The sequence below is a fragment of the Anas acuta genome, chromosome Z, assembly GCF_963932015.1.
Source record: "Anas acuta chromosome Z, bAnaAcu1.1, whole genome shotgun sequence".
NCBI lineage: Eukaryota > Metazoa > Chordata > Aves > Anseriformes > Anatidae > Anas > Anas acuta.
In genome coordinates, this window is record NC_089017.1 from 19,004,080 (window position 1) to 19,074,774 (window position 70,695).

Genomic DNA, 70,695 nt, shown 5'->3' on the forward strand with positions numbered 1-70,695 from the left:
TGATTTTGCCTGATGTGCTTTCAGGTAGCCTGTTAATAGATGGCTACAGAAAATCGTAAGACAAAAATGCAGATATATCTCTCAGTGAAGTTGCTTTGTTGCTTTGTCCTCTTGTACTGTTTCTCCATGTCAATAAACTCCACAGTGTGAAGTTACCAGATCTGTCAATATCTGTAGCCCCATAAACTGGTCAGACCTTCCTTGAGGAGCACTGCCTTGAACCAGGACTGTTACAATATGCAGTGCACAAAGGGCATAAGATGGCATATATTTCCTTTTCCTTCAAAAAGTCTAGAAACTCCTTTACATAGCAAATACTTTGGTTTAACTCTAGTAAAACAATCTACCATGTATTGCCTTTATTTTTCTATTACAATAACCAAAAGAGCTGCATGAGGCAAAAGAAAGAATTGTTCTGGTTTTGTCTTGTTCAAAACAGATACACACAAAAAAAAAAAGAGTAAAAAAAAAACAACTATGAAAATCATCTCTCAATGGCTGATAAAAATAGAACTGCAATTTATGCTCCCAAATACTACCTTTATCTTAAGGCTCTTAAGGAGCATTTTCAGTAATGATGGCTGATTTAGATGGATTCCCAGGGTGCTGGATCATTGCCGATGACATTAATGGTTTAAGGCTCCCTGAATTTTGATTGATTGCTGTAATCTGCAGAAACTATTTCAGGACATAGATTTATTATTATTAAGCCTATAAAATGGTGTCAGGGTCAAAGCAAGCTGATGATTTGTGTTGTGATGCAAACATTACACAGGAGAAGATGAAATCTTTTAATAAACGTGAAATTCAGGACCGAATAGTGTTTCATCTTCTTTGAAAAATCTGTGGCCAACTAATACAGATTACAGCAGCAGGGAGGGCCTATTTAGACTCAGCTTGCACTGAAAAAATAACCTTCAACATGATGCTGAGTCTGTTGAGTGCTATTCCACTTTGGTGACAGAGGTGTTTCACTAGTTAAACCATGTTTACCTCTCCTTCCTCATAATCTATCAATATAATATGTTTTGATAATCCTGATGTTATGAAACACCGTGGACTTAAATCCACTTAATAGCATGCCAAATTTCAAAAATGCCTTTCATTGATGATTTTCCCCTCATTTCCACCTTGTTGGAGTGGATGGAGTCTGAACTATGCTCTGACTCCATCAGAACATAATCAGAGAGGCCACAACTGAGTCTGGAGCTGACTGTTTTTTTCCTAACATCATGTGTACACAAACAGAATCAGAGCAGCTGGTTTATTGTACAAAGGAGAAATAGGATTATGGCAAGGTAATTCATAGAAATTCATGGAAGAGATGAAAAAATACTATCGCTTATTTTTCTCTTTGTCACTGGATTGAAAAAGAAAAAAAATAAATATATCTGGGACTAGTAGTACAGCCAAGAAGAATGGAAGAAAGATATGCTCTCAAAAATGAAATGTTACATGGATGTTTCACCTTGGCCCAGCCTCATGTTCTGTGGGTTAATAGGTTATTCATGCAACTGAATACCTTCAGGCAAAAATGTGTTTTCTGAAAGTGACAGGACATCTACTGAAGGACCAAGTACACAAAATCTGGTAATTCATTTATTCTGGTGGTTCTAATCAACGAAAGACTTAAATAAGAGACAATCGGTAAGTTTTAAAAACCATGACACTCCTTTCAGGATAGCATGGTTTAACTTCTTTGTGTCCTACTATGTCCAAAACCATTTCCATGTCATTGTTATTCGTTGTTATTATTGAGCACAGTCCACTGTGATTAACATGATGGGGAAAAAGAAAAATAAACAAATAAATAAATAAATAATTCAAATAGAAGAAAGAACTAGCAAAACATGATATAGGAAAAATACTATATAAGTACTAGGGCTTTCCAATGGCCATCCTGTTTTAATTTCAACATAGATTGTGTTTTTAAGTAAAAATTTTCAACTGCTATGTTTTATTTATTAGACAGTGTTCTCTGGAGTGGAGGCTGGCGAGTGGAGGAGTAGGAGAGGAGAAAAATGGGCAGGGCAATGAATGAAAAAGCTGCTAAAACAGGATATGCTGTGAAAAAATGCCAGTGCTGGCACAACTTGTAAGCAACCTCCTAGAATACAATCAATGCCAATATGTGGGGTTTAGCAAACGGTGAGGTAAGGAGACTTCCCCTGTTCCTGGAGACTAGGCTGGTGAGCAAGAAGACATAGACAATTAAACTCTGATAGTGAGGGTCACGGAGACGGAGTGGAGATATGAGAGGAAGGGAATGCTTGTCTGGGTAGGGCTTGGTGGAACCTTTTGCACTGGTTGCCTTGGTTCAGAAGTCACAAGAAAAGGGAATCTGTTAAAAATGACTCTAAGTGCCCTCAACCCTTAATCGCACAAAAAAATATTATACAAAAATGTTGTGTTCTGAAAGAAAAAATTACAGTTTGAGGAATATGTAAACTTTTGGGAGGCTGCTTTAAGTTATAGCACACTTCCAGCACAAAATATTTCCTGGCTTTCATGGTTAGTCTAATATCCATTGAATCATCTGCAAGAGTCTATTTGAAGGTGTCTTTCCTCCCCTGAAAGCACTTGGAATTAACGGGTCCATCCAAATGTAGCAAAAGCTTCTTGTTCCCTTGGCCAAGTCTATATACCTGGTGCTGAAATCCTGTTTTCTGTAATACCGCTGGAGTCAGGCTGGACTCCCTGGAAGGATAATAATGCTCAAGAGTATCTGAAGCAGTTTGTCTGTAGTTCAGTCCTGCGTCTTTGGCCATGTTTGGGAGTCCTGCCCACAACACCTTCTGCAGAGTAGAGAATTACTCTGCTGGAACTGTCTTTAGTGTGTGTTCTCAGACAATGCTGTCAGTTCTGTGCCCACTGCTGAAACTGCTTGGTCAGCATTTGTGAGCAGTCTGAGGCTGGAGAGGTGAGAGAACAGCTCTGATTCATTTCATGGAGAGTCAGAGCAAGACTTTGAAGATGCTTGCTCAAAGACAATAAGTAATGTGTCTACATTCACAGAATCATAGAATGTCTTGGGTTGGAAGGGACCTTGAAGTTAATCTAGTTCCAACTCCCTGCCATGGGCAGGGACACCACCCACTAGACCAGGTTGCTCAGGGCCTCATCTAACCTGTCCTCCAGCACCTCCAGGGATGGGGCATCCACAGCTTTTCTGGGCAGCCTGTGCCACTGCCTCACCACCTTCTGAGTGATGAATTTCCTCCTAACATCTAACCTAAATCTCCCCTCTTTTAGTTTAAAACCATTCCCCCTTGTTCTGTCATTATCAGATTGAGCAAAAAGTCAATCTCCATGTTTTTTATAAGCCCCCTTTAAGTACTAAAAAGCTGCAATGAGGTCTCCCTGGAGCCTTCTCTTCTCCAGGATGAACAGCCCCAGCTTTCTCAGCCTGTCTTCATATAAGAGGTGCTCCAGCACTCTGATTATCTTTGTAGCCCTCCTCTGGACCCCATCCTCCTCATGCTGGGGGCTCCAAAGCTGAATGCAGCACTCCAGGTGGGGCCTCACAAGGCCCTTTTCTCACTTTCTTTATCACTTCACTCTATTGAGGTTTCTCTGGCTGTCTAAGCTCTCCAGTACTCAGTGGCCTTTTGGGACAACAGGAGAAAAGGAACAAGGGTCTTTGCATGTATTGACTGAAGGGCAACTGAGGAGGTGTGCATTTAAACCTGGGTCTTGTGTCAGCCAATCTTACCAAAACTGGAATATCAATTTGCTTGCTTATTTTTACATAAACTTAATTATTGGTCTGATAAATCCTCTGGCCTGATAAATGCTAAAGCATTTGCAGAGGCTTTGGGTAGCTGCAGCACTGTCTGAAACTTTCTAGAAGCATATTTCTTCCTTTTCTCAGCTCTTGGGGCTGCACAGTCCTGGCTGCACAGCCAGTGTTTCTCACTGGCTCCCCTTCCTCTCGGAGTGTTCAGGGACTGTGGTGATTTCTGTATCTGAACAAGCAAAACATTAGTTAATTAAATCCCCCCACATCTCTGTCGGTTCACCCCTCTGCATTACAGCAGGAAGAAGGGATTTGCTTGTGCCCGCAGACGAACTTGGTGGCAGAGCATTGAATAGATGCCAGATCTTTTGAGTCACAACCCAGCTAAATAGCTACTTTGGCAATTCAGCTCAGCGCAAAAACCATCCAGCACTGCCGATAAGATTCCTGAAGAATGTTTGGAAGCAGAAGGTAATACCTGCGAAAATTAAGTGCATTTCCAAGGTTACTTTCCCAACCACACCACCAGGAAAGGCAGAGCAAGCAGGCTGCTGTTGTCTCTTTGAGGAGATGGATGGCCCCACAGCCCTGTCCTCCTTGGCATCTGATGGCTATGCTCTCTGAGCAGGGCATGGCCAGAGGTTCTCTGCTGCCATCTCCCAGCAGTACCACACCATGCTGCACTACAGCATCCTGGAGGCACTGAGATTTGGAGAAGTTAAAACCGAGCTCCTCTGTCTGACAGCAAGACAGGTCTAAAAGGAGCTTGTGCAGCCCAGGGATGAGCAGGGTTGTCTCAGGAAGGAGGCGATGCCCTCCTCTGAATGTCTGTCTCCAGTAAACAAGCCATGTTGCTTCCAAAAGAGGATTCAATCAAAAATGTCTTCAAATTTAACATATTTTTCTTCACTGTATGCCTTCTTTACTATTTTGATGAATGTATTTCAGGCCATGGAAGAAAGCTAGGGCTTAGGTCTGACAGCCTTCAAAGACAGGGTTCTGTCCATAGCTGGCCAAACCATGCATAAAGCATGGCCGTGGGGTGACCTAACAGGAAAAGGACAACTTCCCTCTAGGACCCACACCACAGGACACACATTCACTGCAGGACTGACTCTCAGCTGTGTGTGGCAATGAGGTCCATTCTCCCCTAAAACAGTGCAGAGGTGTCCCTGTCCAGATCTGGAGGTAAACATTGCCTCTGTGGCATTAAAAAAGACTGAAGGGAAGGTGGCATCCTAAGGGTCAGCCTTCCCCCCTTTGGCATCTGCATTTTTGTGACCCCTCCTAAGGCAGACAAAGGGAACATGACCTGGAAAGGACCACTGGTGTAAAAGCGGAGATGTGTTTAGCAGGAAGATGGGCACAGAGCGAGGAGTGGGGAGGCTAGGAAGCAGAGGAGCCATTATCAGTCACATATACTCATCTCTTGTATGTGGAGAATTTGGTGTTCCAGACTGAAACAAATTATTCTTAAAATTAATTAATTTATTTTTATTATTTTATTTTTATGAAAAATAAAAAAGACTCATAACCAAGTTAAAAATTCTGTTGCTGTTGACGATGGAGCCTGCACAGTGTAACTGTGCGTGAGTTACAAAGACGAAGGAAACACATCTGGAGTGGAGCTGTGGAGCTGTGATAATGGTGGGAGGACCAACATGAGTAATTCAGGATGAGAAGCCTCCCTGAGAGCCTGGATCACAAGACAAGCTTCTGGGTGAGTCATGCCCTCATGGAGGTATGTGCAGGTCCAGCAGGCACAGGGCAGATGATCACGATGACCAAAAGCAGAGCTTCATTTTCTCTGTCTCAGAAGAACCTCTGGGTGCCTTGGCTTACAGGCTCTGTTTCCATTGGGCAAGGCAAAAAATCTGCCAGCATTGGCATGATCTCATGTTACTGAAAAGTTAGATGGGGCAGAATGAAATAATAATAATAATAATAATAATAATAATAATAATAATAATAATAATAATAATAATAATAATAGTTCAAAGAAGAGTTAAGTTTTAAAGCTGCACCTCTTTTCTGACCAGGCTTGTCCTGACCGTTCTCAAGTGCCAGAAATGAAAGGTTCTCCCAGGACAGCAATTCCCTTTCCATGCAATATCTGAAGATAAATAAATTAGCCAGTGAGTAAGGCAGTTCCTGCTTTCCTTTGCTGGACTAGAACACCACCTCTTAGCTCTCTGCAGTTTAAGTCAACCTCACCAAAACATCTTAGCTCTATGGATCAAGGTATATCTGCTTTCCTTAGTATAAACTCAGACTTATCCGAGTAAAGTTCAAGGAGAATATACTGGCTCTGCTCACGCCAAAATGAAGTACAGACTTTTCAATTGCACATGTAAACAATTAACAAGGTTTCTAATAAAGGTTCAGTGGTAGTCATGTGGTTGTTTCAGAGTCACATCTGAATTATTTCTTTGTGTAACGTAATCTGTGTCAAGTGCCCTTGGGCAGGCAGCCATTGTAAGCAAGTTGGCTAGTTTACCTTGTTCCTTTATCAAAATGCCTTACCTAAGTAACCAATTCTGCATTTACCTGTGAGATCTGTAAAGAAATACCAAATGGGCTACAGGAATAAGCAGACTTGCTAATCATCCAGGTGGAATGAATAATTCCGGTTAATAACGTATCGAAGTCGGCCTATTTGTCTGCTTCCAGGATATCCACAACCAGACCACAACTGCCCCTCATTTACCCTTTATTTGCATTTTCCCAATAAGTATGTTGCAAGACTGACTATACTCTGTGACCTGCTCTCCCCTACCCCTCCTGCCAGCAGGACTCCTGTAAGTGTTTTTTCTTTCCCTGAATCTTTCCCCCTACCTTGTCTTCATCAGCTTCCCTTCGCACACTGAGATCCTTCAGTCTCCTTTTCTGAGCTCCTTTGGGTGTTTTAACTGGAACTATCGACAGCTGGCTGCTGTTGGCTGCAGAGCATTTTCCCCCCATTTTCTGGCTGCCTGATCCACAGTGAGGGCAGAGGAGCACCCGAAGTTTTTCAAAAGCAGCTGTAATGAAGAATTACGGCATCTCAAAACAATGGCATTGGTTAAAGGCTGCACACACAGGCTTCCTGCTCAAGGAGTCTTTCATGAGAGTGAGCTCTGCTGAACTGTGTGAGGCCCTAACAGCCAGCATCCCACTTTTCTCTCTCTGTATAACTGAACACTTGCCTGGGGGATACACCTCATTTAGAAGGATGTCGTTGGAAGCTTCCCGGCTGATTTACCCTGCAATATGATGCCCACAGGCAAACTGCCAACCCCCGGCAGACCTCTGCAGCTGTCAGTCTGTGCAGAAGTGTCCCGTCATGCACACAGCCTTGTGGGCCACCTCCACACCAGCAAAAATTTCTGGAAAACTTTTCCTTCCTTGTTTTTTCCTTTTGGTAAGATCCATTTAAATGTTTCCAGCTGCGTATTACAGATTGCTCTGGAATTTTCTGTCATGTTGAGCCCTTCCTCATATTGACCCTTTCCCTTGTCTCATAGCTCTGATAAAGAGGGGAAGCTGGGAGCCTTCTTCAACCTGGGAAACCTACATCTCAAGTCTGCTTCCTCACATGGACATGTTGATGTGCATGCAAATTTTCACTGAGGGCGAATATAACAAATACCCACAGGAAAAAGTGCCATTGAGGTACCATTAATCCATGATACTATCAACAATGATAAGATCATCCACTACAACGCTTGTATCACCCCAGAAAGTGAAGAAACCCATATGGCAGCTGGCATATGAAATGAGAGCAACATGTTTGGTCCACTGGAAATACAGAACTGCACAGGTAAAGCAATGGTTGATGGACAGGCAAACAGGATTATTTTCAGTATATCCATGACTTGGTTTAAGACTTCATTGCTCGTATGTACCTGCTGCACTGCATTTGTTCCACTAGGGCCTAGTTGTGACCGAGGACCTAGCTGCCAAGACTTATTGATGAATGAAGTTTATTGTGATATGAGCAGTGTGAAAGGTGAGATCTGACTAGCTGGTGAAGATTCAGACTGCAGAGATCCACCTGCAGATATCTATCAGATTTCAAACCTCCCTGATTAAAATGTACCCAGCCTGAAACTGGAGGCTAGTCATGAGAACTATAACATATACTTGCCTTGCTGTTTTCTGCCCCACTCTATTGCATCTTTTTCTGCTCTGTTTCCATGGAAATGGAAGTGAGAAGGTCAGACGTAAGGTATAAGCAATTGTTTTTAAAGGTGGTTGAAAGGTTTTGCTATTCACTGATCTCATTTTTTTCTGAGAATGAAAATGGGAACGAAAGCCAGATACTCTTTTCTTTGTTTGTTTTGTTATTTTTGGTGTTATTAAATTTAAATCTCTAATTCCAGGAAGCCAAGAAAGTTCTTCTTGCTTCCTTCTACATCTAGGAAGAAGATTGCTCTTGGGGGAAAGGGATTTGACGTGAAGCCATAGTGTCTATTACTGAACACGTTATCGTGGTCCTGTCATGTCAGATGCATCACTGTTGTGCAGTGCTTAAATTGCCCAGACTGAAACAAAGACTCTGCATATACCTGGGGAGGGAGCTTCAAGTCTAAAAAGTCTATTTTCCTGGTATAAAATAGGAGTAATATTTGCCTCAGGGATGTTTTGAGCTAACTACAGTTATGTTTGGAAAGTACTTTGAGATCCACCACTGGAAATAGAACTAGATAGAAATCATTTGCCTTATTGCTGCCACTAAGCAGAAGTAAGATAAAGGTATTAGACTGCTCTCTGTTGATGATTTTCTCTTATTTTATGGTCACGCTGCTAGTTTCCATTTCCATGGAAACAGGGCTAGAGAGGCAGTTTGAAGCAATGTGCAAGCAGTAGATGGAAATGACACGTGTAGATTTTAGCTGCTGGATGTCAGCTGATAGCTATAAAAATCAAGGCAAAATGTAAGAGGAATGGAAAGAGGGAAATAAACAGAAAAAGGGAAGGAGACCCAGAGGTTTCAAAGCAGGTGAGCACTCTTCCTTACTAGTACAGGCCATGGGCATTTTGAGTTTTACCTCTGCGGTACTACCTGCATTTTCTAGGCCTTTCAGTCAGGAGCCTGTATCTGTACTTGGACCTGGCCTCCTTTCTATTATTTCTGTAGTAATTAGGTAATAGTTAGTTGTCATGGTGCCAGAAGGCCCCAGAAAACCTGAGGCTCTCCCATGCAAGGAGCCATGCAAACCTGCAGCCAGATGCATTTCCACAATGTGAAGAAGAAAAAAGCACAGGAAAGAGAAAATGATTTGTCTGTAGTCACATGCACAGGCTGGTGACAGAGCCAAAATTGTTCCTTTTGTACAGAGCCCGTCTCTGCTTGCTCACTGCTTGCTGTGCCAGTGCTGAGGGAAACAGGCTTCCATCACTCCTCTAATGCTTCCTCTCTTCTTGAACCTGGGATTTCCTTCCAGAAACTGCCTCTCCTGCCTACACAATCATTTTGAGTTGCTCTTCTAAACCCTATGCCTACAGCTACCTACAGACCCTTTCTCCAGTAGATGTGTTCCTCTCCCCAGCACTGCTCAGAGAGAGCACTCTCTGTTAAACACAGATGCCCAAAGGGGCATCTTGTCCTCTTCCAAAAATATGTTAAACCCTCAGCCACCTGCCCAATAATCCTTCAGTGAGTAGTTTATCCTTCAAATTCCTCCCTTAAAAACAGGGATGTTTACTGATGGCAGGCAACTCTGCAATCTCCAACTCACAGGTATGGATATTTCACCTTTGAGTCTCTCTGCCTTATAACAGTCAGGCTGCTCCACCTTTCTACTGAATTCTGTGATCACTCACCCTCTCTGCTATCAAAGACGTTTGGGTTTTCTTCTTTGTTGTAACACAGCCAGTTTAGGAGCCACCAATCTGCTAAGGACACAGCTATTTCTGAATGCAAATTCATGATGGAATTACTACAATTTAGTTAGTTAAACATGACCTGATTTCGAAAGAATACAATACTCAACAGAATGGAAGTTTTATTGTTCAGAAGGTAACAGCACATACTGCAAACACATGCATTGCTTTATTGGCATTTATTGATTACACTGAGGAAGTTATTCAGCACTAGTTGTGCTGGGTCTCTGAAATATGGGGCCTTTCACTCACCTGCACAGCCGGCAGCTAAAAGCAGTTGCAGGGGGAGAAGATACAGGATGAACAGCCTAAAGGCCAGCCTGCTGAAGGAGAACTGAGCTTAGCTTTCTGATCACATGGGAAAGATCACATTTGGGCCAAGCAGAAGGTAGGAATTTGTTTTTGAGGCTGTACTGCATACACTGAAGGCTTGATCAGGTCCAACAGAGATGAAGTATGGCATTATAATGGCTGACTAGAGCCTCTTCTACAAAAGCACAGGAACAGTAGGATGGTGAGCATTACTGTGAAAGCCACTCTTTAGTGAAAGGTGTCTTAAAGGCTGTGTTTATGGTGAGAAACACAAACTCAGTAACTGTAATCAATGTGCTTGTGCAGCTTTTCTGTTTGGGTGCTCTCAAACACAAGTTCTAAATCTCATTTATAATGTGTTTCCCCACACACACTTTATCCTTTCATTAAACTCTTGTGGTCTAGTTATGGATCTTTTCAGTCTATGAGTGGAAAACTGAAGCAACCTACATGTCCAGATAAGTCCAACAGCTTGTGCTGCAAATACTTAAACAAGTAGGTACCCAGACTTCCTCTGGTACTCAGAAACGATTGGTATTCATAACGTTGGGGTAGGCAGTATAAAATCTCCAACAGCAGATAAGCTAAGAACCTCACATACCAATGCATCATACTAAAGAATTAATTTGGTTTATTGTAAAACAATTCCAAAGCATTTTTAGATCATACACACACAATCATATTTATTTATTTGGGGGGAGGGGTATTTATTTAGTACACCAGGTCTCTTTTAATCATTTGCTGTTCTTCTTTATATACTTGTCAATAAGATGAGAAGCGCAGAGACATTTAGGGTGTTTTATACTCCAGGAAGAATGAATGAGGGGATATAAATTCATTTTATGATATAACACTACTCCCTTTGTGCCCTAAAACTCAGCAGAGCAACACATCTTTTCTGTGTGTTAACCTCTTCTTCCATCTCCAGCCTACCACATGCCCTTTGGTTGCTGCATAGGTGAAGTGCAACCTGTGGGAATGCCACCCCCTTCCTTGAACACTGGTACCTAAAAGCTGATAGGGAATTATAGCTACATACCAACCAGGATTGCTATCACTGGAGTGCAAGCTGTCCCAAAACCATTCATGCAGAAAAAAAATAAAATCCTCCAATTTTTCCCAAAATTCTTCGTGGTGGATGTGTGAAGGCAAGGAGATATTTGTTCTGCCTTTGCAGCAGTTAAACTTTTTCCAACACTCCAGTCCCTCCCGACCTCCAAATCCACTCTACAGCCCTCTCCCATTCCCCCAGAAATCAGCTTTGCACGCTGTCATGGACTGGTAAACATATTCACCAGGCATACCTGGCACTGGTACCCTCTCAACATGGGAGGGACCGCACAGAAAGCACACCAGGGGATATATTTCCCCGTCTCCCAGATTTCAGCACATTAGCAGAGTCAGGCATCATAGAAGTGCTGAAAGAAATCAGAGTCACCACATGTAAGTCAAACCCATTCCAGCCATAGCTGATGAAAAATACCTACGAGCACCATTACTGACAGAGTTTGTCAACACCGCCATGAGGAAAGCGGCTCACTGGGTCTCCGAAACAGAAGCTTGGCATCTCCTGGAAGCACTTTTTGCACTTGGCTATAAATTATGTTTGGCTCCAAAGCACTTGTGAGTAATGTGATTATGAACTAACCAGAGAAATATTTTCTTTTAAATCTTTTGACCACTACGCAAGGCCCTGAGGCCAACTTGTGGTGTTACAACACTTTTGGTAGCAATTGCAGGTTAGCATCTACCTATAGTCTAGAAGAAAATATTCATGCTTGCTCATGGGATTTAACAGTCATCTCAGTTCAGAAATTGTTCAAAGGGTTGGCAATGAAACTTTTGAGTGACAGTACTTCGGATGAGCACCAAAATAACGGGGTGCGGTTTAACTCTGAACAAAGACTAAGTGAAGCCATAAATACCTGGGTAACAAACACTTAGAAGAGCAAACAACCTCACTGTCTGTCTGTTCATCAATGGAGTTTGCTCCAGCAGCATCAAAACATTACAATTCAGCAGGGTGTCTGGCTCCTCGGGCCCTTTTGCCTGAGGTGAAGACTGAGCATTAGATGAACATTAGACTCAGCTGAAGAGCTGCGAGTGCTGAGTGCCTAGCTTGTAATGGCCCCAAAACACATTTAACACCCCACATCTGGAAGCAAGCAGAAGGAAGTGAGCCTCCCAGGCAAACAGAAGCATTCATACTGCAGTGTACATGCGTCTTTTCTTCTGCTAGTGCCAACTGTTCCTCGCTCTCCATGCAGCAGATGTGCCACAGGGTGGCGAAGCAAAGGGCTCAGAGAAATGTGGATGACTTCATCATTTTGCATATGCCTAATGTAGATGACTTCATCCTCCAAAATAACCAGCCCCAGCAGAAATTTTTAGCAAGCAAGGAAGGCTCCTGAATGCACTGATTGCAAGACAAATGGCGTTATATTTGATGGATGAGTTATGTCATTTCAGCTTCCTTAAAATCTTTCACCTTGTAATCGAAAGACTTGCCATAGAAAATCATACAGGAAAGAAAATCATTCGTCCAGGAAAGTTACGGTTTCTTGGGATGGTTATTCTGATGGTACAAAATTAAGGCATTGAACTCCTTTTACTAGCCTTGGATCTTGACTTCTTTTTCTTATGCTACAGAAATAAACAGAGTCTCCTCAGAGCACACGTGTATATGTGTGAATAAAAGCCACTATTTGTAATCAAATTGTGTCCATGTTTTCCTTATTAGTATGCTGAATGAGAAATGAAAGCAAAATATGAAGAGGAGGGTGGACCTCAGAGTGGAAGGACTGTTGCTGTTACTTCTTGTGCCAGAGGGTCTTCAGAGTATGGTCTCTCATCAGCAAAACTGGCTCCAATGATGTCTGTTATAGCCTCTTCTGCAAGGTGAGTCTGTGCTTAGGACACTGGACATGAGTGCCCCTCTTGCTTGAGAATAAGAAAGAAACAGCAATGAGTCTCATCCTTGCCTACTTCTGATATGAATAGCTAATTTTGCAGAGATTTCCACATATCTGTGGAAAATGCCAGGGGCATATAGCTATGCCAGGCACAGCTATATGCATAGGGTCAGAAAGAGCTGCTTGCAGCTCCACAAGCCATAATCTTGTTCCATGATCCACTCCCAGTGAATGCAAAATAAGTGTCATAGTCTTGTTCTCTTAGGAGCCCAGGGAAACTACTATGAGTTTTGGAGACTGAAATTTTTAATCCTAATGGTAGAAGTATAGCTGGCAACAGAATTAGAAGAGAGTGGAAGCCAGGAAGTGTGAGGAAGCAATGGCCCAGAAAGTGGTCAGGAGCCTTCTGTGACTCCCTTACAAGACCAGGTTTAAATTATTCCAGCTTTCCAGTGCACCCACAGCTCTGGTAATGTGGTTGGGTTTGGGGCTTGTTTGTTTGTTTGTTTGTTGAGGTTTTTTGTTGTTGTTGTTGTTGTTTTTTTTTCAATGGAATTAATTATCTGAAAAGTTTTTTACAGTAGATTTCCTAGTTTAAATATTTAAAAATCGATTAAGCTTCTTTCTGCTTGAAGAACTGAATCCCTACATTATTAAAAACACTCCTTGCACTACTTATTTCTCTTTATTTCCTTATTTAGGTCATGGGTTTGGGATTCTTTTTTATGTCCCACCACATCTTTTGTTTTAAATCTGTCTCAAACTGAGTATTTAAGGAAAAAGGATGACATTATATTATATACAGTTCTCAAATATTCTATACAATTTCTGTTTCTATTCTTTCTATTCAACACAGTTCTCAAATATTCTATACAATTCTCTAATTTTATTAAAGAACTTGGTTAGGCAAATCTTGGTCAGTCAAATCTTGGTCTTTATTGGGACTGTGTGCCCTATTGTGCTGAGTCGTGGCAGGATTAGTAGGCAGTTGGAAGCACGTAGGTAGGGAGTAAGAGTTGACTGGTGCATCTATTCTCTACAGCCCCAGAAAAAATATTGATCTAAACCAAGAAATCTACATGCATGACCTGTGGCAGGAATTCTTAGAGACAAGAAGAGATAAAAATGGCACAGTTTCAGAAAGGCAAAGTGGATCACGGTGATGATGCCAGTACCAAGAAGAGCGGAGACTGTAGTGATCATTTAACAATGATGGTTCACTTACTGTTAGCCTCTTAAAATGGTGTCCTTTATAGTTTACAAATACCATTTACTAACAGCCTTGCAATCTACCCTGTGGTAGAGAAATTACGACCTACTACTGAAAATGCTGCACGCTTTCTTCATCCCAAGGACTGCTATCTGATGGCTTGAGCCAGGGAGATGAATCAGATGTCCCTGTGCTGTTTCTGACTTTGCGTGACTGAAGGAAAATCACTCAGCCTCTCTGTGATGCGATTTCCTCAGCTGTGGAAATGGGAGAACTCCTGTTCTTGTGCAGAGATGCTGCAGATGTATGCTTTGCAAACTGCCTTGTAAGCAGCAGGCTAGGGAGCTGCTTTGTGTCAATACAAAAATTCATTCCATGCAGCTGCTAATACCTCACCACTAACGGTGTGTGACAAGTGCTAAGGTCTGTCACATCCAACCTGAAGCATCCATAAGCACTTTCCATAGGCTGAGAAGTTTGGGGAATGCTTCTGAAGCTATTAGAGACAAGCTTATCTTCAACTGCATGTCCTAGATCTATCCTTTTAGGTCTCTTCTTTGCTTTTTTCACTTGGGGATTTTGCCTTAGAGGAAGATAAAATGTTCTTTTCTGCTGGGCTGTGTATGCTGTCACCCAGGTGGACACACTGACCTCCAAACCCACCTCTCAGCAACAGAACAGTGAATATCTGTGCCTCATGCTTCAGAAATGACTGCAGAATTAAAAGCTGTGGCTGGGTTCTAGGAGGTTATTTTTGTCACAGGCTATTGTATTTGCAGTTGTGCATGGTCACAGAGATAAATCAGAGTTTATGCTTTGTGGCAAAGCTTGTGGACTCAGCTTCAGAAGGCTTCTCAAGGCATCAGTCACCTCTGGGGCAATGTTGGCAGTTGCAGGTGGGGCACACCAAGTTGGATAGAAATGGAGGATGTCTGTCTTTGACATGCAAAATGAAGGAAGACAGTTTAGTGTGAAATAAACACGGGTGAGGTTAACATCACTCGCTGTTTATGTACTGAAAGCCTGCTCTAAGTCTCCTCATGGTTAAAGAGAATAAGCTCCTCAAACAGAACAAAGATCAGGCCCTGCAAGTGATCACCCTCAGGCCTCCTGCTGGGAAGATGCACATCCAGGGGGAGACACACCAGACAGCCCCCTCACCCCCACCTTTATATCTGGCTCACATAGCAGTGGGTGTGGGATCATGGGTGTTGTTCACTTGGCTGATTTTCCCCATCAGCACTGCAGTCTGCATCTAGCCCTCATGTTCTGTGTCTTCTAACTTCCCACCAGCAGATTTTACCATTATTGCTAGGACCTCTTGAATCTGAATCTGCAATCCTGAAGAGGAAAGCAGGAACAAAAGAGGAGATGAAAGTTTTCATGCAAAAAGGAAATGAATAATTGCTCTTGCATAAAAACAAAGCAAGCTATAAATCATACCTGCAAGCCAAGTGAGGGAACTTTCAGAACAAAAAATACCCCCCAGAACAAACAAACCAAAATCTTATGATCACCAGGAAGTGCAGCCAACTCAAAAAGCACCTCACAGAGAAGGAGGAAAACTTCTTTACATTATTATTGCTGATATTCTACCTGTTATTCTGGCCACTGTAGAGCAAGTAACATGTAGTCACATATAGTCTCTAGTACTTAGCTACCACACAGCTATGTATCACACGTGTACAGATAACAAATATAGCAATATATTGTATAGCTTCAGATGGGTACATCTAAAATGGGATGTCTTTGTGACAGTCTGTGGAGAGAAGGCAGTCACCGTGCCAAGCACCAAATACCTAAAAAAGTGCTTCTCTCACCTTTGCTGAGGAAAACTCACCCAGTTCCACACAGCTCTGGCAAATCTATATCAGATATCCCCTTCACTTGACCCTTCTTTCTCTTTCTCTTTCTCTTTCTTGTGATTTCAAATGACTGTGGTACTTTACTGACACTGGCTAACCCATAGTCCCTTGTGTCCACTATTTGTTTCCACTGAACCGCATTTAGTGCTGTTCTCTGCCCATAAGGACATCACAGACTGACCCTTTGTGCTTATCCTTCGGTTTGAGATTTTATTAATTTGCATAAGAGATGTGTTTTACTTTCCAAGCTATTGATCAGTTGTACACAGTTCTTAGCTTGGGCTAAAAGGATGTTTGGTGAAAATTGCGCTGTCCCCTCCCACATGGAGAGTGATGGAGCCTGTGATTGTAAATGACACTATTTGCTTCTGTGATCCCTCAGTGACCACAGAGGTAAATCTAAGCAGCTACAGATATTTATAACAATGCAGCCTATCCCTACTAAGTGCTATTCAAGCAAACCATTCTCCACCCACAGGGTTCTCCTTCTCACCAGCAATTCTAGAGAGACAATTCTGGGCAACACAGCCATGCACTTCCACTTCACGTGGAAGGGACAAGCAGCTAAAATGGGTCGCCTTGTTACGACTAGGTTCATGAGAATTCTTCTCCCACAGATGGGTCATTATATAATGGCTTTACTGCAGAGTAATGTATGATTACTATTCTTGAGACACTATTAAAAAAAATAAATTAAAAAAAAAATCAGATAATACTGCTTAGTCCTAAGCAGTCATCAGGCTCCGCTTCAATATGTTGGAAATCCTTTACATAGCAGAAGCCTAGGACACATGTAAATATAATTTAGATCGTATCTGACATAAAAAATGGTTAAAGAAATCTGTTCATGAGGGCAGTGAGTCACAGGGGATTTAGAAGTAAAGCTGCAGAACGGTTTCTGAGGAGGAAATTATTTACCCAGCCTCTTAAAGGAACATGAAAAGATCCCACAAAGAAGCAGATCCACCTCCCTGGATGGCAGAGGCTGTAGGCAGGCTTTCTAGAGGTCTGAAAGGGGAGAGCTGGTGTCAGCAAGGCATGACAGGAGGAATTTGGAGGAGCTCAGTGCCTCCAGGCAACCCCCCAGCATGGGCAGCACCTTAGGAACCAGCAGCTGAACAGGCTGCAGGGCTCCACGGCAGGGACCCAGCCCACTGAGCCAGGATTTGTGCCAGCAAGAGGAGCAGGGGTGCAACAGACCCACAAGCAGCTTGCTGTCAGCAGTGCTGCAGCAAGTGCTCTGCCTCAATGGTGCAGTGCATGTGCAAAGGATGTGGGAAGAGGGGTGGGGGGGGTTCTCTGTTACTGCTGCTCCTTGCACAGCTCTGAAATGCACATCCCCAGGTGAGAGCTGTGGTTGCTGAGAGCTGGTGGAGAGCCCGTCCTCGCCACAACTGTAACACAACCAAAAATGCTGTCTTTACAAGTACCAAGCCAAAGCTAATGCAATCACGAGTGCTGCATTTTTAATTTGGAGATGGATTTGGCCCTGTACTCTGCTGCTATCCCTTACTTGTTTCATGTTAGAGATGTGCTTGGAGCTCTACCACTGGAAAAATAAATGTAAACTGTGTACTGGTGATCTTATGTTCGCAGGACCTCTACAAAAAAAGTGTACTGCCGGAGAATGTGTGTAAGTAGAACTCATTTTACCCAGGAGCTTTTGCATGAAGGCTGCTAGCAGGCCTGCAGCGAGACCACGAGGCAGCCTCACTTGTCACCCTGAGCTTTCACCTTTTGTGAGTCTAAAGAACATTCACTTTTTTGAGCTGAAAATGTTCATCTCTGCCTTCCAGCCAGATATAAATCCTTGTAGTGAGTTTCATCGCTTCCATTGTTACTGAGTTATGGCAGAGCAGAAAAAATACATTTTTTCTTGTGTTGTAAAATAAGTTCTTGCAATGCTGTTGGATTTTTGTTTGTTTGTTTGTTTTAACCTAAACAACAGCAAAAAAACAGCTGAGCTCTAAGAAATAAAAGCTGGCAAAGCCCCAGTTCAGCTCAGGATTGATCCTTCTGCCAGTCCTTGTTTGGGAAAACGATTTAGCATGGACAGCAAGTGGAGTCTGTGCTCAGATCTCATTCAGGTCAGTGCTAAAGTTACAGTTAAGTATGTGATGAAGTGTTGTGTGGGATAGGGATGGTTTACTGAATTGTGACACACCTATTTTTTCTCCTCTGGAAAATAAAATGACTAACCGGAGCTGAGGAAAAGCATTGCAAAGTGAGGTTCCCAGGACATCAAGAAGACGGGCTAAGTCTGCAGCAGCACACTTAAACCCGAAGGGCTTTAGTCCCAATATCCGTGATACCAAAAGCAAAACAGCTGCCCCAAGTACTCACAGCAGAATTGGGGAGGGAAAGAGGGGACGGTGACCACGTTGCCTGGGGTGTGCTGGCCCAGGCCTGACAACAGGCCATCGTGGATGCCAGGCAGGCCAGCACAGACCAAGGATATTATTAGTTGGTCTTCAGCCTTCCAGTCCTCTTCTCTTCCTCACCCTGTGCTGCTGGCTGGGTGCCAGAATGAACCAGGGAGCCCAGGATCTGCTCTATGGGAATATTTTATATCCTTGCACCCTGCACCAGCCCAGCAACCAGCTCAACTGCACCAGTGCTGCTTGACCCAGAAATCATCAAACAATCCTAAACTGCTGAAATGAAAATGCAACCTTTGCTGTGCAAACCGAGCACTTTGGATGCCATTATGTCTTTTATTTCTGCTTCATTTTTGACACTTAGTACCACAAAATTACAACATTGAGCTAATATTTCTCTCTTACTTATTTTTTAAAAATAAATAAAAAAGTAAATACCACATTAGCTTACAACCCAGAAAAGCTGCAGTGCATAATGTCTAGTTTTCAATTTGATTTTTAATGGAAGACTCTTGAGGGCTTGTAGGTGCTTTGCTGGCAGGGTCTGCTTTCTGAGGCAAACAATCTGTTTCAGGCTTGCTTTTCTCCTGTATAGGGATTTGGCAAAATCTTTGTCCATCTCTTGTGAAATACAGAATTGTGCTTCCTGTCACTCTGTAAAAGTCTTTCAGGATGGTCATCTTCAGTTGGAAGCCACAAGTCGTGCTTTACAAGCTAACCGTTGGATCTGAGTCGAACTTGTTAACTAATGTGACCTAAGTGGGGGCAGCATCGTGTTCCCTCCGGAGCTGGGTGCAGGAGGTCACATTGGGAAGTCTGCAGAGCCCAAAAGCGACATGAGCAAAGCTTTCCTGTAAAACAGAGACACATTAACTCAAGGTTCAGAGTACAGAGCAGTCGTATGAATGGAAACGTCTGATTAGGGATTGCAAAAAAAAGAGGTTAATGTTTAGCCAACTTATCTGCTGACAAAACACTGCCAAAGATCTTCCTTGGGTTGTGATTTCTAAATGGTGAATAGCACGAGTTGGGTATCACAGGGCAATTTCAGCCAGGCTTTTTTTGAGCTGAGCAAGAGCATAACAGGTATGCTGCCAAGTATATTTTGTTTAGTTCTGGCTTGTCTGTTTTTCAATTCTATGCTTGTCTTCAATGTTCAATAATGCATATGAGGTATCTTTTCTTTCAACATTGGAATGAAACAGGGAGGTGGAATGGTTTTTAATGTTTTAATTGCTGAAACCTTGCGTGTGTAAGGTTCAAAAATGGTAGATAAATTGTTCTGAGCAAACAAATTAAAACTCTGCTAAGCACCTCAGGAGACCATCATGCACTATTGCAGGTAGCCAGAGATGCAAGACCAAGCACTTTCCCATCCCAAACACTAAGCCACGGCACTCAGCCAAGACATCAGTACACAAAACCATTTTTATTCTATCAGTATTATACTGAGTCTCCAGTCTCTGTCTTTTTTTTTTGTCTTTTTTTTTTTTTTTTGTCTTTTTTTTTGCTATCATTCCTTTTTCTTATCTCACAGGATGGTTTCACTCTTTTAGGACTCTGGTAGGAATGGAGCTTGCTTAAAAACTCGGCCATGTCAATTCACAAATATCACAATTCTGGTCCAGCTGGTTGCATCTATCATGCAGAGCTGAATAAAGTCTGCAGGCATGGGAAATGGATAGATGCTATTTTACACAGAGTAGACAAGGGTTGATTCTATCTGGGTGCATTTACCTTAACTTGCATTGGTGTGCGAGATGTCATAGAAGAAATGTCCATGAAACAGATCCGCTGTTAAACTGCTGCTTCTGGTGTCACTGAAAAAATTCTCCAAAGCAGTGGCCCTGAGTACTCAGGAGGTCAGAGGACTTTCTAGAACCACAGCATGATCTCTGGTGGCAACAAGATGCCCGGGGCTGCAGGGGGTTCAGCATGTCCCCACTTGATTGCACCCATCTCTTCATTTATAAGAAGAGTTTCTTGCCTTGAAATATTTGGAGAAGCCTTTTTATATTGTTGAGACATCTCATTCAAATGTTTTATTTTGTTTTGTTTTGAAATAGTTAGACATTTGCTGTGTCACGCAAGGTGGGTATTACAGTAGCAGTTGGAGGGAAAAAAATAAGAGGAAAAATGCATCGGAAATTGAAAGGCATTTAGAACAACGTGATCGAGAAGGAAGAAGTGAGATAGGATTTGGCTGGGCTTTCAGTATTTCAACTTGCTGCCTTGACATGAGATACAGAAAAATTGCAAAAGCTTAGAAATTCCCACAGGTTGAGGAGAAAAAAAAAAAAAAAAAAGTGGTTCTGCCCCTGTCTAGTTATTAACATCTCTGTGTCATGAACCCAAATCAATATCACTCGCCTGTGATGGCAGCCATTTCTGGCTCGTTAACGTTCACTCCCTCTGAGGGTGGCACCAAATCCCCCTCAAGAGCAGCAGTGGAAGGAAAGAACCTTGCCCTAGGTGAATTTAGGGATGGGCTTCATCTGCCAATGGATGGCGAGTGATGGTCAACGTGGTAAACAGACACCTCCATAGCAGATAGTTCAGGACTTCTCAGAAAAAAATCAATATGAGATGCATGTCCAGGAGCACTGAAAAAAAAAAAAAATCAAATGGAAGCTATTAATGCCATTTGATTATACTTGAATATAACTTTCTGTTCAGTGTATAAAGTTTTAAAACTCTCCTTAGTGGGGATAGGATCTAAATCTGAAGAGAAGCTGCTGGTATAACGATCTGATAAAATGAAAAATCTAGAGTGTTTTATTTTTCTTGTCTTCACCAAGGACTTTTCTATAAATTAATGCAGCTACACACCATGAGCCTTGAGCCACTTCAAGGATTTTCTCCACTGAAAAGGCTGTTTTACAACTCCCCACATAGAGGAATCAAGCAAAAACTTAAGGTTTCACTCGGTGTTTGAGCATAAAACAAGAATGTGCCAAGGCAGTAACTAGTGAAGGTTTACAGGGGCTCAAGGGGATAGTGGACAAGTACCTGGAAAAAAAAAAAAAAAAAAAAAAAAAAGTAGATGTACATCTAAGTCAGGATACTGAGCTGGAGCAGTCAAGGATGGGAGAATGTCTGAGGGGTTATCCTACAGCCTGCCTTTCCCCTAGGGGCACTGTTCCCATTGATTTTCTGCTGTCCATTCATAGCAAAAGTAATTGTTCCCACCCCTCAGGAAAAATAATAAAATAAATAAATAAATAATAAAATCGAGAGAGAGAGAGAGAGAGAGAGAAATAGGGAGGAAGAAAAGAAAAAGAAAACAATCAAGAGAAAAGCTAAGTGACCTCAGCAAGCTAAAATGGGAAGAGAGGGCAAGCACCCTCTGGACGCGTCTTGCTGGTGCTCTGACTGGAGATGCATCAGCACAAGCCCAGGGAAGGGGACTTACCATGGGCTAGCCTAGACAAAGTTTCCCCCCTGGGATGGGGAGGGTCCCATTCAGACCACTCCTGGTGGGAGACACAGTCACCCCTGCTTGCCTCTTCCTCTCTGTCTGTTCTTCATGCACATCCCAGTGGCTGGAGCAGTGATGGAATTTGCAGCACTGAGTTTCACAGTCTTTCAAAAAGAGTTTTCCACATGTTTGGAGGAGTCTTTGATTATTATTTGTTTATTTATTTATTTATTTGCACTTTAAATGAATCTTAGTAACTATAACTGCTTTTCATTTGACAGCTTGTGAGCCTTCAGTGAAATATTCTGGGCAAATGGCAAGCTGGGCCCAAGTAATCACAAATCTCTGTTAGACATGAAAAAACATTTCTAGCCCTCTTCCACGTGTGGTTATTGGATGCAAGAGAATTCCCAGACACGGGTAATTTGTAAGGAGTTTTGAGTAACCTGGATTTCCCCTGTGAAACTACACCATGAGACTTCAGCCAGCTGAATCTTCCTTGTGTTGTCCAGGACAGTCACTACAATTGCATTGCCTGTGTCTCTGGTCCCCAGGAGTCTGAGCATAGCAGTATTTATTGGACACACAATGGATGGCTGCAATGAAAAATTCCATCCCTGCAATGCTCCCAGGTCTGCTAGGGAGGGGATTTATTTTAATTGCCTTATAATTTTCCCACATACATGAGAAGTGATCACAAGGTCTTATGGTCAAGCTGGCTGCAGCATCTCTGCTTTCCCAGCTTTTTCTCCAGAGTGCATCAAAAGTGTCCATTAGAAAAACTTTTGCTGTGATATGACTCCTTTTACATATGATGTTGTCATGGTCCACTCATCCCATCTCACCCATCCTCAGAGACAGATCATGCCTCATTCTGAGCATTCACCCTCCCAGCAGAATGACTGGCAGGAGCACTTGCAATTAGCTGTTTTATAGGACTTGTTCTCAGACTCCTTCTAACCTCTGTCTTGAAGTTGCCTCATAACTACCTTGATTGATGCTTTCTGTGTCATTCAGCTGCCTGTGTTTCTTTCAATTTGATGATGTCATATTTTTGGTGAGCTGCCATGCTTCGTGTTACAACGTTCTTTCAGAAAAGAAGCCAGCTAGGCACATCTCAGTCTTCTCAAGTACATGTTTAAATGCCAGCTTTGATATCAATAGCATGTGTTGAAATCTTTCAGATGCTGATAGTAATGACTTTTTTAAAAGTTATCTAGTCATTCATGGTTACCTCCTTCCCATGCTTGGACATGTTGGATGAACTTGTCGTGTAATTTCCACGTGTACATGGTCATGCAAGACCCTGTTCCAGTTTGACTTTCAATACAGAAGCCACTTACTGTCACTTCTGCAGCCTCTGTCACACCTTTCTGTACACGTCCCAGTATTTTGAGATGGGTAAGCTGCATCTGAGGTATGAGATGGCTACATCATGTTGAGGTAGCCATATGCCACATTTGTATAACAGTAATCATAAAAGATTACTTACACAGAAAAAAAATAGGAGGGTAGAAGAGAGAAGTGTAATTAGTTTACAAATTTGGATAATCTCTAAACCAACTGAATCTCTTCAGTGTAGGTATCTGTTTTATTACTGATGACTTCCCAAGATTGGGTCACAGACCTTGCCAGAAGGCCAGAAACCAGAGGGCTTCTGCATGCAACACCACTCCTGGCTGCATTTCCACTTCCATGGGTGCTCCCAGCAGACTGTGGGGATTTCTGCTATGCTTCACAGAAGCCTTCACCAATCTATCATTGCATCTATGCTGCCAAAACATCACCCGCTGTGAAGCAACTTCTTAAGAATCGTTTGTGCATCTTTCTGGTAACACTGAAAGTCTTGCCCTCAGCTTTTACCCCAGATGTCATTCTTTGCCATTTCTATCAACCTGATGACATCCCAAATATGGTGAAGTAGCTCCAATGACATTTATTAATATCCACTCTTGGCTCTGGTTGACAACATATTTTGCTGATGTCATGTCAGTTTATATTTCTCCTTCAGCCTTTGATGCTGAGCTCTTTTTATTGCTTTGTTTGAAGCAAGTGGGTCTCTTGCAAATAACTTGCCTGGTTTCTCAGTGAGTACCATGCTACTCGTCCAACTCTTGGCTTCTGTGACAATACTATCTCCTTTTCCATTCTCTTTGCAGCTCCCATTGTTAGCTGTTTTGCTCTTGTAATGGAATTGATTTTCTGGGAGTCAGATTCTACAACAGCCAAACTGTTTTATCTATCATCACATGTAACAAGTCTGGAAGACATCCCAGTCCATCAAAAAAAAAACAACATCATGGTAATTTACTAGCCTTCTTGCTGCCTTGATGGAACAGAAGATTTAGTTCCTCCTGCTATAGCTTCAGTTTGCCAATTGTCTACAAGAGAAGCATTTCTTTTGGTTTCAGGGGTTGCTAGGGTCATATATTTTCATAAAAGTAGAGGCTTTGTTTTTCTTGCTCTCTACCTGAAATCTCAACCTGTCTCTTCTCCTTCAATTACACCTATTTTTTGTTTGTTTGTTTTTGTTTGTTTTGTTTTTTGTTTTTGTGGACATCCCATCATATGATTTTGATTTGATTTGTTTTGCTGCAATTTCACTTTCTTTCTTTGAAAAAGGCTCAGGGTGCCTTTGTAGCATATCACGCTGAGCCATGTTCCAGGATCTGTCCAGCTTTTGGCCTTTGGCTTCAAGTATATTCATGACTTCTGCCCTTCTCTTGCACCTGGTACTCCACCAAGCTTTATGGACATTTTATGGACATTGAGCTCACTGACAAGGAAGAAGTACTTAACTTCTCACCTCAGTCTTCACTAGTGGTCAGGCTACCCACATCTCTCAAGTCCCTGAACCTCTAGGCTGGGGCTGGGGGAGCAGAGTCACTCCCACTCTAAGCAAAGAGTAAGTACAGGACCTCCTGACACAACTTCACAACTACAGGTCTATGGGCCCTGATGACATGCATCCCAGAGTCCTGAGAGACTTGGCTGATGTAGTCGCCAAGCCCCTCTCCATCATATTTGAAAAATCATGGCAGTCAGATGGAGTCCTCAGTGACTGGAAAAAAGGAAACATCGCTCCCATTTTTAAAAAGGATAGAAAGGAAGACCTGAGGAACTACAGACTGGTGAGCCTCACCTCTGTACCTGGCAAGATCATGGAATGAATCCTCCTGAAGGCAATGTTCAGGCACATGCAGGACAAGGAGGTGATCTGAAACAACCAAGGGTAAATCATGCCTGACCAGGCTGGTGGCCTTCTATGATGGAGTAACTGTATCAGTCAAAATGGGAAGACCGACTCATGTCATCTACTTGGACTTCTGTAAGGCCTCTGACATGGTTCCGCATGACATCCTAACCTGTAAAGATATGGATTTGAAGGGTAGACCATCTGATGGATAAGGAATTGGCTCAATAGCCCCACCCAGAGCATGGTGGTCAATGGCTCCCTGTCCAGGTGGAGACTGGTGATGAGTGGTGTCCTTCAGGGATCTATCTTGGGACCTGCTTTTCAGTATCTTCATCAATGACACAGACTCAGGATTGAGTGCACCATCATCAAGTTTTCAGATGACACCAAGCTGAGTGGTGGGGTTGAGACACCAGAAGGAAGGGATGCCATCCAAAGGGACCTGGACAGGCTGGAGAATTGGGCCCACATGAACGTAATGAGGTTTAACAAGTCCAGGTGTTAGGTGTTGCACCTGCGCTGGGGCTATCCCAGACATGAGCACAGCCTGGAAGAGGAACTCACTGAGAGCAGCCCTGTGGAGAAGGACTTGGGGTTTCTGGTGGACAAAAAACTCAACATGAGCCAACAGTGCATGCTTGCAGCCCAGAGGGCCAACTGCATCATGGGCTGCATCAACAGAGGGGTGGCTAGCAGGTGGATGGAGGGGATTGTGCCTCTCTGCTCTGCCCTTGTGAGGTCCCACCTGGAGTCCAGGCCTGGGGCCCCCAGCACAAGAAAGATGTGGACCTGTTAGGGTGAGTCCAGAGGAGGGCTACAAAGATGATCAGAGGGCTGGAGCACCTCTTCTACAAAGAAAGGCTGAGAGAGCTGAGGCTGTTCAGCCTGGGTAAGAGAAGGCTCCAGGGAGACCTCATTGCAACTTTTCAGTACTTAAGGGGTCTTATAAAAGAAATGGAGAAGGTCTCTTTACTGGTGTAGATAATGATAGGACAAGGGGGAATGGTCTTAAACGAAAAGATAGATTTAGAGTAGACATTAGGAGGAAATTCTTCACTGTAAGGGAAGTGAGGCACTGGCACAAGTTGCCCAGAGAAGCTGTGGATGCCCCACCCCTGGAGGTGTTCAAGGCTAGGCTGGATGGGGCCTTGGCTAACCTGATCTAGTGGGTGGCGTCCAGCCTAAGGCAGGGGCGTTGGAGTTAGATGATCTTTAAGATCCCTTCCAACCTGAACCATTTTATGACATTTGTTTTCATTTGTGTGTTTTGTGGTTGGTGGTTTCCTTTGCCATTTTGTGCCACACAGAGATAATGTAAGTTCAAAAACCCACCTCTTGGATGCCTGCTTGTTTCTTGTTCCTTCAATTTCTTTGTTTGTATATATTTTTTCATCATGGCATTCAGGGAGTTTTCTCTGTAGTTTGTGTCCCCTGTATATGGGCAGGCTCCCCGTATTTATGACACCACATTTTCTGGCAGCAGTCCCTTTGCTTACCCCGTCTTTGCTCTGTCTGTGGTTGGAAGACTGCCCACTAGATTTGCCCAAGACCGTAAAAGTTACTGGAGTTACAAGGCTGTTTGGTTCACTCTCCTCCCTTTGCCTTTCATCCTGGTTATGAATCTAACTGTTTCACCTTTTATGAGCTGCTCTTTGCTTAAGTCTGGTTGCTGCACCCTCTGTCAATTAAAAGTCCCTTGTTCTCTCTATCTGTGAGTGGTCAGGCCGAAAATATAGATGTTTCCTTCATATATCTGGGGAGTTGAGTATGCTTTTTGACCATTTCTAGGATTTTGGACAGAGCCTCCCACTCTGCCACTGCTCAGTGTTGTTAATGCAGGTGACAGCCTTTCCAACCACACTAACATGATGGTTCTTAGTTTTCCATTGTTTTATTTTAGTCATATTCTGGCAATTGTCTTGTACCAGTACAATCAAAAGAAAATAATTTTACCAAAAGAATTGGTGAATTCAACCCTTTTCAAGAGCATCTGCTTGGGAACAGGAAATTGGTCACTACCACAAGAACTGCTTTCTTTGTTTGAGGAGGATTGCTTGCAGTGTTGGGAGAACTCTGGAGTGTTTTTTTGTTTTGTTTTGTTGTTGTTTTTCTCTTTCTCTGATTTGTTTACTCTATTGGGAAGTCTTCTGTCATTGTCAGCTCTATTTTCTTGAAAAATGGCTATGCCTGAATAAAGACCACAGTCCCCTTCTCCTCCCTCAACTGGGGGACTAAGTGCCAAATTGCTATAGCTTTATAAAGGGAATGAGTAATGACTGCACCATCTTCTCTTAGGACAAAATCTAAGGGGAAAATTACAGGTCTTATTGCAAACAGTACAAAATGCTCCAACATGCTTATGAACAGTCAGCTTTATGCTATCAATAATTTAACAATGCCTAACATAAAAACTGTTTTGCCCCTTTGCCTGCTGTATACTCCTGTATAATAAGTCTGTACAGTCTATATCACAAATGTAAGAGACAACATTTTGCAACAGTCTTATCCACAGTGCTCTCCTAGAAGTGCTATGCACCTAAAAATATGGTAAGCATAACAATGAAACAGAAAAAAGTGTATCTATCTGATAAAAAAGGGAGCAAGAGGCAGAACTTTCCATAAGAAGTGCTTCACACTTTGTGGAAGTCATCCAATTTCCAGGCTAAAAACATATTTTAAAGAATTTTTTTCCCAAATCATGTTGTGGTTATTGTGATGTAGGCACATTCATGTAATGCAAGGAATTTCTTATACATTTTCTTTGGGTACCAAAACATTAAGGAGGTGCCTGGATGCCAAGAGTATTCAGTGTCACATTCCTGAGGAGCAGGACATGAATCAGTATTCAGCAGCTTGTAATTCCCTGTGCTTAAGCCCTGAACTGGTGCCGGGTGCTGTTGCTCCACTGGAGGCAGAAGACCCTGGGATCCAAAGAAATCAGCCAGGCCCTAAGGAATACAACACAGCAGATCCTCTCAAAGGATGAAACCCCAAATGCCATCAATTTGCGGTGAGTTCTGCACATAACTGTGAGAGAACATGTTTTGTCGCTGGGCTAAACACCACAGCTTCTCCCAGAAGCCCTAGCCCTTCATCTAAACAAGGCTGTAATCTCGTGTAATCTTGCTGGTTGCTGGTGAATTAACCCCCCGGGGCAGGCTTCCTACACACCACCTAACACTGGTGAGCAGATAAGGACATCTGTGGGAGACTGCAGTGCATGGTCGCCTACTCCAGCAGAGAGGTTTCCTGGGTTGGTTACTGTTTGGTTTACGTTAATGTTATTTTGATTATTTATGTCACGGCACTGTTGTATCAGCTGCTCAGGAAGGAGAAGGTGGGACAACATCTTCCCAGCAGCTCCAGTGTCCTTGTCAGAGCAAGAAGTACTCTTCTTGTTTGGTGGAACAAACCTTCCTCTGCCTCCTGAGACTGTTCCCCACTTACTGGAGACTCTGGACGTTCACATTCTGCTTAGCAGTGGGAAAAAAAAATGTTGGGGTATTTAAGGCATGCACTTCTATGGCTGTAAAATTTGCTCTCAACAACCTATAGTCTGGATTACAAATGCCAGAAAAATTATAATAATGTCTCTACTACTTTTAGATATTGATCCCTCAATCTACCCTGTAAAGAAAATAACAATTACTGCAACGAATATTGGAGATTACAGCTAAACCTCAGGAGCCTTACAGCTACGGCTGCAGACTGGGAGACTGGCTTATCTTCTGACTCATAACCCAAACAAGCTCCTGAATGTTCATTGTACATGGGAATAGATGAGAATGCTCTGGAGGAACAGAGCCAGGAAGAACAGTACTGAAGGTAGATAAGGTCAGACCAATTCTGGTAATAAAGGCTAATTAGTAAATCAGCAATGGAGTGTTTCAATAATGTAGGCTGCATTGCATCAGAAAAAGGAGAGACAGAGAGTACCACGTGTTTGAGGAGATGGAAAAACCCCAAAGGAATGAAGTCAGCACTACTGAAGAATTACCTTTATTTAACCATTGAAGGGCTGAGAATTTGACCCATCTCAGATACTTACAGTTATATTCACTCAGAACTTTTTCACTGTGGAGACCAAAGAGATTCAGAGAGGACTTTACCTGGAAAGGAAGGAGATGAATGATGTTTGATATTAAAATGACGTATCTTGTCTTGAACAGGAGATTAGCTAGAAAGTTAACATCCCAGTAAAACCTCTCAGTTCACTTAAAAGAGATTTTCAAGACTAGAGTAAGAAGTCATTTAAACACTTACAAATATGAGCTGACATGTCCTGTTGCCATGAAGAGAAGAAATACTAATGTCAGTCTAAAATAAAAGATAAATTATGCAAGTCATACCATGAGTCCATATCAGATGTGGCACCAAACATTATTAAGAGTAACAATGCACTACTAGAAGAGGATTTACAGCAAAAGTAAAACTAAACAAAGGAATAATTGCCAAGTATGTCATTAACTTTTGCCTCGCATGTCAACAGGCCTGACTTTGTGCAGTGCAAAGGAGTGGGAGTAAGAACAGCAAAATTTCCTCTGCTTAAGATCACAGTGGCATTTTTATGAAGCCTCCACATGTGAGCCCTCCCTACGAGGGCTGTGACACAGCTGTTCAGACCTGCAGATACCAAGTAAGAATGAAAGACAGTTTTTAGTAGTCTGGTAAGAGGTGACCCTTCTGTACATATAGAGTTACAGAAACTAAACGGCGAGGGGCTGTTTTCACCATAAACCACCTGCTGTGAGCACTTGCAGCACCATAGACATGGCAGTGGCACTCAGAACGGTAGTTGGTTCACCTTTCACATCACTGTCACTGGGGTGGTAGCTACAGGTCCTGCTTCTAGAGCAGGATCCCAATGGCTGCGTGAGTCTCTGCACCTAGGAATAGCAAAAAGTCTGTCTCTTCTCCTAGGAGTTCAAGAATCATTAAGGTTGGAAAAACCATCCCCCTACCACCACCAATGTCATCCACTAAACCATGTCCATAAGCACCACGTCCAACCTTTCCTTGAGCACCCCCAGGGACGGTGACTCCATCACCTCCCTGGGCAACCCGTTCCAATGCCTGACTGCTCTTTCTGAGAAGAAATATATCCTCGTTTCCAACCTGAACCTCCCCTGGAGCAAATTGAGGCCATTCCCTCTACTCCTATCACTGGTCATCTGTGAGAAGAGGCTGACCCTCAGCTCCCCACACCTTCCTTTCAGGTAGCTGCAGAGAGCACTGAGGTCTCCCCTTGAGCTTCCTCTTCTGCAGACTAAACACCCCCAGTGCCCTCAGTCACTACCCATAGGACTTGTGTTCCAGGCCCTTCACCAGCTTCATAGCCCTGCTCTGGACATGCTCCAGGGCCTCGATGTCCTTCTGGTAGCGAGGGGCCCAAAGCTGAACACAGCACTTGAGGTGCGGCCTCACCAGAGCAGAGCACAGGGGGACGATCACCTCCCTGCTCCTGCTGACTGCACTATTCCTGATACAAGCCAGGATGCCGTTGGCCTTCTTGGCCACCTGGGCACACTGCCGGCTCATGTTCATATTTCTTTCTCATCAGAAAGGAAGGATAGAAAGCTCTGAAGACTAGGAAGACCAGGCTGAGTGAAGAGTAAATGAAACGATGAGATTACATAGGGCAGAAAAGCTCAGTATGAGGTGAGAGTGACAGGATTTCACGTGGCTTGTTCAAAGTTCTTTGTTGTAGTTGTTGTTGTTGCTTTTATTAATTCCCAGGTAAGATCAATCATCATTTAACAGCTTTCATCAAAAGATTGACAGCCTTCGTTCAATTCTACTCAAACCACTAAACATTCCTGGGACTTCCTCTTCAGTTCCAGCTAAACCAGGTCAGAATGGCATTTCCAGTGTTTATAGTACAGAAAATCTGCAGGCCTTTCTAAAGATACCTCCTGCCTTTCCTCCCCCTTGTCTATAATGATGCGACAAAACATTGCCTCCCTCCACCCCCACCCCAGCCCCCAAATTGTCTCCCTCCCCATGATCAGTTCAGATCATGATAAATCAAAAAGATGCCATCTACAGTAGTCCTGGTGTGGATTTTTTGTTACAAAATGGAAACTGTCGGGACCCATATTTAATAGAGAAACATGAATTTAGAGGGATTATTTTACAGTATCAATCTGATGTTGATCTATATTGAGTTGGCAGAAAGGTTATTTTGATTATTTTTTTTAAGGGAAATTGATGATTTATTTTCTCATGAGCACTGTCTGGAGTTTAGTAGACTAAACTCTTCTTTCAAATAACTAGTGTGGAGAAAAGGTGTCATTCCTGTCTTGCAAGGGGGCAATCCAAGATTTTGATGGAAAAGTCCTTCTTTCAGAGCGTCCAAGGATGATGGTATTTGGGCAGCAGTTAATCTAATCAGCTACAGGTTTTTGATCCTGATGAGTGCTCCAGACTGGACTCTGTGATGCTCCAGCTTTAAGAATGCCTTTTTCTTGGTCCTTTCTGAAGAAAGGCTCAGCAGTAGGTGAAAGAAGGTGATTTGTTAACCAGTCTCTCTTCCTGCTTTCCATATACCTTTTGTGTTCTGGATGCTAAGAAAATGTGTGTGATAAACAGCTGCAAAGTGGAATGAGTAGGAGGATGTAAATTTTGTGAATTCCAGGAAGACTTAGTCATGAGTTTCTCCCTGGGCAGCACTGTCATTTGGATGTCTAACTGACAGAAACAAATAAAAAGGAAAAATTAAAAAAAGCACAGATTTAGAGGATTTTATTGGAAAATCAAATTCAAAATAACTTACCCTCTCAAATAACAAGTTGTGAGTAATAGTTGTGCCTGACAATACAGTTCTGATGCTTACAGAGACATTTAGGGTACATATATAGAGCTTTTAAAGAACTGTGAAGGGAGGCTGTGGCCTCTGATCGCCTGGTGAGGAATGATTCATGCCCACGCTCTTCATGACAAGCACTCCTGGAGTAGACTGACGGCAGCAGAACTTAAAACAAACCTTGTCTTGGTCCTTCCCAATCCAAGAGCCTTTCATATCCATTCCACTTCCCCCTGCAGTCCCAGCTCCTTGGGACTGGTGCTGCACCCTGCCCAGGATGATAGAGCACATCAGAAAATGTCCCATTACTCCCTGGCAAAGGTGACCCCCAGCTTGTTCCCGCCTGCACCTATAGCTTCTGGGCAGATGATGGCAGAAGCCCTTCACTGCGATGATATAAATCTAAGGGTCCCCTTGATTTCAGGTGGGAGCTGCTAGAACAGTGGAGTCTGGAGGGCATCTGGGATGCATTTGATTGACCTCTTCAGAGCCAGCCCACCCCTCTGTGCCCCTGCAGCAGTGCTAGCTGTGCTTAGGGTACCAACCCAAGACAGTTATCGAGAGAGAGTCCTGACAACAACCCACAAGTACAATGATTTTATCTCAGGAAGGCAACATTTTGTCATGCACACAGGGGATGTGGAGGAGCACAAGACCCCTGAAATGCTGAAATGTTGAAATGCTGTTGGGTTAAGAGGTGAAAGCATGCACAGCCCACATCCTCACTGGCTATGTGGAGCAGATCCTGGAGTGAAGTCTTCATCATCCACTTTTGGGTTTCCTGCTGGGAAAAACTAGTTGGTCCACAAGAAAAAAACATACATGCACAAATTAGCATGTATGGTAGGTGGGCAATCATCAAGGCAGGGCTGGAGGGGCCAAGCTGCAGGGTAACTTATGCAAAAATGCATTCTTCAGTACCTTCTGCTCCTTGGAAAATCTAGAGTCTCCAGTCCCTCACAAGCTAACAATGCCTTAATTGGGAAAAAAAAATAAATAAAAAGTAAAAAAATAAAAAATAAAAAATAATTAAATTTGCCATTCCTGCTTTGAACATACTTGTAAAAGGAGTAAGATGGAAATACTCCATTTAATAGTGACCCCAATGTGATGTACATATATGGTGTCCCTGTCCTGGAGAGCTAGCAGGAGTGCTAGCTGTATTCAGCTGGGGATTTCCAGAAGGTCTGAGAGTTTTCCTTTCAGTCTCTGTGATGAGTCTACCAGTGAGTTCATGGATTCCCCCCTGACTCATCCACATTCCTGCTACCCTCCTGGCTGGACCCTGGGGCTTTCATTAACCCCCTCCACACCTCTGGATGCAGCTGGGGTATCTCAGCAGCAGGGCTCTTTGGCTAACTCATCACCCTGGCACTTGTTTTATTTCCCAGAAACCCATGTCACTGGTGTAGCCTGAGTGTACATACCACTGACCACAGAGCCTCACTGGAGCCACTTCCCATTCCCTTTTCCTGACTTTCCTAAAATTAAATTTCCCACTTAATTTCTTCTTGTTGTTTCACTCACAGCAGTGAGAGTTATTCTAGAGACCAGAATTTGCAGCTGAAGACTAACCAGCACTACACACAGTCCTTAGCTAAAGCAGGACTCTGCCCTCAATAAACCATTTTCTGACACTATGCACTTGACTGTATTTGTTATATTGGAGGTTATTATTCAAAGCCGTACACTGTAATATGCCAAGCATTACATTTAAAAACAAAGCAAGTACAAGGTATTCAAACACAAGAACAATAACTTTTGTTAAAAAAAAAAAAAAAAAAAAAAAAAAGCAAGCCTGGCTGGAACTATATTTCCAATTAAAGGACTTGTAGTAAAACTCAGCTGCTGGGTAGGAAGTGCAGGTGGCATTTTCTGAGTCATTATTGAGCCAATTTACCAGCTTGATGTGAAGGGGTCATTGCACTGCATTACATATAAGAGATATAAAACTGAGATCTTGGTCACATGGTATTCATTAGTTTTGATGTATAAATGATAGTTCTTTTTCTTGGATGAACAGAGTAGATATTTTTTTAATGGCTTTTCCTTTGTTTCTAGGAGAACCTACCTCTCAACCTAAGTTGTAATTTTGATTTTAAACTTACCAAGGTGAGATAGTGCATGCAACACTGTTGCTACCTGCAGCAGGCACCACTTAATGCACAACTTTCACAGCAGGAAGGGCAGGAAGGGGGGAATTCTGTTCTCTGGTGCACCAGAGGAGATACTACATTATTGCAATTACTGCAAAGTGGCAAATGTTATTTTAATGACACCCAGCTTGGTAGTTTCCCAAGGGTGAAATCAATATCTTGATGGTTAAACTGAAGCTACTGTTATATTACTGAGAACATATGTATGACCTCATTGACAATATTCAGAACATTGAGCTGAGAAAGGGAAATCTCCCTGATGAAATGCTACAGACTTCCAAATTCATCTGTGAAACAGAAAAGACGTTCATTTAGATAATGCTAGAAAACAGCAACAAAGTAGAGACAGCTAATTATAGGCAGGGTTCCTTCTGCTGCTTTTGAACATAAGCAGTAAAAAGGTCACTCTGTCTCTAATTGAATTGTGCTATGTTGTGCTAATCTACCTAATGTCCTGTTTGCAAATATAGCATCGTCTTAGACACTTTGTGCCATGTGGGCTAACATTCAGATTGTGCTCTTCATTGCACTTGTGCATTTTGTAATTAAGTAACTGTGATATCAGAAAACTGTTGTTCCATTTATAGCTTTACATTCCTATGAATGGACATTGTTACTGAATTCTTTCATAAAACCTCATATTTATCTCACATATTTAGAATTTTTACTTGTAAAAATACTCTTCCATTTGAGCCTAGGGAGATGTCTTGCAGATGGTGCTAGGAACTTTACTTCTGATAATAAGAATGCATTTTTGATCCTTCATCTGAAAGCAGGCATTATATTTACCATGTGCTTTCAGAAACATGTGTAGGTTACACTTTGCTTGTCTGCCCCTGCTCTGCCCAGAGAAATGGGAAGTATGTTGTAGGTTAGGAGGGGATTGTTTCTGATCTGTTCATTAATTTTTAGAAAAGATAACCTTAGGAGCAATGTTGTTTTTGCAGATTTCTATCTGTCTTGCTCCTTCCTGTTCTTTTAAGACTTTGTGGTACACTTTTATGGAATTTCTTGACACTGAGTTAGTCAGGACTTCTGTAGTGAGGAAAACATTATTTAACATCTATATGAATGCCAGTCAGATACCCAAAAAAGTGGGTTTGTTCTGTCCAGACAGTATGACTTGGTAGGGCTGGGAAATCCTGCAGGAACATGCTCCTAACCTTTATGTGTTTTCATTGCTGAAGAGTAAAGACGTGTGTAGAAGATGCTTTGCTCTTTCCTGCTGTGAGTTGCTCTCAACTTCTCTCCTAAGTTACCACTTTAACAGCCTTAAGCATGCCTGACTGTGTCCCTAAGGACTCATCAGATATTCCACTTCATGTGGAATGAGATCAGTAATTCAACTTGGTGTCTTTTCTTTCAATTCTTGTAACTGAATGGCAAACATTTCACCAGTTTGCCATCTTATGGGAAATTGGTTTGGTTGGCTATGTTGTCAAGAAAAGGCAGGAAACCAACAGAGACAGGTAAATGAACATGCATTTTTGGAAACTACTTATTAAGGACACATCTATTTATGTCTGTTCTGAACACAATTAAATGGATGGAAGTATTTCCAAGACAGCAGTACTTCATGTTAGAAGGTGGAAAACCTTTCTAGTGCAACAGAGGAAAAACAAACCTACCCCACCATCCTTTTATAAGAATAGACAGACATCAATAGTCTTTGGGTCAGGCTCTCCATTCCGATGTTCATTACTTAGGTTAGATTGGGAGTAACTCATTAAACTGGCTTTGGGTTTACACTGAAATGATAAGGTCCTGGCCAAGTCAAAGATTTACTTATTATTATTTCATGGTCATTAGGAGCTGGGAAAATACCTTTCCTAGTGTCTATAGGGTTCTTCTTTCAGTGTGGAATCTCTTATCATCCAATTGCCATGTACTGTTTAGCATACCAACTCTCCACCAAAAGGTGAAACAGATTTGTAGGAGGCTTTCATTTGCCCCTAGGAATTACTATTGCTAGAGAACTGCCTGATTTAGAGATGTGGAGGTAAATTTGAGCTAAGCATGGACAGTATTTTGTTGAAACATGGCATGTGAGTAGGTGGTACAGATAACTGTAGGCTTAACATTGCAACAGGTGAGATGGTAGCGTGATTTTATGACCTTTTATTTCAAAAATATGCAGTTCATCTTAAATGGTAATAATAATAATAACTACCAAAGCAAGCAAGTAAAAGCAAAACATCAAACAAAAACATTTAATCATGAAATCTGCAGCATACAAATTCTGTGGATTTTTCAGAATGAGCAATTTGTTAGTAAACATGAGATTTTACAGAGAGAAATGATGTTATAGAGAGGTGTTTCATAATTGCATTACTGTACCCTTACTGGCTGAATACCAACTGGTTTGAAATTGAGCAATGCAACCATAACTTTATTGTACATGACTTAATAGATATTGTCCTTGGCTTACTGAAATTGGTAACATTTTACGGCAATCTTCTTTGCAAACAAAATCTTGCTCTACAGTTCTGTTATGAATCAGCAGAATCCAGCTAATCATTCAGATGAACTTCTCTAACTTTTATTATAAGAAAACTTTTTTAAAGAACATCAGTATTGATATGCAATAGTTAAAGTGAGAACTTAGAAACTGAAAAGGAAGCTTATATGTGAAAAATACTTGTAAATTATTTTCAAGTGCAATACCTATTCAACTATTGGAAATAGAAATAAAATTCCATACGGAGGGTGTCCAGATCCAAAAAAATATTTTTTACAGTTCTCTTTCACTGAAATTTATTGAGATAACATGCTCAAAATATACTGCTTTGTAAACAATTTGTATTGTCATCTGAAAACTACTGTCTCATTGACAGTCAAGAGATTAACATGAGGAAAGCAGTTCAGCCTCAGTGAGACCTGAAAATGCAGCTATCCCTTTCCAAGTCATTTCTACTCAAAGTCAAGAGTTTTAATAAAAACACTAATTATAGTATAGTACTCCTATAGCAAATGTCAGTGGTTCTCTGAGTGACAAGGAAAGCACACATTTCATTAAACAGCATGTGAGCAGAAGCTGGCCTGGATTATCCCTTGTTCTTAGGATGATTGCAAAAATTACTAAAAAAAATATCTTCATATCATCTGATGAACCTATCAAGTAACTATAGGTCAGAGGATTTTTGTCTAAAGATTTTTCCAGTTGAAAATGTCGTATTTTCCCACAAAATGTTTAGAGTGTATCAAAATCCAGCACACGTAAATAATTTTGAAACTAAATTTTGAAAATCTTCCAAACAAGACTTGCAAAACAGAATGTTTGGAATGCAATTATCTTATTAACTGAGGGTTGTTTTTTTGTTGCTGTTTTATTCATTTATTTATTAATTTATTAATTTTATTGCTTCATGTCTGTATATATTCACAAGTTGGAGATTGTATATGATATTATGCAACAAATCATATGCAAACAAACATAAAAATATACAGTTTAAAAAAAAAATGCTTAATGAAATACTGTAAAATATGTAAAAAATACTGTAACAAAAATATTTAATATAGCATTCACATTTCAGAGGAATTTGAAATATCTATGTTTCTGAACGGAAACAAAAATAAATTTTGGATGTAGAAGTTTCTAAGAAGAGGAAGCTGAATTTCCATTGCTCTCATTTAAGCTGTTCCTGCAGCTATCAAAGGTCAGCACATTCACTGAGCTCTATCTCAGCACCATAAACCCACACAAAAAAAAGAGTTATGCCTAAAAACTTGTTCGTTTTTGAAAACTCATGTATATTCAGTCACCTTTGACTTTCATGCTCACTTTCCAAAGACTATTGCACATTTTGAGTGTTAGCATCATAAACACCCAGAGAACCAGATGGTGACCCTAAGAATCTCTCACCTCTATAAATGTTAGAAATATAAAGTTATAACTGAAATACTTGCTAATAGGAAAATATAGCAAAAAGCTGTTTTGCTTAGGACTATGAAAGATCTTTCTTGGATCTGATGGCTTTAGGCAATTGACAGTGTTTTGTGAGTAATCAGTTCCTCACAGGAGGCCTGTGTATTTGTTGGGCAGTGATGAAGCAGTGGTTGGAATGAGCTGAGTGTGTGTGGGTGACAGACAGCAAATCTCTGTAGGGAAGTTTGGCACACGTCTGTTAGACCTGGCAGGTCTGCTGTAATTCATTCTTCAAATAAAAAACAACGTTGTTTATTATTGTTGCTGTTGTTGTTATTTATATATAAATCACCAAAGTACTGTATTCTGTAAGGTACATATAGGCAAGAAAAATCTGAAAAGTGTATGACCATGGAGAGAAAAATATTGCAACTGAATTCACAAATTCACAACTTGAACAATCTCTGTATTTGATGATTTCTTCTCTGAAATTAAGAGATTAAAAAGCAGACCATCATGTATAAACTGTTTTTGATGTGTAAGTCTGAATATATTTGCAATACTAAATCATCCTATCAATTACTTTCAGTAGAAAACAGCTGAAAGTAATTGCAGATTTTACGTATATTTTGGTACTTGCTATCTGCTTCATTAAACATCACAGCATTAAGCAATGTAAATTCTGAGATCTTGATGTGTTAATAATCACTTCCAAAAAAAAATATCTAAAACCACCATGACGGGCTGACCCTGGCCAACAGCCAAACACCCAACCAATCTTCCTCTCGGTCCCATCTCCCATGGCAAGGGGAAAAATCAAAAGCAAGAAGACTCACAGATCAAGACAATAGGTAAAGCAAAATCTGTACATATAAGCAAAGCAAAAAGAGGAACTGTTTCACTGCCTCCCATGGGTAGGTGGACATCCTGCCACATCCTGGAAAACAGGGCCTCAGCGTGAGTAACGTTGCTGGGGAAGAAAAGCACTGGAACCACAGACAACCCCACTTCCTCCTTTGCCTAAGTGTTTATTGCTGAGCAAGACATCGTAGGGCATGGAGTAGCTCTTTGGCCAGTTTGGGTCAGCTGTCCTGGCTGTGTCTCCTCTAAAACTTGCTCAACCCCAAGCCTCCTTGATGGAAGGGAGAAGCCTTGATGTTGTGCAAGCAATGTTCAGCAATTGCCAAAACTCTGAAGTGTTATCAATACCATTTTAACCACAAATGCAATTCCAGATGCTGTGAAGAAAGCCAGCTCCATCCCAGCCAGACCCAGCACCATCACACACAAGCAACCTTGCTTGCCCACAGTATACAAAGTGCTGACTGTAATGGGGCAGTCCGGATGCAAGACAGCAGGAGTCTGCTGCAGACGGTCTAGCACTCTTATATCAGAATTTCCTCCCTACCATTTATTTTCCACCTATGTTAGGTATAGTATTTGCTTTGTGTAGGAAGTCTTGGTTGAAAATTGCATGTGGGGTTCCTTATGTTACTTTCTGTGTCCAGAGTAGGGTTCAGATAACTTCCAGGAGCTAAAAATATATCTTAAAGTTGAGCAGCATTTTTGGGCTTCATGCACCTTGGTCAGCAGCATGTGATTAAGAAAATTCAGATGTCATACTGGGCAGACAGAATGTACCTCTCAACAGAACATAGTCCTAGCAAAGGTGACATGGAAGGAAGATACAGACATCAGTCAAACAATAATTTTGAAGAATACTTTTCCACATTGTAAGCAGACGTTGGACAAGTACAGCTTATCCAATCTGATGTGGAAATCAAAGTAGCACTAAATCATACCATGGAAATTGCTCCCACAAGAGTTACAGATGGTCACAGAACTACCCCTTTTGTATGTTTTGTCTCTCACAGCAATTTCATGCAACACAAATACAAAACACCTTCTTGCTCTGTGTTGCAGAGTCTCTCATCCTCACACAGGGAAAACATCAGGCAACCAGCATAACAAGACTACATACAGAAATCCTATGAATGATCCTCTTCGTTTTTTGTTCTTCCAACCTGAGAAAAGGTATTTTAATTATTTAAGAAGGACACATATATCATAATATGAAAAGATTAACTTCAATATATACCTCATAAGAAATGTTCTCTCAGGTTAAAGAGCTGAAAAGTAAAGCTGAAATTTTAGTACCCACTGTTTCTTGACGCTGGTAGTCAGTGACTGAGTTCTAAATGCTAGTCCCAGGATTCCTTTTTTTGTTTGTTTGTTTGTTTTTTTGTTGTTGTTGTTGTTGTTGTTTTTTTGCCAGATATACTTTCTTTCCCATTCAGTTTACTCTGTAGTCTACACCTATACGTTGTTCCTTGCTGCACTTAACATATGCATTAATAATATGGTGTGTCTAGGCTAAAATTTCTAAATTTCTACCTCTAAAATAAGATATATACCAATTCTCAAATTTAAAAGTGTGTTAATATCTACTATATTACAACACAGTAATAAAGGAATGGGCAGTTCTTTCTGCCCTTCTGTCAAGACTAAAACTGCTGGACGTAAAAGCACTACAAGAGCAACCTGCTGCTCAGCTTGTCCAGCTGACCCTAGTTAACAATGGGTTCCCACCTGATCTTCAGGCTGCAGAGCTCATATACAGCTATGTCTAGGTGTCTGCTTGACCCATTATTCACATTTTATCACAGCATTTGCAAGTTGAGCTCTATGAGATATTGAGAACAGTATAGATTACAGACAGAAGGAAATCATTTAGGTGTTCAAATATTCTTCAGGCCATAGCACTGAAGTGTCAAAATTAAAGGGCAAGGATAGAAATAAACTCAGAAGAAAAGCAAACAAGATCAGGTGCAATATGCAAGTCCGTACAGAATATTTTTGCTTCATACAAGGAAAGGAGAGAAGAGAGTGAAAGAAAACCTCAAATCTATTGTTAGAATCTTGTTTCATCTGCAACCACAGACTTTAAGCCTTAATCTTCATGACAAGATACATGAAGTTTTAATGGCTATAAAATCTCTTTATAAATGTACTTTACTATAACTGGACTTAATACTCTATGTAGAATTTCACATGGAAGCCTATTAAGAGTTAATTTTGCTCTTCAGTGTGTCATGTAGGAAGAAATTATAGTGACGATATTCAGGAAAATTTGCTTAAGGGACTAACATTGTATTTGTTGAAAAATTGAAGTAACACAACTTACCATTCACCAAAGAAATATAGGAATTTCAATCGCTGGGTGAGAGTAGCTTTAGTATGAACAAGGTAATATGAATAATTTAAGAATTTTGATTTAAATTGGTTAATGAACAACTGATAAGTTGAGAAAATTAATAATAATGATAATAATAATAATAAAAAGAGCCCTGCACAAGCCCTGATCTAAAGAATTAATGAAACAAGAAATTAATAGAACTACAGAGAAAAAAAAAAAAAAAAGTAAATGCCCCAATGAAAAAAGTTATAGTGGACATTACTCATTAACCCTCCTTTCATTAAAAAAAAAATAATAATAATAACCTGTTCATAACCCCTACAATGGTTGTGTGATTTTGCAGTTAAGGGGCCCCTACAGATCAGAATGGCTCTTGATTGTGCAACTTCGTACATTTATAAAAAAAAAAAAAAAGTCACATTTGGTGGAAAAATTTATTTTATTTTCTAGTCATTTTCCACTCTACTTGACCTTGAGATTTTTGAGGGAAGGACCACATCCTGTTCACCCTGCGCAGGGCTTGAACCTCTAGCATGCTGAGGTACCTCAGCAGGTTTCCAGGCCAGACAGTGCAGCACACAGGAGGGGACAAACAACAAGATCGTTTCGATGACAATGTTCCTTCCTAAATATCATGACCCTCCCAACAGAGTCGGGGGTAATAAACAGTTCTATTCTTAAGCCATCATCATTCTTTAGGGACAATCCAACGAGGAACGTAATATTAGGACAGAACAAACATATCTAATGTCTAATGGACCTTCACAAGGTGAATGGGTCTGCCTAAGGCATCCCTGGGCAACCTTTGAGGCACTTATTCATTTCTATTTCTAGCTGAGCAGCATAGTCATGTTACTTTGAGAGGGCTGCTCTGTTTTCACGTGCAAAACAAGAGAATATAAATGATGACTGCAACCTGAATGTGAGCATACCAGTTCTTTTTTATGAGTTTTGAAGTTCATATGTAATACACATAGCAAAACCCTTGTTTCAATATTGTGTGGAAGGAATAAAGTTGGTAATATTACTTTGGGACTGATGCTCAATGGAAAGACAGAAGGAAAGACAGAAAGAAAGACAGAAAGAAAAGACAGATAGACAGAAAGAAAGACAGAAAGAAAGACAGAAAGACAGAAAAAAAGACAGAAAGAAAGAAAGAAAGAAAGAAAGAAAGAAAGAAAGAAAGAAAGAAAGAAAGAAAGAAAGAAAGAAAGAAAGAAAGTTAAAAATGATGAAAAACAACAACAAACAATTAAAAACAAACACAAAGAGAACATAACCACTTAAGGCTCCTGTTTACACTCTTGCATTTAATAGTGCAGAGAACATGTTGTGCTCTCTGCAGTTCAAAGTTTTTAACGACCTCTGGTACAGTTGCCAGTCACAAGTATTTTTATGAAATGAAGCAAACTTTACTTTAAGCTGGGAGCTCTTAAACACAAAAGCACCTTCATGAGTAGACTCTACAACTGCTGCTCCATTCTAGTTAGAGTAGCCTGGGGTAGATGTTCAATGTGTAAGAGACAGAAGGAGTTTCACAAGAGCAGGATCATTAAGCCTGTCGGACTTTCCCGTTAGCCCCAAAGAAGAAAGGACATGGGGAAAGAGGTGGGAGATGCTGGTGTTCTGGACTTCAGCAGCCTGCTATGAGTGCCTGGGGATACAGGCTCTCCTCTCTGTGACAGGCAGAGAAAGGACTTGGGTGGTTAAAATGGGTTATGCTTCAGAGTTGCACCAGGAGAAAAATGTCCCTGGCTTCTCTCTGCTTTCTAGCCTCAGCAGAGGAACTCATTTCAAAATCCAGCTATACAGTGTAGTTTGCCACATGGAGACAGAGCAGCATCAGTGTGACATTTTTATAACTCGGTACTTCTTTTATGATTGCTGCTCTCATGGGGTTACACACTAGGTGTGAGAAACTTCAGGTATAGCTGAGCTCCTGTGCTGGACAAGTTCTTGTGTGTCAGCTGAAGTCATTCTGTGTACAGTGTTGTCATGCACACTTATAGCTTCAAATGTACAGATTCAGACACTTTTCACTGAAGCTTAAATTACTGCCCTTTGCTTCAAGGCTGAACGAAAACATAGCTTGTTATTGTGGCTCAGCTGACGCACATAACTTGTTCCTCCCAAACACTGAGACCAGTGCTTGAATCTTGAGTGGGCAGGGCACAACCTCAAAGTATCTAAATGGTTGAGATGATGTTTTATTGGTTTCCTCTCGTGCTGCAGCTGTACAACTGGAAGGAAGTAACAGCACTTAAAGCAAGGGGCTGTATGAAAGCTCTGGGTAAAGATGGTGCTGTCTCCTCACAAGGAACTGCTGTTTTTGTGTTTACTCTGGACACATAGCACATGTTAACTCACTGGTCCAGCAGCAAATTTACCTTGCAGGGTATAGCTATCTATTCACCTGTTGATGCTACTCTCACAAACATCTCAGCCTTTCTTGCTTTCTTGTTCTAAACGCACACAGCTGAGCCACCAGACAACATGACAGCTAATGCTTGATTCTCCAAGATTTCCAACATCACAGAATCACAGAAAGGTGGGGGTTGGAGGGTACCTCTGGAAGTTATCTGGTCTAACCCGCCTGCTCAAGCATGGATACCTACAGCCGGTTGCCCAGGACTATGTCCAAATGGCTTTTCAAAATCTCCAATACCTGCTGTCTATTCATTAATACCATAAACTATGGAAGAGTTTCACTGTTTCACTGATTTCCTTTATTTTCTTTAAATTTTTTCAATGCAAATATTCTACACCTTATTAAAACAATAACAAGAAATGTATTCTTTTAAAGCATATCCCATCCATATTTTCAGTTGCTATGCAGACTAACAAGACCATTGGAAGTATTAATCATAGAATCATAGAAACACAAGGATGGAAAGGACCTGCAAGAACACCTAGTCCAACCATCCTCCTAGTCTCTAGTTATCCATGTATTCTGAGGTCCTTCCATCTTCCCAGTTGCAAAGCTTAGTAAAGCCCAGCCAACTAGATGGATGATTATCCCAGGAATAGCTTTCAAATGTCTGATCACTATGGTGAGTCTCCTCCACAAGACATCTGAAGAAAACACCAGATCACGGAGCAATCAGAGATGATACTACCTTAATTAGTGTTTAAGAGGCAATGTTCTCAATCCAGCTTCTTCTTTACAGGTATGCAATAGCAGGATCTCCATGGTTCTTGTTCTTAGCTATGCAGGAGACAACGTTTGCCAGACCTGTGTGTTGTCAGCTCCAGAGCAGCTGTGCTATAGAGCACAGTGCTCCTGCAGTGTGTCTGGTACCTCTGTGAGACCACTGTCCTGGGGATACAGAATTTTGTGTCCCTTACCTTTACAAGGGAGAGCAGACCTCCTACAACCCTTTCACATTGTTTCTTGCCACTGGCCACAGTACAGTTCTCCAGCAAGACATCAGAGAGACAACTATCCAGGAGGACTCTAACATTAGGAGGATCTGCCTTGTGGTTCTATGGGAAAGACAGCTATGATGCATCTCAGGAAACAGCTAGTACACTCAGTGTAATGCCTTCACTGCCTTAGGTCACCCAGTGTGAGGCCCCCGTCCTTTAGGCTGAGCTCAAACAGTTTTCTATGCTGCAAAGGAAATACACAATGAGCAGAAGATGGGGAACAAGAAGGGCAAGAGGTGCAGAAGGTTCAGAAGGAGATAGGGTTTTCTAAACTCCTTGAATAAATATGTGCCTTCTCTGCATTTTTACACAGTGGAGCACATTATTGTACACAAGTTTGATCCACAGCTATGGATGCAAATATACACATGGTAGACAGAATTTAATGTAATAGATTTAGATAAGAAAATATGAAGCCAAATTCCCTGACTCGCATTCATCTGTTGTAATGTACCTTCAATGTATAACTCTTAAAGGCACTTGCTGATGAATTCAGCCCTTTTACTTCCAGTATCAGAGATACTCATGAAAAGATAACAAAGTCTATAAACTAAAATAGAATCTTCCATCAACTCTGACACTGATAATACATGTTCCTAATGAAGAGAAACACAGCTCATAAGACTGACTAAAATAGTAAAGGATATGCGTTGATGTGACCTAACCCCAGCAGCATTTCTGTCATAAAGGGAATGCTTGTTTTGTGCTTGTCAGCATATGTTTACATCTCTAAATTCTTTTGTAACAAGTACTATATGGGAGTTGCCTTGTAATTACGTGAGAAAACCTCAGAGAGAGACCTGAAGGGTAAACCACAAACTATGCTATTTTTGAAACTCTTGTATTCTGTTAATTTCTGCCTGACCTTTTCTTGAGGTGGTCTTGACCCTACTTCTACTTACTAATCACAGTGCCAGTCTCATTCTTAGCTGCCCGTCTCTCTTCTTCTGGGGGTTCCCTTGGATTCTTAAAGATATTCCAGGATTACCCAAAGTCCCAAAGTCTCCCAGATACTTTTTTTTTTTTTTTGGAGAAATGCATGTAACTTCTCTTAAGTTTTAACTGCAGATAGAGTTCAAGATAGTATGGGGCTTCCACAGTATCCCAGTAAATATATGTATGATACACATACCTATACTGACTATAAACTTTCTGCTGCTAGTCAACACCTTGTGTTGAAAGACAGAGCAGTTAGGTGGAACTGTGGTTTTATGTTGTGAGTAGATTTCGTTATGCCAGAGAAGAGCTGTTGTTCTTTGAGATGAGGCATTCACAATTGTAAGATGAATGTTTCATGGCCAGCCACTGTAAGCCTCATCATTTTCTTCTGTTTCACTCAAGTTGATCCTTGGATAGGAGAATTTCATGGAAAAGTAAAAAGATAGTGTTGTTTCAGCAGACAGTACTTTGTTGAGTCCAGTCACATGAATCGAAGGGTTCAGTACAAATAAAGAATAGATTGAGATCTGTCTTGTTCTTTGTTATTGCCAATGACATGCACACACCAGAGATCATTCTGGTTAAACCCTAGCAACCATGTAGAAAATTTGGATGGAAATAGAACAGGTTTGTTCCTGTTGGTAACTGTATTATGTAAATAAATAAATAAATAAATAAATAAATAAATAAATAAATAAATAAATTTATTTCAGTTTCCAGATCTCTGGAAAACACAACTGCTTTGGGCCACAAATTGCCCAAGAAAACACCTGTGACAAAATCTAGGCAAGCTCTGTGATAGCAAGAGCCTAGATAAAAGTATCAATAATGATGGTACTGTTGCTGTCTTGATAGGCTGCTCTTGAGAGCAGAGACCTGGGAGTCCTGGTGGACATCAGGCTGACCATGAGCCAGTACTGTGCCCTTGTGGACAAGAAGTCCAATGGTATCCTGGGCTGCATTCAGAAGAGTGTTGCCAGCAGGACAAGGGAGGTGATCCCCTCTACTCAGCCCTGGCAAAGGCATACTTGGAGTACTGTGCTCCAGTTCTTCTCACAACAGTCATGTTAATTCCTTAAGCCCCACCAGGGGCACCGTGAGAGCCTTCTGATGTCACCACAGAGTCACTGTCACCCGGTGGCCTCTCAAAAGGCAGCTGGCCATAAGAGTCCTGAGTGTCCAGCCTGCATTGAGTCTGGCTAGTGGCACTCGAGAGGTTGAGATCCTACTGCTGGAATGTGACAGTTGGAGGTGTTTCGAGTGGAAGGCACGACATCGCCATTCCGGTGGCACATGAGATGTCAAGGTCCTTCCTTTGGTATGAGAGACGTGAGGTCCTTCTGGGTGGCAGGTGAGGCACCCTGGTCCTTCTGGTGGAACTCAAGAAGTCAGGGTCTTTCTGGTGGCACGTAAGATGTTGAGATCCCTTGATCTGGTTGCAGGCAAGGCGTCAAGGTCTTCCTGGTGGAGCGCAAGGCATCAGAGTGCTGTTGGGGGACCACTACTCTGAGGTTCTGGCAGCGACCTGCAAAGGAGGTGTTGAGGACCAGAGGCGCTTGACACCCGCTAGTCATCAGAGAAGCGTCCCGCAGACAACAAGCATCTCCACGCCAGGACAGAGGTGGGCACCATGAGCCAGCCACGCCAGGAGCTGCCAGCAGAGGTGCCCAGAGAAGAGTCATGCACCATCTGCCTGGGCCCGCTGGCTGACGCAGCCCGGCTGAACCCCTGCAGGCACTCCTTTTGCGTGGAGTGCATCAAGCCATGGGCTGCCCACAGAGCCACCTGCCCACTCTGCCAGCGCCCCATCCTGGCCATCGTGAGGCTGGTGCCGTGCTCCATGCGGGCTGCCTCAGCCCGACGGCCCTGGGAAAGGGCCCAACGCAACGCAGGGCCAGCACGGAGGCGGCAGCAGCGGCGGCGAAGTCCCTCCAGCTACAGGTCCTGCAGCACGTCACCCAGTCGCAGGGACCACAGCCCCTCCATGCCACGACAGCTCGTCCGAAGCTTCTCGTGGCACTGGGAGCAGGACGGGCACAGACGGCCCCGGTCCCCGCTCAACACCAACCCCGGGGACACATCATGGCTGCGCAGGGCCCAGCAGGAGGAGCCGGGGGCTGGTGACCACACAGGCCACCAGCCCAGGCCCCGCATTTAAAGAAAAAAATAAAGAAATCCTAAAAAACAACCCAGATGGAAGTAGTTTGGGGGATGGGAAATTATCATGGGGTCAGGTAACCAGGTGAGGGCAGCAGCTATAATGGTGACCATAGATGATGTACTGGATGATCTTCAGGGGTCCTTTTCATCCTCATCCATTCTGTGATTCTGTGATTCTGTGATTCTGTGATATGTGAATCAAGCATATTTTCAAGGCATCACCTAGAAACCAGTGACTTGGTAATGAGGATTAATGGCGAGATTCACATCCATGTCTCTTAAAACAGAAAGTAGAAAGCATAGGTATATATCCTAAGGCAGAGGACAGTCTTGCACAAATGAAAGACAGAAAAAAGCTGAGACTGAAGCTGGAGTATTTGTAAGTCAGTATGTATTGTAAGTCAGTTCTGTTACACGGAAATCCTATGTGTAGGTCCTTCATAAGGCTCACTTACAGTGGGGATTTGTTCTCCCCCTGATTATCTGGGTTTTAATGAGAAATCCCTGCAGGAGGACAAAGTAGCATATTTTAGTTTTCCAGTTTGGCAGTTTATTTTTTCATACATTTTTCTTTTGGAATTTATAGAATACTTTGTTGAAGAGCAGTTAGCACTTCTTTTGGATGACATATTTCCCATATATACATTTTCAGGGGAGTAATCTGAGATGTAGCAGCAACAAGTGCAAATGAGTTCATTAAACTGAAATGCCACTGAGAGTCACCATGATAACTCTATCACAGTTTGAAGTAGGTTGTCACAATTACTCTCATCACACAACTGAAACTGATGAGAGATCTGGATTACTGACCTCACGGAGACAAGGACTGGAACTTAATTCCATACCCACTGATGATGTGTGGATGCTATCACACAAAATTCAGAGGCAATATGCACTGTAATTAATGATATATTTAGCTAAAAAAAAAAAAAAAAAAAAAGTGCAATAGAACAGTAAGGCTTTTTTTCTAATTTTCTTTCTTTTTCTAGTAAAAGAAAAAAAAAAAGGTAAACCAAACAAACAAATAAAAATGATTTGCAGGCCATACTGATAAGGATGACCTTTCAGCTGTACCTGTTGGAGGGACTGGCAACCATTCTTATGGGAAGTGGTTTGACCACACTGACGTTAATGTTTCCTTGCTAGGTCCCTTGTTTTCTCATATGACTTAGCCATGTCTACAACTGTGTTGTTGCTGTTACAGGCCAGTTGTCCTATTTTCCTGCCCAGGTTCATTAATCAGTGGTCCCTGGCAACACTGAGACAGAGCTTTCCTAGAACTGAAAGAAAGAAAGGTAGAATTCACAAATAATCACTAAGTCACTATTTCTTGGACAAAATTCCTACAGAGGTTGGCTTTACTAGCCAAAAAATTCCTGGGAAATTTTTCTCAAGGTCTTACTGGACTTTCCCAAGAAAAAGAATATGTAAATTTTTTTCCTCAGTAAATATCCATGCTAAACTCCTATGCAGTCTTTGGTTAGAATCATGAGCAAATGATGAAACAATACATAAATTCCTTTTGCAGTTCCCTTCCCTGGTCTCTATTCTCTTTGCTGAAACATACCAGTTTTTGTTTTGTTTTGTGTTTTTTTTTTTTTTTTTTTTTTTTTCAGGATTTGAGAGTAAGATTTCCCAGAAGAGAGACAATCTCCAGAGGCTACTATATTGAAAACCATATTGTTGGCACTTGTAGCAGCTTCTTGTCAACAGCTTTAAATGCAGACTCATACAACTGTTTATTAAAAACTCCTGCAAACGTGAAGTCATACCAGCCTCAATCTGGAAGATTAATTCATCCTTCAAGAATAATGATCTAAGTGTGCAGTTAAGCGTCCCATCATGTTCCTCATAATACCAATACCTGGACAATTTGTAGATCTTCATAATTTGATGATGACTCCATGACAAAATTATATTTGTATATAGATTATAAAACACTTTATGAGCATGAACAGACAGACATATGTAGAACTTCACCAGGACCAGCCCTACACATGCTTTTTGATACCTCCTCCGTGACAATTGCATTTTAAGATTTGTCAGAGGGATGATTTTTAGTCTAACATGATCCCCTTAAATTGCATAATTCAAGTATTTTAATTAAATTGTCATGCTGGATGCCTTGAAGATGACAACTATTTTATCAATACAGTTACCTATGTCAAACAGACCCATAATTATGTCAAACAAGATTGTTGCCTTCTTTTGACAAGATCTGAATTCCATGAAAATATAAGTAACATAACCTTTTATACTTTGCAACATGTTAAGTCAGAGCTGAGTAATCTAAAATGAAATATGAAAACATAATGTTCTGATAAGTTCAAAAATGAATTCAAGCAATTAATTTCATTTTTTCTAAATGCAAGTTTATTGAAATACATGTAGATGTATTCCACCTAATTGCAAACAGTATTTCTTCTAAATGGATCGTAGTGCCATATTTTAAGTAGATGAATGTTTATTCTGAACTTTCTTGACCAGTTGCGAAACCAAAGTTTCTAATATTAATAATTCCTCTTGGATAAGACAATGAAGGTAAGAAGGACCAGACAAATGGTTTCCTTACAAGTCTGTGATAAGTGTTGTTCATGCACATCACATGATCTTTCTAGGATGCTGGTAACACACCACAGATCACAACCTTCACAAAATATGTGCCTATCAAAATTCTGTTATACTATGGGTAGTGTTTAGTATGTAATGGACAGAGCTCTAACAGGTATGTACAGTGAATAATCCATACCAAGCAGCAGTAACTAAAAAACAAGCTGACAAGGATGAACCAGAGCCAGGAGTGCCAAATCACCCAACCAGCCCTGATCCTAATGGAGCCATCCATGACATTTCCATTTTTACCTAACATTCCTTGTCCCAGCATATGGGGAAAATCAAGTGTAATTTTGTAATGAAGCAGGAAAGTAGGTTTAGAATGAAAAGGAGGAGAGGGTGAAGTGGCAATTTAAAGCTAAGGAGGGGCATACAGGTACCCTGTCACATTGAGACAGGCCCATGGTCCTTCAAACCAATACATGCCACAGCCAGAAGGGATGTCACACAGATAGCTCACACAGCTCTACTTCCAGAAACTGAAGCAAACATGAAGCTGCTGCTGTATCCATGTCTTTGGTCTCTACTTTTGTGTAGCAGAACCTGACACTAGAAAAAATCTTCAGTCTCCAGCTGAGCAGTGTATTTATACTGTCCTTTCTTGTGATCTTTTTCTACTGTTGTAATGAAAAGCCTGCCCATCAGCCTTGTTTAATAAGAACCTACTTTATTTGGACTCTGAAACTATCCTGGGATATGCGAGCAAGGTAGGTGGGGCATGAATTGAGAAAGTCACTGAAGTGGCATATTAAATCCAAATGAAGACTTATGGGCATTCTGCACACACATACCTGCCCTTCCATACATGTTTTTGGGACTGATGATGTGGACCGTTTGCCATCACACCAGATCTGTTGGCGTGCTGATTTAGGAAGAGAGTTTCCATCCCTCAGACATGAAGCAGATTTTCAATGAGCAAGGGGAAGACCATACAGGCCTGGGCAAAAAAAAGTGGGACATCAGGCCTGAGAATAAAGCTGTCAGCACAAGACTGAAGTATTAGAATACAAAACCATTCCTGCTCTTCTCTTCATCTTTCAGACATAGATCTCAATACACAGCATGGTCCAGATTTCTTCACCGTTCAAAAGAATAGCTCTGCCTACTGCAGCCAGGAAAACTAATATACTTTTGTGTTGGAAAGCAAAGGGCTGATGCCTCCTAGGTAAAGGGATTTTGGTCCTTATTAACAGATAATTTGCCTTACGCCTTTTGGCCAGATGAGAACTATGTAACCAGATAATTATTAAGTGCCGAGGTTCTGAAAAGGCATTTGTGGTTGTGTCTGTCTAGGAATAACCAGCGGTCACTGGCCCTAAGGTGTTAAACCTGTTTTGCTGGGCTCTTACTTCCAAATCAATCACCTTCACAGGGCTGTGGAGCTCCGAACTGGTGCAAGCCTGTTTTAGCCACCCACATTTTCTAAAAAAAATCTGTGAAAGAGTAACTTGCCCTTGCAGGCTCGATACCAGCTGAGGACTGGTCTGCCTGACAGCCTGCACAAGGCCAGTGCGTGACACGGGGGCTTTTTTACCATTGTGCTCTCTGCCTTGAGCATGGCAGCAGAAGTGTGCTCTGCATTCCCATGCCTCCTTCATCCACATGAGGTTTGTGTTGGGGATGATCTGGTGAGGCACAGACACAGCTTTCCTTCATAAGAGCCCTCAGAGGTGATTTCAGGGTGACTGTAAGCTAGAGTCCTGAGAGCTGGCTACCCTGTGGCTCTTGAGCTCAAGCTACTGCCACCTCTGGTGCTGCACTGGTGGGGACTGTTGTCTCTGTACCATACCTGCATCTCTGAAGAGATGCCCCAAGTGTGGGTAGAAGTTGGATGCCCACTCTGGCTGGATGCAGCAGAGTGGCTCCTGACACATGGTGCTGCAGAGACAGTCTGCAAGGAGCTCACAGAGTATCCATGCCCCATGTCAGAAGGCCTCTCTGCTCCTCCTGTATAGCAAATCCTCTGTAGCCAGTGCTGTAGACAAGTTAGCAGAGTTTACCACAGTCATCATAGCCAGTGCAGGGTTATATTCTGCTTAGCTTCTGTTAACTTTGGATTTCGTGTCTGTGCTAAGCAAACTTTGCTGCTTTTGAAACAGCTGAAATTGCTGACTTACATAAGGGCATATTCATTGTAATACATCCCTGCAGATAAATAACCAGCCCGCTGACCTCAGAGGAGATGGACATGGCAGCAGGAACATTGTTTCCAGTAACACTGGCTGGAAATTTTCCAGATGATTTTTTTTTTCCCTCAGAAAACACTGATCTGATTAAAAGAGCCGGTAGGGAAATGACTTGATCACTGGTCAGAGTTTTCAGTGGAAAACTAGTGATGCTTTTTATATGATTGGCCCGTATCATTTATGTTGTATTATGCCTTTACTTAAAAGTTAAAATGTAAAGAAGTCTGACCCAAATGACTTAGCCTAAACAAAATAAGGCCTTTTCCAAATAGAATATTCCATTTACAGGTATTCTTGGCATTTCAAAAATCAAATACCTGAAGAAAATTTGTTTTGTAGTAAATGCCAACCTTTTGAGTTTTCATGTTGAGCAAGGACAAAAGGTAGGACTAAGGTGCTGAAAATCCTCCAGGGGTAGAAGTTTTGCTTCTGGATTGATTCCAGTCCACATAATGCAACACAGCTGTGGAACAAATAAATACCCACAAAGATTTCACAAAGAAGATGACTAGGGCTTTCTGAAGGCTAGAGGAAGTTAAGAGGACAGTGGGTCAGATACTTAAAACAGCTTGTTTCACTATACAGATGACAGAGAATAATGGGGAAAAAAAATCTTTCCTTTCCTGTAAAAGGAAATCCTTGAGAGGCAGGATCTCCCTTCTGGCACAGAAGGTCTTCATTCTAGTAATGCCCAACCATCATTGAAGCAATGTAGGAGCACTGAACTTGACAGTTCAGTGTAAAGTAGAGCAGCAATCTCATGCTGACATAGTTTTCTCTTGTCCACTGAAACATTAAAGTATCTTCTTTTACCATTGTTTTGAAAACAAAACAAAACAAACAAAAACAAACAAACAAACAAACAAACAAACAAAAAACAACTCAGCTAATAGGAGAATAAAGTATTATCAAAATGAGGAATTCTGAAATAGTTTCTAGTTGCTTTGGTAAATGATATGAAGCATTGAAATAAAAATATACGAAGGGAATTTAAGCATTGCTTCACTTCGATATTATTATTATTTTTTTTGGCTTGAGGATCTGTTGGTTTGTTCTTTAGAGATGTGAAGACACGAAACTTTCATACATAGCTATCCAACTGAAATCAAGGTCTATCTCTTGAATAAATGCTTAAGATGATTACAATTAATTTACAAACTGATACAGACATTGAAAGCATTCAGATTCCTACTGCTCAAATAGAGGGGGAAGAAAAATAAATAAATAAATAAGCCCTAAATCCCACTGCAAAACATGAAAATTGGAGGTCCATTATCTTCATTCCTTGAAAAGATACAGAGAAAAATTCTTTAATGTGTTTAAAAAATTTGGGCCATATTTAGATGATTTTGCTTTGATAATGTTTGATATCAACAGTGCTGGGAGGCTTTCTTCAATCCTGCCTGATTCCAGCACGGTTCACCCAATATCTGCTTGTATTTTGTGAACAGTTAATTTACCTTTCTCAACTAGCTTTGCCTACATTGGTGGCCTACAGCTAACAACAGATACCATTTCCTGGTACTTGAGTCAGACCTGAAACCCGGTCAATTCAGTCAGTCTGGCCATCCTTTTCTCATGGTTACCCCTTTGACTAAGAGTCTTCATCAGGATGAGGGTATTGAAGATGAAGCAGCATGATAAAACAGAAACTCCAACATGGACAAACCAATGTGACACAACAGTCAAAAGAAAAAATGAGAAAAATTACTAAGCTCTACATTCTACTGGCTGTAAACATCTAAATTTAAACCTCAGTGTTAATATTTTTTCTGTCCTTAGGGAAGTGCACCAGGGAGTCTGTTTACAGAATCACAGAATCACAGAATCACAGAATCACAGAATTTCTAGGTTGGAAGAGACCTCAAGATCATTGAGTCCAACCTCTGACCTAACACTAACAGTCCCCACTAAACCATATCCCTAAGCTCTACATCTAAACGTCTTTTAAAGACTTCCAGGGAACAACCCTTTCGGTAAAGAAGTTCTTCCTAACATCCAACCTAAAACTCCCCTGGTGCAACTTAAGCCCATTCCCCCTCGTCCTGTCACCAGGCATGTGGGAGAACAGACCAACCCCCACCTTGCTACAGCCTCCTTTGAGGTATCTGTAGAGAGCAATAAGGTCGCCCCTGAGCCTCCTCTTCTCCAGGCTGAACAAGCCCAGCTCCCTCAGCTGCTCCTTGTAGGACTTGTTCTCCAGGCCCCTCACCAGCTTCGTCACCCTTCTTTGGACCCGCTCAATCACCTCCATGTCCTTCTTGTAGCGAGGGGCCCAAAACTGAACACAGTACTCGAGGTGCAGCCTCACCAGAGCCGAGTACAGGGGGACGATCACCTCCCTAGCCCTGCTGGTCACACTGTTTCTTATGCAAGCCAGGATGCTGTTGGCCTTCTTGGCCACCTGAGCACACTGCTGGCTCATATTCAGCTGACTGTCCACCATCACTCCCAGGTCCTTCTCCACCAGGCAGCTCTCCAACCACTCATCTCCCAGCCTGTAGCTCTGCTTGGGGTTATTGCGCCCCAGGTGCAGGACCCGGCACTTGGCCTTGTTGAATTTCATGCAGTTGACCTCAGCCCATCGGTGCAGCCTATCCAGATCCTCCTGCAGAGCCTTCCTACCCTCGAGCAGATCGACACACGCACCTAGCTTGGTGTCATCTGCAAACTTACTGAGGGTGCACTCAATGCCTTCGTCCAGATCATCGATGAAGATATTAAAGAGGACCGGCCCCAGCACTGAGCCCTGGGGAACGCCACTAGTGACTGGCCTCCAACTGGACTTGACTCCATTTACCACAACTCTTTGGGCCCGGCTATCCAGCCAGTTTCTAACCCAACGAAGCGTGCGCCAGTCCAAGCCAAGAGCAGCCAGTTTCTTGAGGAGAATACTGTGGGAAACAGTGTCAAAAGCCTTGCTGAAGTCAAGGTAGACCACATCCACAGCCTTTCCCTCATCCACCCAGCGCGTCACTTTGTCATAGAAGGAGATCTGGTTTGTCAAGCAGGACCTGCCTTTCATAAACCCATGCTGACTGGGCCTGATCACCTGCTTGCCTTGCAAGTGCTGTGTGATGACTCTCAAGATAATCTGCTCCATGAGCTTCCCTGGTACTGAGGTCAGACTGACAGGCCTGTAGTTTCCCAGGTCAGTCCTCCGGCCCTTCTTGTAGATAGACGTCACTTTTGCTAGCCGCCAGTCTACTGGGATCTTCCCCGATAGCCAGGACTGCTGATAAATGATGGATAGGGGCTTGGCCAGCTCCTCTGCCAGTTCTCTCAGTACCCTTGGGTGGATCCCATCCGGCCCCATCGACTTGCGCACATCCAAGTGCCGTAGCAGGTCACCAACCAGTTCTTCGTGGATGGTGAGGGCCACATCCTGCTCCCCATCCCCTTCCACCAGCTCAGGGTACTGGGTATCCAGAGAACAACCGGTATTGCCGCTAAAGACTGAGGCGAAGAAGGCATTGAGCACCTCCACCTTTTCCTCATCTTTTGTAACTAAGTTTCCCCCTGCATCCAGTAAAGGATGGAGATTCTCCTTTGTCCTCCTTTTTGTGTTGATGTATTTATAAAAACATTTTTTGTTATCTTTAACGGCAGTAGCCAGATTGAGCTCCAGATGAGCTTTGGCCTTCCTAATTTTGTTCCTGCACAGCCTCACTACATCCTTATAGTCCTCCCTAGTGGCCTGCCCACTTTTCCAAAGATTATAAACCCTCTTTTTTCTCCTAAGCTCAAGCCACAACTCTCTGTTGAGCCAGGCTGGTCTTCTTCCCCGCCAGCTCGCCTTTGGGCACATGGGGACAGACCATTCCTGCGCCATTAAGATTTCCCTCTTGAAGAGCGCCCAGCCTTCCTGGACTCCTCTGCCCTTCAGAACCGCCTCCCAAGGAACTCTACCAACCAGTGTCCTGAGCAGCTCAAAGTCAGCCCTCCGGAATTCCAATACAGTTTTACTGGTTCCCTTCCTGGCCTTGCCAAGAATAGAGAACTCCACCATTTTGTGGTCACTCTGCCCAAGACAGCTCCTGACAATCACATCCTCCACCAGTCCTTCTCTGTTTGTGAAGAGAAGGTCTAGTGTGGTGCCACCCCTGATAGGCTCACTAACCAGCTGTGTCAGGAAGCTATCTTCCACGCTCTCCAGAAACCTCCTAGACTGCTTTCTCTGGGCTGTGTTGTGCTTCCAGGATATGTCAGGGAAGTTCAAGTCCCCCATGAGAACAAGTGCTGAAGATTTCACAACTTCTGTCAGCTGCCTGTAGAACTCCTCATCCGTCTCCTCATCCTGGTTTGGCGGTCTATAACAGACCCCGACCAGGACGCTAGCCTTGTTGGCCCAGCTGATCCTAACCCAAAGGGACTCGACCTTGTCATTCCCAGCCTCGAGTTCTACAACATCGAAAGACTCTCTAATATAGAGAGCCACACCACCACCCCTTCTGTGCTGCCTGTCCCTTCTGAAGAGCCTATAGCCAGGCATTGCAGCACTCCAGTCATGAGACTGGTCCCACCACGTCTCTGTGATGGCAACCAAGTCGTAGCCTGCCTGCTGCACAATGGCTTCCAGCTCCTCCTGTTTGTTACCCATGCTGCGTGCATTGGTGTAGATGCACTTCAGCTGGGCCATTACCTTATCCCCCAGCCTTGCTATTGTTCCCCCTGGCACAGCTCCAACAATCCTTGTTTCAGCCCCATCCCCCTTCTAACCTAGTTTAAAGCCCTCTCAATGAGCTCTGCCAGCTCCTGGACCAGGATCCATTTTTCCCTAAAAGACAGGGACCCATCTGTGGCCATCAGGCCGGGTACTGAGTAAAGTGCCCCATGGTTGAGTGTTTAAGCCCAACATGTTCCTCAGATCTTGCTCCAGGTGCCACCCATTGCTGGACATGGAACAGGGCTGGCTGGGGGACCAGTGTCACAGCCCTTCCAAGCAGAAACTGATGGCCACCTTCTTTCTTATTGGCCACAGCTGGGCAATAACCTTGCAATAGCTGCTGGGTACACCAGAGAGGAAAGAAGCATGTCTGGGGCTGTGACAATGCATGGCGAGACCCCGCAGTCCTCCTCTATCCCATCCACCATGCTCTGAAGTTTGCTATTAGCCCATGACTACATACATCTTATGTCCAAGACAGTGAGAACAGAATGGCATACAGAACACAGGCTGAAATTACCTGTGAAAATCTAACTTGAAATGCCTTCAAACTGAGTGGTCAAACTTGCAGCAACATTTGGAAATGGCAATTATTTTATCCAACGTTATAATCATTACAAGACTTTATGTGTACCTAAGGTTTTTGAAAAAAAAAAAAAAAAGAAAAAAAAAAAAGAAAAAAGTTAACACTCTAAACAAGTCAAAAAATAGGTTTTGCAGTGCTGAAGTGTTGATCATTTATTTCACTGTGTGTAAGTGGCACAGTGAATCCACCTTCGTGAAAATATAGAGGAAATAACTAGCTTCCTCTGATTTGCAGGGGCTCTTCTTTTATAATTTGCAGCTATGGTGCTACTCTCAGACTCCAGACCCATTTGTAATCATCTCTTCAATGGACCAGCTATCTTTGTTAATATTTGTTTCTCCCTACTCATAAGAGTAAAGAGCTTGCCTATACTGCAAGACAAAAACATGTTGACCCTACAGATAATTGCCTGACTGAAAATCACAGAAGTATTACAACTGAACTCAGCACCAGAGGGCTAAGATAATTCATTTTAACGATCTTTCTTGCCTTGAACTCTTATCAAGATCTGGGCATCAAAAGTAAGTTGATTTCTACCTTCATCCTCAGCTGCGTGAAGTGTCTTTGCATTCCCTAAATACAAGCTCTTGCTGTCTTTCACATTTGCTTATTCTGACCCAATCCCTAATTAGCAATGGATAATAAATATTTGCACCTAAAATTAATAACTCAGTCCACGGCTCTGAGAAAAGGAAAAGGTCACTGGCTGTGTTTCTGACTCTTAAAGGAAAAGGATACTGCCTCCGTACTGGCAGTTTGTGAACACGAGGCTGTACTTGAGTTTGACACTAGAGCAGCTGCATGGGGACAACCCTCACGGTCTTCAGAACAAGATGGGCCATGTTACAGCAGCAGATGGCTCGTGCCCAGGAGGTGCCCTGCTGCTGATCCCACCATCTCCAGGGCTGCATGGGATTCAGACTCAGCAGTGTGACTTCAGCCTGGCTGTGCCTTTACCTTTTCTATTTCTTTCTTTCTCATCTGTCTCTCACGAGAATGGAGTGGGTCTTCGGCTGGTGCCACAGAGAGGAGTGAATGGCACAAAATTGATTTGTACCGTGAAATGCACTGTGATGAAGGCCTGGCCCCATGTGATCTGAAGTGGCCCTTTTGCCACTTTATCTAGGCAAAATCACAAGTGCTGCAAAGATAAAGGTTCATCCGTAGCTCTCAGCTGCCTGGGTTTAAGCAAGCTCCATGCCATTACACTAATCAATTATTTTTCTCTTTTAATTCCAGTATGCCTGGCCATGAAGCAGACAATAAAACATGGGCAGAAGGAGCTGCAAGATGAGATAAGATAGAGGCTTAAACATTTTTCAAATTAACCCAATTGCTTTTTGTCATTTGAGAAGATAACATGCTTTTTCCTCTTGTGGCTAATGAAACTGTGGCTTCAGAAATCCTGAAATCAGGAGGGCATACTCAGCCCCAGACCCAGCCCCTTCCTGCTGCAACTGCCTGAGACGAGGGGAAAGGCTGGTGGTGGTGCCCTGCCATGGGGACCAGAGTGCTCCAGCCTGAGCCACCTATGCCCATCGGTGGGGATCTAGGGCAGACATACATATTGGTAAATATTCTCCTTTCCAGTGCCCAGCCACACTGTGACATGCTGACCATCTTCCCAAACTGTGTCCCAAGGGGACAGGTTTCTAGCCACAAACTGAGTGTTCCATCAGCCTGGTGAAGCCCAACCAAGCCCAGAGCTCAGCCAGAGTCATCAGCCATATGTGGTCCCAAACTCTTCAATTCTACAATTTTTCCACGTGCCTCATTTTTTTTCTGCTACACCACAGTTTAAATTGTATTCATAGCAATTTTCTCTGATTTGTCCAGTGCCTCTAATGGCTTACAGCACCTAACAGTGCTTCAGGACCTATATGTTACCCATAGCACAATAAGCCAGGATCAGTTTCTAAGCTGGTACCTGGATAAAATATCATATGCACAAGGCCCAAAGATCTGCATATGCAGTTATCCAGACTTTGTACATAAATGAAAACACCTGGAGATGGCACAGAATATTTATGCAAACTGCTTTTGAAACCACATTTCTGCAAATACAGCACATAGACCCTAATACAGCAAAGGACAAAGCACACTGCTTAATTCTGAACACGTGAATAATTCTCTTTGCCTTCACGTGGTGTACCTGGGAAGATCAGCCGGCTGTGCTTCAGAAAAGCCTTTAATAAGTTCTATTTGATTTCAGCAGGACTGCACATGTGTTTCATATTAAATCTCTGCCTTAAGTACTTTGCTAGAGTTCTTTGCTCTCAAGATGGGCTCTGCTTTCTTTTTTTCCTTGAACTGGGACTAGTTTATACAAAAATCTTCATCACTTTTAATTATTTGTGACTGGTAAGCACCAAAGAGAAATAAAGGTGCTGAAACTGCAAGATCTGTCTGAGAAGGACTCAAGGTGGGAAGACAAAAGGGTGGTGCCAAGCTTGAAAGGGAGGGTACCATTGCACTTCAGTTGGGGCTTTCCCCCAGCTGCTTTTGCCCTGAGGTTTCAGGAGCTCATGTGATGAAGACCACAAGTGCAGGGCTCAGGGAAGGTGAATGCAACACAGCAGGCTCAGAGACAAGCAGCAGTGACCAGCAGCAAGAGCTCCTACTGGTTCCCTATGAGAGGGGGCATCTTTCAATGGTGCTTAGGCTTAGGCAGAGCACCTCCTTTTCAAACTATCTGGTGGCACTGAGACACTGAGAGGTGACTTCTCTTATTATACACACATATATCATCTTGCATTGACTCCAGATACTGGCTTAGTGATCGCACACACGCAGATAGATTGCAAGGTCTCTACCAACAAGCTACAGTTTCTTTAGGGCACAGATGTTGGCATTTGCCTTTCAACACCTCCCTGTAACTTTACACACATGGTCAGGTTTTATTTTGAATCGAGGTGTTGCAGCATATAGTTTATATCTGTCCTCAAACCCACTTCCAGGAAGGCATTCTTACTGTGTCACCCCACACCACCACCTCTCCACTGCGCCTGCGAAGGTCATAGTGCCTGAGCTCCGGCAGGAAAAGCATGTGTTGAACAGACCGATCTTCCCTGCTCTTCTTTCAGTGCTGGGTCACTGGGACTGCAGGCACACTCACTGCAAACCTTCCCTCTAGCATGTTTACTCACCTCTGACTTAGAGAGGTGGGGTATGCTGAGATGGGAGATACCCAGGTGCCCTCTCACCTCTATGTTCCTCTACAGGTTGGAGGAGCTTTCTGAATGCTTCAGACATTGGACCCTGGTTGTGCATCAGGTCAAGCTTCCACCTTGTGTCCTGGAGGGACAATACCTGTTGGCTTATGGGCCCCTGGAAGTTCTTGTCAAAGCACAGTGCAAGAAAGTCAGCATTCCCGTGTCTCAGTCTGGCCACAGGTCCCTGTATTATTTCGGTATATTGAGGAAAACATCAGATTCTGTAGTCAGAGTTAGAGATAGCTGCATGCTTATTTTTATTAGGAAAAGAGGGGGGAAAAAGAAAAAAAAAAGTTATAAAATTTGTTCTCAGGATGACTGATGCTTAGAGAAAAAATGGTTCACATTTTGTAAAAAGTAAATAAGAGTGATTCTTGTTCTGGCAATTTCAAAACAAACTGCATGATCTCAACATTTCTTAGTCAGTCATGCTTGTGACTGCTTATGGCTGGCATGTTTGTAGAGGAGGTAGAGCTGAAGAAAAGAACCCCCAGCAGTACAGAAACACAATGAAACATAGGACCAGCCTTTTCCTTGTGAATCTTGAAGCTCCCCATTTGTTGGCTAGAGATGCTGGACCCACACACCCATCATTCCTAATCAGAATGACCAACACACCCACACCCCTGGAAAACTGAGGATCACAGAAGTCAACTTGGAATCAACTAAATCTACCTGCATGGTACAACCTCTTATAAACCACATGGATAGAGCTGTCAGCAGCCAAGCAGTGCTGTGCAGTGACTGGGGACATCTGGGCTTTTTGGGTCAATCTGTGATCACTGTCTGGAGATTGAAGATGCTCTGCATGCCCGGTGCACTTGTCGCACCTTGGGTGCCGGAGGGCTCCTGATGGCACCGGCTCTCCAGCTGTCCAGTGCTCCCAGGCTGTCGTGGAGCAGCAGCAGACTGAGCATCTGGCTCTCTGTGTTCATACTGTGTTTCCATAGCTCTTTTCCATAAACAGTCTGATCCCTATTTTGATAGCTCATATGTGTTCTTTGAGACCCCCATTTCCATCTCTGGCTGTTCAATGCACCCTTTCCTGCACCGTTTCACTGTCCTTCTCTCTATCATATGCTGCAAGGAGCTTGTTTGTCAAAGGGACAAGATGTCTAAGGGTGTAAAGGAAGAAGCCCATCCACACTGCTTTCATCCCACCGTGTTTGTTGGCGAGGAGCCAGGCGCTTCCCAGCCACAGAAAACTTTGTAGGGCCTCTTTGTTTAAATGCATTTTACAATAAGCATTTGTTAAGGGCACAGTGCCCTCGTGTCAATGGAAAGAGGCCCATCACGGTAGGAAACCAGATATCTGAGAACGCTGCTTCTGCTGGCCAAGGGCAGCCACCTGCCCGGGGCGCTGCAGGTGCCGGGGGCACACTCAGCAGCACCAACTTTCTGTTGGTGTACGTGCTCGGGCAGAAGATGGACACAAGCAGCACTATGTGAGCTACAAACAGGGAGCTGAAACAAACCTTGAGCACAAGCCCTGATGTAGGAGGTACCATGGATGAGCAGCTGCAAACTCCAACAGCACCACTCCCACAGCAGCACCTTCATGGTCACAGGGTGGTGGGGAGAGGCAGGGGCTCGTTTTCCAGCTGCAAACCGCTGGGTTGGTACAGCTGAGCACGCATCTCGTTACTGCCTGCTCTGAAGCAGTAATTTATGTTTTTAATTTTTCTTCTTCCCTGAGACTCCTCCTGTGCCCGGTGCCATCCTGCAGCAGAGAGGCAAGGCGCAAGGCAGGCAAGGAGGCATATTTTGGAGGAACACCAAACTGGGGCTGGCAAACCCTGACAATAGAGACTGTTTGGAGGAGAGCAAAGGACAGTAAGGTACAGAGCTCATCAAAGGATTCGCTGCTCTGACCAAATGACAGCCAGGACTACAGTCACACCATCACGGCCCAACACGGGCTGTATTTATGCCTTACCTTCAAGAAGAGTTATACGTCAGCATGAATATTCTCCTACATATTTATAGCTAAACTGCTTCAGCACCAAGGGATTCTTTACAGAGGCACGAGGGAGGAGAAGAGATTTGGGAAAATTTAAGAGCTCTGAAAGTGATATAAACCAGCCTTCCAATAAACAAGGGAAGTGTGAGTATAGGGCCCACGCCCAGCCAGGAGCAGAAATAAGTGCTTTACATTAATCAGGGGACAATGAAGGAAGTCTCTCAGCTCCCCAGCAAGGGAAGGCATGAGTTTCCAGTCCTGACGGTCTCTGTGAACATTTAATCATCCATTGCTTGGAGCTGATTGCCTTAGACCCAGAGATCGGATCGATGCACTTTCTCATGCTTTATGGTAAGCCAGAAACACCATGGCACATCTCCTGGGTCAGAAAGGGGAACAGAGAGGATGGAGGGAATTTATTATAAGGTGCAGGGGGGCAAATTCCCCTGCTGGTGCTTTGGGGAGCCCATATGTGGAAGACACCTGGCTGGTGTTTAGGCAGTGACAAGGAGCCAGTGCATTGGCCACCATCCTGTGCTGCACCCTGCTCGCCATCCGCAGTGACAGTGGTGGCACGGGCAGCACCAGTATCCAGCATCGTGCTGGTCCTTCCCCCATCCCCTCCGCAGCCCCACGTAGCACACACTGCCCATTCCCTGCCTTCCCCAGCTCTGAAGAGCGATTATTTTATTCCATCCTTACTGTCGGTGGCTGAATGGGAAGGCTATGCTGTAGGGCTGAGTCACAGAGACGTGATGAAAACAAGCTGGAGAATTCAAAATGCCAGCTGCCGCCTGATGCCAAGACAAAATTAATCAGGCTCCTTGATCGCTATTGTGACTGCTAACAGAGATGTGTATGTATATTAATTTGGTTTCCTCTCTATTGTCCAACATGCCCTGGGGTTGTATAATTTACAGGTAATTAAGTTCAGCAAAGATTATTGAAAAACAGAAAAGGATGCCAACCTAACTTGCTTTTATTCATCTGCCAATGAGACTGTGGTATAATTAACCAGTTAGCTTTGGTCTAATTCCCACACGAGCCAAACGGGAGGGTGCCATTTTGGGTCCATGAAAATTTGCCTAGATATGGCATTAGAGGGAGAGAGAAGGCATATTCTTCTTTGTGGTGCTAAGCAGGATAACATAGTCTCTGGGTTAATGTTTAGATCCACACTGATCTGCAAAGACACTGTGACATGGCATAACTATGGCTACCTGGTACCTGGTGGCTTTCCAGACAGAGCAGCAAAAGTTTTCCAGATTTAGACCTTAACAGAAACCTTCATTTCATGTTCTTTCACAGAAATACATACATATATATACATACATATATACATACATATATATATATATATATATATATATATATGTACATGTATATCCCAATCTGCTTAAGAAGTATGTCCATGAGTGTGTTCCTGGATTTTTAAGTCAGAGCAAAGTGGGGTTTTGTGAAATTTTTAAATGGACATTATTATCATTCTGAAATTTCATAGAATCACAGAACTGTTTGGGTTGGGGTTGGAAGGGACCATAAAGACCACCCAGTTCCAAGCCCTTGCCACGGGCAGGGACACCTCCCACCGGACTAAGTTGCCCAAAGCCCCATCCAGCCTGGCCTTGAAAACCTCCAGGCATGGGGCATCCACAGCTTCTCTGGGCAGCCTGTGCCAGGGCCTCACCACCCTCTGAGTGAAGAATGTCTTCCTAATATCTAACCTGTCTCCGCTTCTTTATTTGAAAACCATTCCCCCTTGTCCTATCTCTATCTGACCATGTAAAAAGTTGTTCTCCATCTCTTTTACAAGCCCTGTTTAAGTACTGAAGATAAAACATCCTATGGCAATGAGTTCTGCAGTTAAATCATTGTCTGAGTGAAAAAGGAATGTCATGTTGTTTTCTTTCTTTCTCATTCTTTCTTTTGTTCTTTCTTTCTTTCTTTCTTTTGTTCATTCTTTCATTCTTTCATTCTTTCATTCTTTCATTCTTTCATTCTTTCATTCTTTTGTTCTTTCTGTCTTTTCCTTCCTTCCTTCCTTCCTTCCTTCCTTCCTTCCTTCCTTCCTTCCTTCCTTCCTTCCTTCCTTCCTTCCTTCCTTCCTTCCTTCCTTCCTTCCTTCCTTCTTTCCTTCCTTCCTTCCTTCCTTCCTTCCTTCCTTCCTTCCTCCCTCTCCCTCTCCCTCTCCCTCTCCCTCTCCCTCTCCCTCTCCCTCTCCCTCTCCCTTTTCCCTAGTGATTTCTTTGCCCCTGTCTTTCCAAGAGGTACAAAATTTTTACCTGTAAATGTGTATTAGGGATCCTTTTTAGAGGTATCACAAACTGGATGGGCTAAATCAGAATACATTCACATGACGTGGTTTGGACTTTTGTCAATTCAAAAAATATTTTCTTAGTAACTTTCAGTCAGTCCCTTGTTTAATTTGCCTTGAGCACAGGAAGGTTTGCTGCCTCCTGAGCCACTCTCACTGCCCATCACTGCTGCACATGCCTCCTCTGCTGGGGCAAGTGGCATCTTCTGTCAGCAAGAGTGGCTTGAAGTCCATCTCCAGAAAGACATTTTTCGTTCCACTGCACATGTATCATTTCAGCGTGATACCATGAAAATCTACTGAGTTAGACCAGGTTCTGTTAAGGTCAGAATTTGACCTAAATTCCCCCAGGGAGCACATCTCATGTCAGAAAAACGCATTCTGTTTACTCGCGTTGCCTGCTGCATCTTGCCAGTGGGTGGCACGAAGCCATCATGAGGTTAGTACCAGGACGGAGCGGCGTTTTAAAATGTTCTGAACACAAGTGACTCAGTAGTCGGCTTTCCAGTCCTAATGGGCTGGCTGTTTCAAATTAAATTGAGTTATAGCAGGGCCCCTAGTCCACATCAGAGGATAAGAGCATGCAAAATTGAATTGGAAAAATGGAGCCAGTTTGCGTTCCTGCTTATGAACATGCAGACAAATCAGCAACTCAGAAATCACTAGCTATTAGTTTATTGGCAATTCATGCAGCTTAAAAATAGCCATGGAAATTTGTACCCAGACCACTAACCCCTTTCAGCTAACCATGATTGCAGTAGCAACAGTGAGCCCAAGTGGCAAATTCCTCATGCAGCTGTTAAGCTGAGGCCAGAGATGGAGTGAAAGGCAAAGGGTGGGGGGCACAGAAAGAAGCTTGCATACATTGCCAACCCTGAATATCCAGTCCTTGTGAGTCAGAATCATGAGGCTGACTTGGAAATTCTCATAAATTTGATGCTTTTTCTTACAAATACCAAACCTTTAATTTGCACCTTCTGCAGGCACCACAGAGCCAACAAATGTTTGCATTATAAATATGGGAGATTCCTTCATTGTACATCCAGGTTTGGGAGATGAAAAAAAAAGGGGGGGGGGGGAGGGGGGGAAGAGAGAGTCAAGAGAGTCAAACAATTATGGCCTAATCTAAATGGGGAACAGTTGTTATATGAAAATAGGAGAGGTCCTGCCACTGCCTGACATGAAGAATGGGACAAAACCAGCATCTAGAATATCCTGAGTTGGAAGGAACCCACAAGGATCATTGAGTCCAACTCCTGACTCCACACAGAACCACCCCAAAATCAGACCAGATGTCTGAGAGCATTGTCCAAATGCTTCTTGGACTCTGAGAGGCTCCGTGCTGCAACCACTGGCCTGGGGAGCTTGTCCCAGTGCCCGACCACCCTCTGGGTGAAAAATCTTTTGCTAACATCCAGCCTGACCCTCCTTTGTCCCAGCTCCGCACCATCTATAAGCAAATTGGCAAACCATACAGTTTCTTACATGTTTGACTGTGGCTTTGGTTTACCTGTTTTGCTGTCATGTTCAGTGAAAAGAATGAAAAGGTTTCCTCTGCTCCTCTGCTGTACGTACTGGGGCTAAGAGGCCAGCCTTGCTGCAGGGACCGGGCAAGAAATAAGCAGAAAGAGGATGGAGAGAGCTTGAAAAGTTGAAAGAGCTTGAAACTATTAAAAAAGATCCAAGATTTTGGGGACTGTTGGACTCCTGGAAGTTACAGTGGTGATGTAGTGAAAGACTTTAGGGCCATTTATGGTTTCCTTAGGGGTATATTATTCTCTTGATGCAAACACATACAATTCCTGTCAATATGACATGAGCAGTGCATTCACACAAAGAAGTCATATACCCCCTAGTGACTAGATCAGAAAAGTCTATCCAGCAGACTTCAGTTTGTCCATTTAATGTCTCAAGCTGCTTTTCCACACTGCAAGGCACCGGCTGCACCTTGTTCAGGCCATCTCTGCCAGTGTGCTGCTGAGCACCCTTCAGGTCCATCCATGGAAGACAAAGGATGCAGGCAGGTGCTGGAGGAAGCATTTGTGTCATCCATGTGCACATGCCAAAATACAGGGATAAACTCCTGCACCAGTCCTCTCAGAGAGGGCAGGAGATGCACAGCATGATGTCTGCAGGCAGTAAGAGAAAAACCTCTGATTGATTTGTGGATGAGAAGGGAGGGAGGAAGAAGCAGAGAAACTACAGGTGTGCAACCTAATCTCACATGCATGACAAGCCAAGCTACTAGCTCCTTCTGTCTTCTGACTGCTTCAATGTCCCAGGTACACAGTGCTTTCTCCCAGCCTCTCTCTTTCTCTCTGTTATTTACTCTGTGGTTTATCACTGCATACATCTTCAATATTTTTCTGTGCTTCTTTCTAAATAAAGGCAGTGGAGGAAAATCCCATGTTCTCTGGGGACATTGGTCTGAATTTGTTCCTTGCCAAGATGTAGGCTTAGTGAGCTGCAAGAACATTCCTGTTTGGAGAGGACACCAAAATATTCTGAGTTCATCACTGGCTTTGATCTGTAAGAAATGCAAAGAGCTGGAACTCTCAGTTTAACAGAGTAGGTGGGAATTTAATATTTTCTAGTAGTGCCTTGCATGGAAAGAAGCCCTTTATTACCATCTGGAAGTTTTCTCATTGATGGCCAGTCTAGAGGTATTTTAGCAACCCAAATGTGGTGCACTGAGCAGGCAGGTAGTTTGTATCTTTGTGACTGCAGATGTCAGAATGCAGTCAGGTAACTGCATACAGAGCACAGCAAGGCCAGGAGAAGGGTCTGCACAACGGGTCTGCTGGCACTCTCCATCTTTTCCCCTCTCACTGCAGAGGACACAAGGAGATGTGCTCTAGCTGACAGAAATAGCTTCTGCAGTGATTTGATATGTCCTAGTGGGGGAAAGTTTTTTTTCTTCCCTAAGTACAAAGAAATAAATGGTTTTGTGGTCCAAGATTTGTAGATGCCTTTTTTTGGTTGCTGTCCTTAAGTCTTATTTTTTTGGAAGCAATCCCATCTTGTCATCAACACAATATTATTTTTAGGCAGGGATGGGAGAAGTAGGTCCAGGTCCTCACATCTTCAAGTTACCACTTTCCACACGTGATACCCAGTGTTTTGTGGCGCACATTATTCCAGAGGGATTTTCAGAGGCATGTGGCAGACTTTATAGTGCTCCAAATAAGCTCTCCTGGCAACTCAGTCCCTCCTCTGAGCATCTCCTCAAAAGGGAGCAAAGCAGCTATGAATATTCAGACCTGAAAGAGGGATGAGGGAGAAAGAAGAAATAAGGGATCATCTCCCCAAACGCATTAGCTGTAACAAGCAGCCTGAGTGATGCTAATCCTAACCCAAAAACTGTGTTCTATTTCAGGCCACTGGTACTTGGGCTTTTACATGGTCTCTCTGCTTTGATCTGTCTACAAGGGAATTAAAATGGTTTGCCATTGGCAGATCCTAATCTTCCGAATAGTCGTGGCAACTGTCTGCCTGTCAAGAGCAGGATTCTCTGTCACATTTGGGAACCCTTGAGACAGGCAGAAAACAATGTGTTATGATGCTGACAATCAGACCATCTTGGGTATTGCCAGTCACATCCCCTGCAGTTGCCAGTATCCCATCTGGAGACTTTCATTGGAAACAATGCCTCACTTTGCTATAATCTGTCCTGCAGTGGGATTTCCCAGTGTTTTGCCTGTTCAGCAGACTGGCTTATCTCAACCAGTCTGATTATCAGACAGTGCAGTTTACAATAATAACGAGACAGCAGTTAACCCAATTTGACATGTCTTTAGGCAGTCACAAGCAACAAGCTTCTCCGGGATGGGAAAGGCATTTAAACAAGTTGTCCTTGTTTGGTGAGGATGAAATAGAGCTTCAGCTCCTTTGTTGAAGCCTGAATGCTCTGTCAGGGGGATGCATGAAACACATTGAGTCATGAAAGGGGCAAAGATTCCCTTTCAAGTGGAAAAATCAACTCACGCCAATAACAGTGGCTTTTTTCCCCCTCATTTTATTTTTTATTTTTTTCCAGCAGAGCTAACTCTGCTCAGTGCACTGCTAGGATGAAACAGAGCTAGATTCCTTTGAAAGGATAAACAAGAAGATCTTTAAATCTGGGAGTGGGCTGTTCCATCGGAGGTGAAAAGTTAAATGCACCCTGCAGCGACTGTTAACTCCTAAGGATTAAAAATAATGTCTTGATCAGATACTTTCAGGAGTATCATGGAGTGTGATTAATGTACAGCCTTCTTTAGCTGCTGTTACCTTCTCAAATGACTCCCCCCCAAACCTGATCATCTGCATTACTTCTTTTTATTTTTATTATTTTAAGATTGCTATCTCCACACTGACTTGACTCCATGTTCTGAATAGGGCAAGAGTGCAGCCATGGTGCCGGCATGTGGACAGACCCGCCAGCTATGCAGCAAGGGATCAGTGTGAGCCGAGCAGAGAGGACCGAAGCTGCAGAATTAAAGTCACAAAAAAAGGACAAAAGCGGGCTTCACAGCCTTGCATTCACTCTCTGTACTGGACGTTCTCGTTAGAACATGTAGCAGCAACAATGCTCACAAAGCAAGGAGATTTGTGGTTGCTCATTACTTTAAAAAAAAAAATATATATATATGTGTGTGTGTACATATATATATATATATATATATAGTGTGTGTGGGTTACTTCTTTCCTTAGGTAAATGCTTCTTTTTGTTTTGGACCACAAGAAGTAAGCATACCAGCAATAGATACAGTCTGAGTGGATCCCACAGGCCATTTCACAATGATTTTGATTAACTGTGTCTTAATCCTTAGCCTTAAGGGGCATTTTGCTTAGGTAATTTCCTAAGGAGCTTCACATGTAGGACTGAATCTTCCAATTCCCCACAGCTCCAGGAGTACCTGACCACTTCACAAGGTGGCCCATCCAGAAGAGTTCTTCACACCAAATAGCGAGCTGGGTGCTAAAAGCAGCAGAGGTTTTAGAAGCAAGAACTTAAGCTTGTTATGCTACCTCAAGATGAAGCTTTCCAGGCATTTTGTGAGTTGTCAATAGCAGAGTGTCCTTTGAAAAAAACACCTATATAAAGCACATTTTCAGGGCATAAATGGCATTTGGTTTGTAACTATGTGTGGGTCTGTCTTGAGACTTCCCAGAAGAATGCAGATCTGAATGTCCTCATGAAGACTCTCACCTCCCTTCCTGAGGTGGAAGCCAAGCATACCCTTTACTAGCCACCTGCACGAGACTTAGGCCATGTCCACATCCCCTTGTTTGCCTCTGTGAGCCCCTGCCTGGCTCTGTGCAGGTTGGAGGAGACTCTCAGCTACCTCTCCCTAGGGTAATTAAAACCCCTGGTGCCAATGAAGCAGTGTTTAGCAGAGGGCAGGTGCCATCCCATAACACTTAGTGAGGTTGTAAGCTTGCTGGACCAGACTAGGTTCACACATACAGGCAACACTATCAGTCATTGAAGTAAAGATGTTAGCACAAATATTACACCTTTCCCCTAGGTGTGTGGCACTTTTCATACATATAACACTGGAAAAGAGGCTCTTGTTCCAGCCATTATTAACTTTAAATTTAGCCTTTTTCTTTCCACATCAATACAAAATCACTGGGCCGTATATTCAATTTACTCAGATCCATTCAAACCCATTGGTATCAATGGCAATGTATAGGTATGAATCAGCCACACAAAACTGGGTAATAATCTCAGCATGCT

The 70,695-nt window shown here is 42.7% G+C and overlaps 1 long non-coding RNA gene across 2 annotated transcripts; it reads left to right on the forward strand.

Annotated features, from left to right (window-relative positions):
* The first annotated feature begins 27,733 nt into the window (after nt 1–27,733).
* On the forward strand, nt 27,734–54,391 carry LOC137848329 (uncharacterized). 2 transcript variants are annotated; one of them, XR_011091291.1, is made up of 3 exons: nt 27,734–27,902; nt 46,132–46,627; nt 46,719–54,391. It is a non-coding gene; the product is annotated as an uncharacterized lncRNA (long non-coding RNA). The 2 variants fall into 2 exon arrangements; XR_011091292.1 differs by lacking the exons at nt 46,132–46,627; nt 46,719–54,391 and adding exons at nt 29,382–29,528; nt 30,453–31,762.
* Nucleotides 54,392–70,695: the final 16,304 nt, after the last annotated feature.